The 69,874-nt window shown below is 55.8% G+C and overlaps 1 protein-coding gene across 1 annotated transcript; it reads right to left on the bottom strand.

Moving 5' to 3' along the window:
- Nucleotides 1-22,359: 22,359 nt before the first annotated feature.
- Nucleotides 22,360-55,733, bottom strand: NFAM1 (NFAT activating protein with ITAM motif 1). Its single transcript, XM_065887311.1, has 10 exons — nt 55,628-55,733; nt 54,882-55,078; nt 53,626-53,758; nt 44,478-44,547; nt 41,071-41,189; nt 39,652-39,981; nt 38,368-38,480; nt 33,394-33,492; nt 24,118-24,204; nt 22,360-22,419 (listed from the first exon to the last, which is right to left on the bottom strand). Exons 1-10 carry the CDS (start codon nt 55,731-55,733, stop codon nt 22,360-22,362), a joined length of 1,314 nt encoding a protein of 437 aa, XP_065743383.1.
- Nucleotides 55,734-69,874: the final 14,141 nt, after the last annotated feature.

The raw sequence follows: 69,874 nt of genomic DNA, 5'->3' as shown, positions 1-69,874 counted from the left end.
AGGCTCTGGGCTAAGCCTGGGTGGGGCTGCGATTTAGAGCAGTGAGGTTATTACGAAGATGAAATGTGAGCCCTGCCTCCTGGAGGCCAGTGTCAGTGGTGGCAAGAGGCCTGTGTCTGCCCTCAAAGCTGTGCTTTTCAAAAAGTCATCGTGCGGGGGGACTTCCCTAGCAGTCCAGTGGTTAGGACTCCACGCTTCCACTGCAGGGGCCCCAGGTTCCATCCCTGTCCGGGAAACTAAGCTGTGCGGTGCAGTGGAAAAGAAAAAAAAAAAAAGAAAGACGTCATTGTGGGGCCTCCCCGTTACTCAAGGTACCCCATGGCCCAGCTGACACATGAGACCAGGAAGCAGCTGTCTGGAACCCCTAGCCTGACCTACCCCCCCAGCTCCCCACGTCAGGGAGGCAGCGGGGCCCGCGGGGCTGCTCCACAGGCACAGGGCTGTTGGAGGTGGCCCCTTTGCCACTCTACCCTCTAAGCTTGGCTGTTATAGGGGAAGCTTGGGGGCCGCAGGAGGGGACAGTGGCACTTACTGGGCACCTTTTGTGGGCTCCTTGACTCCTAATGCCTCTGACAGCTAGGTATTAATATCCCCATTTCACAGATAAGGAAACTGAAGCTTGGAGAGGTCAAAGAAACTTGGACTGCTCAATCCAACACGACTTTAATCTCCCCTCCCTCCACTTGCAGAGGTTGTTGAAACTCCTGCAAAGTGTCCATCTTGGGCACACCTGGAAGAAAGTTCTTAGCGTAGGCTGAAATTAGCCCCGTGAAACTCCCGCTTTAGGCCCCAGCACCAGCTCTCAGCTGTACATGGCCTAGGCCCTCTGTCCCTAAAGCAGCCTCAGAGAATGAACCCAGCAGGACCTCCCCATTTAACCTGTGTGTCTCCCCTGGGTAACTGCTCCTCTCCGAGCCTCAGTCTCCCGACCTGTCAAATGGGGATAACGACAGCCCCTCTTTGAGGGGTGGTTGGGAGGCTCCAAGGAGTCAATAAACCTGGAATATTCCAGGAGCTTCCAGAGTCTTCAGAGAAGTTCCAGCCAAGGGGAGAGGCTTAGAGGGTTTCCAGAGGCCTGACTCACCTCCCCCAAAGGAGGAAGTGGCCTTGATCACGGCAGCCCTGCGGTGGGGGCATGGGACTCAATCTCAGAGCCTGGCATGAGCAGGTTCATCACACCTGTGCGATGGACCTGTGCGATCCTGGCTCCCCGAGACCTGGCCCACCCACAGGTGGCTCAGTCTTGCGAAAGGACAGCAGGGAGTGGGGACAGGTAGGTCTGGATTCAAGTCCCTTGTCTGCCACTTACCAGCTATGTGGTAATGTGGCTGCCAGTCACCTCTCTGCTCTGAGCCTTGGCTTCTCCAGCTTCGCGGGCCTGTCTCGGGGCTGTGGTGCTCAGCCGAGTGTGAGGCCAAAGTTGGGTGGCCCCTCAAGTGGAGAACCAGGCATGCTCCAGGGCTGAACTCCGTTGGGGACAGCCAGGCTGCCCCTTTCATTGTCTTCCCTGCCTTGCTGCTCCCTGAGGGAGCGACTGGAGAAACACATCCAGAAGAAAGGCCCCATGTCTTTGCATATTCTGTTCCCCCTGCTCACCATGCTCTTCCTGGCATTCTCCTCTCTACCCTGGATCCCTCCCTCCAGGTTTAAGTCTCACCCTCTCTGTGAGGCAGGACACGCAGCAGAAAAGGCACATAGTCAGGAGTCCACTGATGTGAAAACTGAGCTGCAGAAAAGAGAAGTGATGCATCCATTGGAGGGGAAGAGCCAGGATTCCAGCCCAGGCTCAGCCTCTCCAGGCAGCACTCAAGACCCTCCTCAGTCCATCTCCGCCAGCCACGCCGCCCACACTCATTCCCACCTCGGGGCCTTTCCCCACATGGTGACCCCAACCTGGAAAACTTGCCCTTCTCTCCACCCACCTGACCCCTATTGACTTTAATATGAGGTTACCTGCCCACCAGGCCGGTCCTCAGCCCCTGGAGCCCACTGCCCACCTGTCTGCTTGACCCTCCTCCCTACCCAATTTCTATTCACCTCCCAGGTGGCTCTGAGTATGCCCCCTCCTTCAGGAAGCTCCCTCGGACCGACTGGACCAATTCCTCCTCTGAGCTCATTCCCGGACACCACCCCATTCCACCTGCTTCGTGATTTCTGGCTTGGCGTCTGTCTCCCTCCTCAGACTAGGGCTCTGTGGGTGGCACAGGAGGTCCTGTTCACATGTGTCGCCTCAGCACCCAGCACAGAACCTGATACAGACCAGGTGTTTAGTACTTGCTGTCCCTTCATGGAATCCATCCATCTAGCTTTTCATTCGACAAACGTTTATTGAGCATCAGGGATACAGCAGTGAGAAGACAGGCAGGGCTCTGCCCTAGTGCGGGTTACGTTCTAGTAACAGACACATACATGTATAACATAAGGTCACATGGGAATAGTTGCTGAGGAGCAACAGAGCAGGGAAAGAACCACCCAGTGGGGAGAGGATGGGGCAGGGAGGTAAGGGAAAGTCTCTCTGAGCAGGTGACATTTGATCGATGTAAATACCAGAAGGAAGTAGATACTGGGGAGAAGGAAGAGCAAGTGCAAAGGTCCTGAGGTGGGAATACACGTGGTATGATGGAGGTCAGTGGGCAAGATGGGGGGTGGCAGGAGCTGAGGGCAGAGAGGGAACAAGCGGGGGCCCCAGGCAGGACTCTGCTTTGATCCTGAATGAACTGGGAGCCATTGCTGGGTTTTGGGCAGAGAAGTGCAGGATCTGGCCTAAGTTCTAACAGGGTCACTCTGGCTGCTGCATAGAGAATGGATTCCAGGGGGCCGAGGGGGAAGCAGGAGAACCATGAGGAGGCTGCTGCACTCATACAGGTGGGCAGTTCAGGTGGAGAAGGGGTCAAACTGCTGGTATATTTTGGAAGTAGAACCAACAGTATTTGCTGATGGTAAATGGGGGGTAAGGGTGGGGTGGAGAGAAAGAGAGCTTGAGATTATGAAAGAGAGAGAGAGACAGGAGTCAAAGATGATCCCAAGGTTTTTTGGCCGGAGGAACTGAGTGGAAAATGAAGGTGCCGTTACCTGAGATGGGGAAGGTTGTGGAGATGAATTTCAAGAGCTCGGTTTGTGATTGCTGAGGTGAAGCTGCCCCCTGGCCATCCAAATGGAGCTGTGGCAGGCAAAAGGCATCGGTTGGACAGGCCTGGAGTTTGGGAGAGAAGACCAGGCTGGGTGTGGGCACCTGCCGTATGAGTCCCCACGTCTTGCACATAGTAGGTCGTCAGTGAGTGCCTTGTGAGGGACACAAAGCTGGCCATAGCACAGCTCCTGACCTGTAGGTAAGGTGGACCAGGGCCCCGCGGGCCAACCACGGAGAGCCGCATCCTGAGGGGGGCACAATGGGCCCCGCCAGCATTCCTCGGATAACATGGCTGGAGGGTGGTCTGGGAAGGCCTCTTGGCCAAGCTGGCATAAGAATCTTGGCAGACAGAGATGGGGCGGGCATTCTGAGAAGGCAGGGCCTCTGGCTTTAGGGATGAGGTGGGGAACAAGAGGGGGAAGGCCCAATGGAGCCAGTGGGCCTGGGGTTAAGTGGATGGTGCAGGAGCCCAACCCCTGGCTCTAATCCAGGCTCTGGTACCTGAGGCAAGATACTTAACCGCTGAAGTCTCGTCTTTTCTTCTAAAATAGGAATGATAACCATATCCCCTGCATGGGCTGGTGTGAGGATCAAATGAGTTAATCCATGTAAAGTACCCAGAATAAAGTGATGGCAGGTTCTCGAAAATGTGACCTACCCATTATTACTGAGTCCAGAGAAGGCGGTGTGCTCCAGCTGGGAGAACGAGAGAGAAATGAGGGGAGAGAACAGTGCATGAGGCCCAAGTGTGACATACCTGGGGCCCAGTTAAGGGGGGGAACTTTATTCCCTTTAGGCAATGGGGAGCCACGGAATGTTCTGTGCAGAGAGAGGAGCGGTGCTCTATTCAGTCCTCGATTATCCTCCACCTGTGCTCAGCTTGACGCACCCACTCCCATCCCAGGCCCAACAGTCCCACCCAGCAACCCACCTGCTGGGCTCAGGGGCACGTCTCACGTAAGAGCTAACGCTTGGTGAGCTCTTAACTACATTAGTTCTCTCAACTGCCCCGTGTATGAGGTTTGTCCTATTATTATTATGGTTTGACGAATGAGGAAACCAAGGCACAGAGAACGTCACACAGATCAATGTCGTCACGCAGATGGTGGCTGGCAGAGCCGGGACACGAACAAACCGAGGCAGTGGACTCAGCTCCAGAATCTCCCCCAGCCTTTCCCGGCTCTGAGACAGACCCCAGAGCCCTTTGAAGTGGCCGGGCATGTGTGGAGCACCCAGCACTAAGTTTCTCCCAGCAGGCAAGGCGGGGTCATTATGCCCACGCCCAGGGGCAGAGGCTGCAAGGTGAAGGGCCCCACAGCTTGTCCACGGAGGAGCTAGGACTCCAATCCCAGTCCCTTAGACTCCACATGCCCACACTAGGGACCTGGCAGGCACAACACCTGGAACCCAGAGCTTCCTCTAACCTGAGCCTGCATCAGGGGTGAGCTCCCTCAGCCTGGAGCTATTTCTGAGGTCCTCGCTCCCCTTTGGGAGGATGGGGAAGACAGTGGATCCGTCCTCCCAGGCTGCCCTGGGGCTCGTGTCACAGGCCCCTTCACTGTCTGTTCCCCTCCTTTATCCTTTCAAAGTGGTTTTTCATCCCAAGAACCGACCTGGCTCACCAGGTCCCGGCCCTGCCCTGCAGAGAGGAGAATGAAAATCAGGCTTAACTGCATCCTCTTAACAGTTTCACAGCCAGAAAAACCAGCAGAGGGAAATACAATGTTTGCAGACCGGGTCAGGTCCAAGGTCACTCCATAAAAATGGATTCCTAGAAAAACATAAACCAGCAATTTACCCAATGAATTTTATTGGCTCAAAAAAAAAAAAAAAAGCTATCCCATTTGAATAATGAAGGGAGAGAAACCATTCCCAGTTCCTCCTTTATTAGTGAATAAGGACACACAAAACTCAACAGACATGAAATGTTCACATGCAGCTTCAGGACTGATTTATTAGCCGCTTTCGTTTCATAAAACCCAGCATTTTCTATTAAAATAGGATGATGTCCAAAAGGTCTGTTTGCTTTAAGAAATTGTATTTAATACAGGTCAGGTCCTAGTTTTATTTTTTGTTTTTTAAACAAAGCTCATATTCTCCTGACTCCACGCCTGTTACTACAGCTAGAGGGAAACTGATTTCAGAATCCATCTGATAATGTCGGATTTCTTTGTGGCATCCACTTCATCGCTCAGCAGCCAGCCATGATGTCATAAGCCCATCAGATTTCCGGTAGGGGGGAAACGCTGGGGAATTGGAAAGAATGGATGTTTCTTACCCGTCAGGAAGGGGAGGGAAGGGGCTGGGTGTGTTTGGGAGGCGGGGGACGACGGGAGGCAGGCTCAATGTTTGTGATATTAAATGTCAGGCAGAAACCTGAAAAATCCAGCCACCCAGATGTTTTCTAAATATCCAGATGTCTGGCACCGAGCAGACCACACTCCTCCCGCCCCCTCCCGTCCCAAGAGGAGCTCGACATTTCGGCTTTGACCTCAGGTCTCCAGCGAGTGCGGGCTGCCAGGAGCTGTGCATCCTTGAGGCTGCCCACCCTCGGGTTGGGAATTTTTTCTAAATCTTTACACATGGATGACAGGAGTAACTACGTCCAGATTTTTAAAAGCTGTTGAAGCAGTGATTTGAAAAGTTCAGTCCCTGGAATTAGCTTCCACGGAATACACTATGCAAGCCAAAAAGGAGGGAAAAAAAAAATCCCTCAGCCAACACACACACAAACATATGTGACTCTTAAGCCATAGGAGTTAAAAACCCAAAACAAAACCAGCAAGTCTGAGAACCAAGGACTCGGAACTGACACTGAGAAGCGATGAGCCCTCCCACAGGAGCACGCTTCCCCCAAATCAGAAAAACACCAAACAGCTTTGTTCTTCCTGACAAAGCCCCTCGCTTCCAAGGAACAGACAGTTGCCAACAAAAGCACAGGGTAGAACTAATTTACACTCAGACTCGGGGTTTCGAGGAGTCATAAAGTACAGAAATGGAAATGGCTTTGCCTGGGAATCTGCCTCCCCACCACTGGCAATAGGGACCCCCGGGCGGCCTGGGGGAGCCCCGCAGGCCACAGACGGAGCAGAGTCCTGGCTTCCAGTGGCCTGGCCACACGCCCACTGAGGCCACCTCCAAGGCCTGTGGCTAATTGCTCCTGAAAACGAGCCAAGAACGGCAGGCCCCTGGGGCCCAACCCTGCAGACTTCACAGGGAGCCAGGAGGAGAGGCAGCTGGGGAGGGGACCACCTCCAATTAGAGATGAGTGCTTGGATAAAGAGGAAAGGGGTGGCCAAGGGAAGGTGTCTGGCAGAGGGCAGGAGGAGGTGAGTGGGGGCTCAGGGCTGGAGGTGGGGGGCTCAGTGGCATCATCTCCTAGAACAACCCCTGTGCTTTTCAGATGCAGAAATTGAGGGCCGAGAGTGGCTGAGTGGCCCACCCAAGGTCACCAGGCTAATTAGAGGGACAGCCAGTACTGGGGAACAGAAAACACAGGCGTGGCATTGCATGCCTCTTCCCTGAACGTTATCTAATTTAATCCTCACAACACCCTGTGAGGGAAGGATTATCATTAACTTCAGTTACCAGAGGAGCCAATGGAGGTGCAGAGAGGTTAAGTAATTTGCCCAAGGTCACACAGCTCGTCATTAGCAGAACTTGGCGTGAACTGCTGAGTCGCTGCCCGACTCCAAATCCAGTGCTCTTTCTGCTGGGTCGGGGGGAGGCAGTTAAGGTTTAACTGGGAGCAGTGAATCTGATTTAAATACATCTTTTTTTTTATTTGGTTTTTTTTTTTGCAGTACGCGGGCCTCTCACTGCTGTGGCCTCTCCTGTTGCGGAGCACAGGCTCCGGACGCGCAGGCTCAGTGGCCATGGCTCACGGGCCCAGCCGCTCCGCAGCAATGTGGGATCTTCCCAGACTGGGGCATGAACCCGTGTCCCCTGCATCGGCAGGCAGACTCTCAACCACTGCGCCACCAGGGAAGCCCCTAAATACATCTTTAAAATGCTGGTGATCCCCATAGAACAAAAGGGAGTAAATCATTGCAAATTATTATTTTTTAATTTTTTAACATCTTTATTGGAGTATAATTGCTTTACAATGGTGTGTTAGTTTCTGCTTTATAACAAAGTGATCAGCTATACATGTACACATATCTCCATATCTGCAAGTTAATTTTTTAAAGCAATTCCAGTCAGGAGGGCTGGCTGGGTGGCTGGGTGGGGAGCCCGTTTTTATCCCTTCGCTGCCAGGGCCTGAATAAAGCATGCAGACTCTCTAGCTGTGCGTGGAGGCCGCTCAGTCCCCTGAAGTGGGGAGGATGGGGGGGCACTAAAAGCTTTGTCAGGCGTCTGTGAGAGCATAGTCTGCCACAGGAAAGCTGCCAGGCGCACAGGTCTGTCAGAGCCAGGGGAGGGAGGAATTCACTGAGCGTAGAAACGATGAAAAATGAAAATAAGAGTTGCCCCTCTAAGCCTGATTCCTACTTTCCAGCCAGGAGTTTAAATGAACTGTAGATCACCTGGGCTGCTATTTGTGGCCCAGAGGCCTGACTCCAGATCAGAGAGGCACTGCCCAGGGTCCTGGCTGTCCAAGATGTGGGGGGAGGAGGGGAGTTACTGTGGCCCTGTACCCTGGCCATCCTGGGGACCCTGCTGGCCACCACCTTCTCCCAGAGTGGTATTTGAAGGAAACCAAGCCTCCCAGAGCTGGGACAGAAAAATGAGGAGTAGGCTGATCTGAACTCAGAGAGCAGCACAGTCACCTGTCCCCAGGCCTCCCCCCAGAAGGGTCTCTTCCCTTCCTGAGGGCCAGGCTCGGCACTCCAGTGGGCCATCTGTGCCAAGCCTTTTCCTGCTCTCTTCCTCACCGGGCCTGCTGGTTTCTTTCACTTTGTATATCTGAACAGCAAATGGGGTGTGGAGCCCAGGACTCAGGCCGGGGACGGGGAAAGAAAAATTTCTGCTGTCAGGATGCCTGACCTGGCTGAGCAGCTCCTGTTTTTCTGGGGAAATTCTACTCATCCTTTATTCGCTTGGCCTACCATCTACCCAGAAGAGATTCAGGTCCTGCCCTCATGCCTCTTACAGTTGATGGGAGGAGACAAACATCAACCCAATAATGACATAAGAATGTCCATGGAGGGAGTGGTTCCCGGGCTATGAGAGCCTGGCATAGGGAAAGTGTCAGGTCAGGGAGGTCAGGGAAGGCTTCCTGGAGGAGGAAGAACTGATGATGAGGCATTAACCCTTCTGACTCACTGTCGCCTCTGCAGAGAAGCCTTTCCTCATGCCCACTCAAGGTTGCCTCCTGTCCCCATTCCTTTCCTGACTGTTGTTCACCAGCTATGTCCCTGCACTGGTCTGAAGTCCTGTGAGGGCAGAGACGGGGTTTGTCTTGTTCACCACCGAGTTGCCTGTGCCTGGGACACAGTCGATGTTTGATGACTACTTGTTGATCAAAAACATAAATAACATGTGCAAAGGACCTGTGAGGAATCACAGAGACTAGGAGGGTGTGTGAGAGTAAGAACGGGGCCAAAAGGCACAGAGAGGTGGGGCCACCCTGAGAAGCACCCTGGACCTGTAGGTGTCCCTCCAGCCTCTGGGCCCCCTTCTGCCTTTCCTCTGTGGCAGAGACTGGGGTTGGGTGTCTTTCTTCTCCTACAGAAGAGTGTCACATAGCTACCCTGCCCCACTTGATCTGCGCCAGACACAGCTCCCCTGGGTCGAGGTAGGTGAGCACTAGATTCACCTGTCCCATACTCTCCCCCCACCTTCCCTCCTCCATTCATTCCCTTGCCTGATGCTGTGAGGCCACAGGGAGCCACAAAGGGGCAGGGGGAGGCAAATCCGGGGGTCCCGATCCAGGGCCTCCTGACACCCCACCCCCAGGTTTCATCTGCGTTCCCCCCCACCATCCTGGCGCCATTCCTCCTCCCTGAGGCAGAAGTGGAAGGAGAGAAGGAGCAGGGCTCTGGGCTTGGACCAGACCGGGTTGGAGTCCCCTCAGCTGATGACCAGCGCGTGTCTGGACACCAAGCTGGCTCTGCCCCTCACAGGTGAAATGGAGATGCCCCAGGCTTCAGCGGGGACAGAGCAGGTGCTGGGCGGACCTGCCTGAGAGGCTCGAAATCAATCTCTGGTTTTCCTCTAGGGCTCAGTTCAGTTACTGCCTCCCCAACTCCCTGTGCCGCCTCAGCTGCAGAAGCTGAGGCTGGGGTTTGGGCTTCCCCCAGGGCGCCTCTGGCCCGGGGAAGCGGCTGAGGCCGGTGGCGGTGAGCGGGGTCCCAGTCCCAGCGCGGCGCCTCCGTCGACACGCGGACCCTCCGTCCGCGCCGCGCGCTCCTGCAAACTTTCTGCGTCTGCCACCCGCCCGCGTGTACACCTGCTCGTGGTTCTGCGGCGCGGGTCCACACAGCCTCACCTGCCCCCGGGTCGCTGGAAGGTGCCTCAGTCATAGTCCGAGCCTCCAGGCTCACCCGCCGCGAGTTACGAGGACCGTCAACCCCAGCCTTCGGGAACAGTCTCCACTACCTCGGGGTTTCGGGGGCGCCTCAGCCCGTTCACCTGCGCTCGTCTACACCGCCTCGGCAGCCCCTAGGTCACTGAACACGTCTCAGCTCAGAGGCCGCGTCCACACCGCCTCGGAGATGCCACATCTCTGGGGCCGCGTCCACACTGCTCAAGGCTCACGGGACCCTTCAGAGCGCGGACCGGGACACAGATCCCGCGACAGCCACTCAGCGTGGGAGGTGGTGCTCCGATCTTCTCCGGGTGTCCCCCACGCCCGGAGACGCCCGCGGGGGGCTGCTTACCTTGCCCGCAGCCTCACGCTCCTGTCCAGGCGATACCGTCTCTTTCATACATTGGTGCAAGATTGTCGATGGTGAAAGAAAATGTTGTATATCCTCTGCCGGTCACTTGGCAGTTCCCCACCCTCCCCCCTTTCCTCTTTTTTCGGCCCTTAAGACAATACTGGGCCCCAGCGGCCGGCCGCCGGCCAGGGAACTCCGGGCAGGCGCGGCTGACCGCGGCGGGGCGGGCCTTAGGCGGGAGTGGGCGGGGAGTGGGCGGGGCCTTGAGGGCGGGGCACGCGGGCTCCGGCCGCCCTCCCTGGGGAAGCCTTGGTCCGCGACTCGAGCTCCTATTCCGGCTCCTGATTAGTCGGCAGGCCGGCGATGCTGGCGCCTGATTGGCTAAGGCAAAGAAGGGGTGCAGACAGTGGGGATGTGGGGTTGCGGGATCCATTCTTTGCCTTTTCTTTTCCCCTGTGTCCGCCACTACTCTTTTGGGTCCTCCTGAGATCTGTATCCTTTTCCTCACTGCTTCTGTACACCCCATCATAACACTTAACTACCTCGAGGGTAATGCGTTTCTTTGTCTTTTTCTACCAAATAGGTAGAACCTTGAAGTCAGGACACCGGGTTTGTGCCGCTCACCGCTGTATCCCCAGGACCTGGCACCCAGGAAGCGCTCAGAACATGTTGATTGAATTCATGGAAAATGTACATACAGGTTTTTAGAGCTATCTTTAAGGCTGGTAACATCCCTAGAGGGTGGTATTACTATTCTCCTTCTAGAATGGGGAGACTGAGATGCAGAGAAACGCTGTCACTTGGGACATGCTTACATCACTGGACCTCAGATCCCTACACAGCGATGCCCTGTGGAGTGTCCGGGCCTGAGTTTCCCATCTATCAAAAGGGAGTGGATTAGATCAGATGGGTTAGAAGGTGAATCGTTTCAATGAACAAGCTGCACCGAGCGCTGTGTTTGGCAGTACGAGTGAGACAGCCCTGCCTTCGTGTTACAGTCCTGGTAGCCTGCAGCGCCCTCTCCCTCTCTGACCACCCCCTCCCCCCCAATCACAGCGGAAGTTAAAAGCACTCTGCTCAAACCAGTGTACCTTGCCCACTTCTGAGGGTTTTGCGGGCATGTGGGAGGATTTTCCTGGGGGAGCCACAGGGGTTATCATTAAGCAAACTGACTTGAGCAGGCACGCTGTTCTGGGGGGAGGGCAGTACTTGGGAACCTCCACCTCCCAAGAGAGTCGTTTTGATTGCAGAGTGGTCTCTGATATGGGATAGGGGAGAGAACTTCCTCTGACAGAGGAGGATGTAGGAGCTGCTCCTGGAGTTGGGTGGGGGAGGGTTAATCGACCAAAGAAATGCTGAGATCCTGGGCAGTCAGATCCAGGTGTGCAGAGGAGCCAGCTTGGTGGCACAGTGAGTTCTCCCTCTGTCTCTGTCTTCACATGTCCTTCTTATAAGGATGCCAGTCATTGGATTTAGGGCCCACTCTAATCCAGTATGACCTCATCTTAACGTCATTACATCAGCAAAGACCCTATTTCCAAATCAGGTTACATTCACGGGTACTGGTGGTTACGGTTCCAACATATCATTTTTGCGGTCACAGTGCAACCCACAACCAGACCCAATATGGAAAGACCATTCTGGTCAGAGGGAAGCAGAGCAGGGGCCCTGAAGCTGCACAGGGTAGGTTACCCTCCTAGCTGCCCACTGCTCTTTTGGGGCTTCTCTCCAGCTCTTCTCAGTTCCTGGTACCTGGCAGCTGCCTAAACAGAGCCAGGAGGGAGCTGACCCCCTGGATATCAAGCCTCTCCTTCCAGCAGACCCTGCTCAGCCTGGGACCCTGCGGAGAGCCCAGCCTGCCTTCCCTCCTCCCCCTGCCTGTCTGGCCCCCACCCCCAGCCCCACCTGCATCCCACATGCAAGACGGACAAGGACAATAAAAGCTGTTTCACAAGCAGGTGGTGATTAATTGCCAAGTTAATTAAAGAGGCAGTAATTACTCTCGGATTTCAGAGGAAGGAGTGATGTCTTAGGCAGGGGTGGGTGGTCAGCCTTCAGGTCTCCCTGAAGAGGTGGGGACAGAAGATAGAATTTGAAAAGCCAAGAAGAATAAACAAAAAACATTTTAAAAAACAAGCTTCAGTCTTAGCTATATAGCTATGGTTTTATTTGACAGAATCAGGTGATGGGCTTAGATGTTTAAGCCTGTCTCCGTACTTTCCCATCTTTGAAATATTTCATTAACAACAACCAAAAAAAAAAAAAAGGCCGCGGGGAAGTTAAATATTTCTAAACTCCAGTTTGGGATTTATAAATGTCCTCAAATACACATTGCCTCAGTTTACACAATGGAGAGGACCTTAAAATTATGTGTAAATCAAATCCCGTTTGCCCACCCTGTACATCTTAACGCAAGTGATGCTCTATCTTCATTTCTATTGATTTTCCCTGGCAGAGGCGCAGAATTCTTTGCTTTAAGTGTCAGGCTCTCTCTGTCAAGTAGTTAATGACCTATAAAGCACTTAAAACGTACTGGAGGAGATGCTATTTGGAGGGACCCCGTGGTGTACCCTCTCCTATTGTCAGTAATCACCCCTCATTTATTTGCGCTCATTGGTTTGGAATTTGCTATCAGGTTTCCCTAAAGTGGAGCCCACCAGGAAAGGTCCAATGCCATATGAACCCAGATGAGTGCTGGGGTTGGCACCCAGGGGCAGCAGCAGCAGCTGAGGAGGGAAAGAGACCTTTCCTTAAGAGCCTTTCACCACGGGTGCCCTGGTCACCTCTCAGCACACCTTCCCTGATTACCTCATTCCTCCTGCCGCTGTGGCCACCACAGTTTCTCCCCATCCTCTGTCTGCAGCCTCAACCTATCTCCTGAGTCCTGACCCATTCTCTCTGCTGCCTTCGGGACACCTCCCCCTGGTTGCCACCTGGATTTCCCCCCACGTTGCCTCTCTACTCCTATACATCTGGTTCTGTTTACTGAAACCAGCCTCTGTCCACTGGATGGGGGCATGGACATCCCTTCACCCTTATGCCTTGAGGCCAGTAGGTCACCAGATCTTGTTGTCCCCTCTCCAAAGTGGCTCTAGAGTCTGCTTCCCTGCCCCAACCTCTACCTCCTCGGTCTCAGTCCCAGCCCCAAAGCTTTTGATTTTGGAGGCAGCAGCCTCCAAATGGAACAGGCCACCCTCCCCAGAGCCACTCAATCGAGTTGCCGCCTAAAGAATGATGTAGGGGATTTCGCTCTCCTGTTGCCCAAGCTCTGTGGGCTCCTCAGCCTCAGCCTGGTATCCAAGGCCCTTCATGACCTGGGCCTGGTGTCATCTCTCCAGGCTCCTCCCAGTGCTTCACCTTTCCTGCCATCTCACTCCTTCCATCTTCAGGCCTTTGCTCATAATATTCTCTACCTGGAGTGCCCTCATCCTTCAAGGGCACCTCTTCCAGGAAGCCTTCCTTGGTTTGCTCAGGCACAGTTACCACCCTTCTTGAAGATCCCATAGCCCTTCCCACGATGTGTTTTCCGTGGGTTACTGTGTCTGCCTGTCTTGTCACTCATTCAGGGACATTTACCAAGTGTCCACCAGGAGAGGAGTTGTTGGGAGCATGAGCCCTGCTATCAGACAGGCCCAAATTCAAATCCGGCTTTGCCCCTTGCTAGCTAAGTGACCTCAGGCATTCACTGCCCCTCTCTGAGCCTCAGTTTCCTCCTCTGCCATGCCCTAGAGCTGGTGCATGTCCTTGGGCAACTGGAGGATGACGCCAACCTGGCAAGGTCAGTGCTGGGAGTGAGAGGAGAGGCCAAGGCTGGGGTGAGCAAAGAAGCTGTGGCTGCAGCAACCTCCAGGGTCAGAGCCATGAGGAGGCATCACAAGGAGCACAGAGTGGGAGTGAGCCACTGACCGGGGGTGGTGGTGGTGGGGTGACTAGGACGCTGAATCGGCTCTTCCAGGAGGAAAAGTATATCCGACTCCTAGATTGCTATAACCAGTTGCCACAAGCTTGGTGGCTCAAAACAGTATATACACTTTTCCTCTTACAGTTCTGGAGGCCAGAAATCCAAAATCAGTTTCAGTGGGCTGAAACCAAGGTGTCTGCAGGGCCATGCCACTTCAGAGGCTTTGAGGAGAGCCTGTTTTGTTGCCCTTTCCAGCTTCTAGAGCTGCATTCCTTGGCTCAGGGCCCCTACGTCCAGCTTCAAAGCCTGCAAGGTAGCATCTTCAAATCTCTTTCTCTCCTTCCATCATCACATTGCCTTCCGCCTTCTGTCTGTAATCTCCCTCTGCATCCCTCTTATAAAGACACTTGTGATTGTAATAATCCAGGATAATCTCCCCATTTTTTTTTTTTTTTTTTTTTTTTTTTTTTTTATGCGTTACGCGGGCCTCTCACTGTTGTGGCCTCTCCCGTTGCGGAGGACAGGCTCCGGACGCGCAGGCTCAGCGGCCATGGCTCACGGGCCCAGCCGCTCCGCGGCATGTGGGATCTTCCCAGACCGGGGCACGAACCCGTGTCCCCTGCATCGGCAGGCGGACTCTCAACCACTGCGCCACCAGGGAAGCCCTAATCTCCCCATTTTAAAATCCTTAATCACAAGTACAAAGTCTTTGCCATATAAGGTAATATTCACAGGTTCCAGGAATTAGGAGGTGGACATCTTGTGGGTGGGGGGGCATTATTCAACCTATCACAGAAGGCAACCAAGCGAAGCGGTTCAGATCACTGACTCTGAAGCCATTTCTGGGGGTTTGAACTCAGTGGCACCATTTGCCAGCTTCCTGGCTTTGGGCAAGTTGCTACATCTCTGATACTGTTTCCTCGTCTATAAAATGGGAACAGGGCCTAGCTCCAGACAAGAATTCAGTAGGCATTTAAGTATCTGTTGGGCTGAGGGAGCTGCATGGGCCAGGGCCTGGAGGTTAAGAAAGACCCCAGAAGGGCCCTTCTGTAGAAAGAAGGGACGAAGGGCAGGAAAGGGAACAAGGCAGGGCAGGCTGGGGTGGAGGAATGAGGGTGGAGCCGGGCCATGTCCCAGGGAGGAGGGAGAGAGAGAGAGAGAGAGTGTGTGTGTGTGTGAGTGTGAGTGTGTGTGTGTGTGTGAGTGTGAGTGTGTGTGTGTGTGTGAGTGTGTGTGTGAGTGTGTGTGCGTGTGTGAGTGTGTGTGTGGGTGTGCAGGGCAGTTTTAGGATGGAGCAGCCTAAGGCTCTCTTTAGTCTCCAGCTCTGGGCTTGAACCCAGAAAGAAGACAACAGCGTCCTGAAACACTGAGATGTGGGGTAGGAGTGCAGGCCAAGGGGCCAGACTAGCCTGGGGTCAACTCCCTCCTCGGCCCCTCCCAGCTTCCTGCCCTTATCCAGGGAAGCTGGGATCACCCGCGGGCACAGGCTGAGGGAGGCTGAGGCATGGGAGCTCAGGGCTTGCTTTGTATCGCTACAGTTACCATTTTTCTTTCTGGACCTGGGCACTCGGTTCCAGAATCTCCCTCCCCGGGGACTCACTGCACAGACTTGTTCTAACAGATCCGAGCGGGCCACCAGCAATCTTGCCCCCCCCCCAAAAGGCACCCCCCCCATAGGAAGCAGTAGGCTGTGGGGCTGCAGGAGGAAGGTGGGGGGCATTTGAAGCTGGGTCTTGACTGGTTCCCAGGAAGCCAGAGTAGGGGACCTTCTAAAGGCCTGAGTACCCTGAGCCTTCCTTACCAAGCCAGCCGCTCTCAGGGAGATTGTGACCTAGCCTGGACACTAGGGACCCACAGGGCTTCATCAGTGTTCCCACCCAGCACTCCCCACTGGGCTCAGTCCTGCTGGCTGCTTGGAAGTTCCCAGGCCCCGCATGGTCAGGGCTGTCTGGCCTGGCCTACAAGCCCCTGAGGCAGGACACTGCTGAGTCGGCTGAGACATCCCCCTGGCAGTGACAGAAGCTTCTGGGATCAATTAGCAGGACCACCCTAACAGGGCTCACGGCCCCTGATGTGCGCTCCACAGGCACACATCAGCATCATCGACTGATCGGAGCCCCTAACAGCCTCCACGGCCCGGAGGTGAAGCGAGGGGCCGCCGCTGGCCTGTCTGATGTGCCAGGGCTTGGCCTCCAACAATCCAGCACAGAGCTTGCCCCTTCCCATCAGGCGATAGGGCGCTGCCTTTTCACCACTTGCGCTTTCATGGCCCTGCCTATCCTGGTGGTGCGATGCAGCTACATGTCTTTCTCAATTTTCACGTACATAAAATGGGTCACCTACTAATTAAAGATCGCTTTCTGGAAATCTGGGAGAAAAATCATTCTCCCTTTTTCAGCAAGAATCAGCACTAAATCACCCGCAAAGGAACAGCTGGATTTATTCTTGAAACAAATGGCTCTTGGGTCCCTGCTATGAGTCAGGCAGAAAGAGAGACGAGTAAGGTATCTGCCACGCTCAGAGAGCTCAGACCCTCCTGGGGATGTGTGTGAACCGATTCAATGCAAGGAGGTCAGAGCAGTCAGAGAGATGAAGAAACTGCTTGGTGGGGGGAGGGAGTTTTAGGGAAGGCTTCGTGGAGGAGGTGGCATTTGAGCAGGAATTCCTGCTCAGGTTCAGAGGTGGGAAGTTTGGCACCAGGGGGAACAGCAGCCATGATTGGAGCATGGACAGGACTTGGGGTGACTTTGGGCCAGTGGGAGCTGGTCAGAAAGGAGGCTGATGGACTCCATGAGGACAGAACTGTCTGTCTCTTATCCCAGCCCCAGCACAGGGCCTGGCACATAGTCGGAGCTGAACAAATGTCGAAAGAATGAAGGGATTGTAAGAGCCCTGTATACAGGTCTGAGGGGTCAAGCCTCCAACCTGTGGACAGTGGAAGCCACTATGAGGTTTTGTACAGGTTGTAAGGTAGGGGTCCTGCTTCATCCTTTTGCATGTGGATGTCCATTTCTCCCAGCGCTATTAGTTGAAGAGACTGTTTTTCCCCATTGAATTATCTTGGCCTGTTTATTGAAACGAATTGACCATAAACGTAAAACTACTGCAGGGTTTTGAGAGGGGAGTAACATGGTCAGATCTGTGCTATAGGAAGATCAATTTGGTGGCAGAAACTGGGAAGGGCTGGAAAGAGGAGGGGTTGGAGACTAGATGGGTGGGCTCGAGGGAGGAAGGAAGGGGGAACTAGGGAGAAAAGCAGTCCCCAGATCAGCCGGGATGCATGGTGGGGAGCCAGGTACAGGGCTGTGCCGGAATGTGACCTGCGGCGGGGCCTGTGGCACTCACTGGAGAAGTGGGATGGGGCGGGTAAGGGGGTGACAGAGAAAAAGCCTGTGCTCCTCAGCCCCTCAATGTCCCAGAGTGGTAAAATTAAACCCTCTCTAGATATACCAATGCGAGTAGGTTTTCAGGCAACGAGAGGATTGTAAATGCAAAACAATGCCAATTACAGCAGCATTACCCCAGATTATAAAGCTTCTAAGAAGCAGCTCACACCTCCAGGCGTGCTGTGCCTGGAAATTTCCAGGAGAGGCTTGGGATCTAAACATCCAGGCTGCCTGAGGCCAGGCCCCACAGTGGGTGTGGGCAGCTGGGCAGGCCTGGCCCCATCACTCCTACTGACCTACCTTCATTTCCCCAAGGAAATAGACCACTGACGGGCAAGAAGACACCCCCCGCGTCCCCACAATTCTGAGCAATATTCTTAAGGAAATTTGTCCCTTCATGGGCCCCCCAGCCAGGGGGGCACAGAGTCCCTCCATGGCTCTTTCTGCCTGCCCCCCGCTGCCCTTTGCCTGCACACAGTTGGAACCAGCCCAGCGCTGCCCCTTCTGTGCTACATGACCTTTAGCTGGTCAGCTTTCCTGAATCGCAGTCTCTGCTTTGGTAAAATGCAGAGACAAGCCCCCCCCCCCCCACGCACACACACTTCGCAGTGTGTTTTCAGGATTAAATGAGATCTTGTAGATAAAGAGTCTGAACAACAGAAACCAGTGCAACCTCCATGCACGACGATTTGGCAGAGTCCGTTAAAATAGGAAACGTCCGCGCCCCAGGCCCCAGCGATTTCTTCTCGCCATTTCCTGCAGAGAAGGTTTTGCAGATGCGTCCAAGGGTGTTCCCTGCAGCACCTTCTGTGAGGTTAGAAAATCATAAACAACTGAAAGGGGCATTAACAGGGGCCTGATTAAATTAGGATCCATCAGTCCTGTGGAATCCTTTGCTGTAATTAAAGAGTCTGGCAGTTCCCGTGTGCTGTCACCGGCAGATCCCCACCACGTGGGACTGCATGAACAAAGCAAGAGCAAATAACACCTACAGATGATTCCATTTAAGCTTTTCAGAACCCCACACAAACACTAGATATTTTATGTTTGTCTATGTGCATATATGTATGTAGATGCAACAAGAACAGCCCGGAAGAAAATATGCCCCGATGACCCAGGGTTGCCTCTGGGGAGGGGATTGGGATGGAGGCTGGGAGGTGGCAGGAACATCAAAGAGAATTTCGCTTTGCTGTAGTGTCTACGTGTTTTACTGCAGTACATGCCTGTGTCCCCTGCAGAGATACACACATACAAAACACACGCCAACACCAAGTGCAGAGAATAGTAACGGTTAGCCTGACCCACGCGCCATCAAGGCTCAGAGGCCACAATTCTGACTGCAGGTCAAGGAAGGCACCTAGGAAGGAAGGTGTCTCAGTGCCTCCTGCCACTGTCCGCAGCTCTTAAGAGTCTGGATTCAGGTCTGGCGAAGCCCGTCAGGTGGGCAAATGACATACCCTGGCGTGCGGGAGGGATGCGCTCTGTTAGCCTGGCTGGGCCAAGGCCCCGGCCCCTCTCCTGGCTGAGCGTTCTGCCAAGAAAACTCTTGAACTACATAAAAATCCATCCTGGAAATCCGAGAGCCATCCTTAGAACGGAGCATAACCTTTCAATTAGAATGGGGAAAAAAAGGCAGATTTGCCTGTAACTTGATTTCAGGTGAGTGAGGCCCGGTGGCCAAAATGCAACGACTGCGTCTGGCCGTGGCCCCCACGCCAAGGTCCTGCCATGTGCTGTGAAGGGGACCCCAGCCCCACGAAGGTTTCCAGTGTAACCAGCACGTGTTCCCATGGAAACTCTGCTTTGCAGAATCCTTTGGAAATTGTTTCCGAGGAGGGGGAACCGCTTCCCACACCCGCTTTGCATTCCTGGGTTTGGTTTCCAGGGATGATTTTCTCCAAGTGCTGAGAGGGGCAGGAGCAGGAGGGAGGGCTGGAGGCTGAAACCTGCTCGAAGGGGCAGAATGGCCATTTCTAAGTCGCTACCCTGGAGAGGCCAGTGGAGGCTGAGGGTGTCAGCAGTGGGTGAGATGTTTCAGATGCCCAGAGGCCTGGAAGAGGGTGGCAGGCGTGTGACCTAGAGATGGTAGGGAATCCCAGGTCAGAGCTAGGGCGGGTCAGGCAGAAAGAAGCATAGGCCGAGACCGTGACATACATGTCCGCCCCCCTGTGGTGAGGCTGGGGCGGGGTCCGGACAGGAGGAAGCAGTGCCCGAGGCCTGGCCATCAGGGGCTGCCAGGGGCTTCTGCTACAAGCTCCAGGGCCAGGGGTCCACCCTCAGGATGGCTGCCATCCACCCTGCTGGTCTAAGGCTCCCCTTCACCTGGGTCTCACCTGTTGCTCCTCAGCCTGCAGGGGGCCAAAGAAGGGGGTCCCCACCTCCAGGGAGGCCTGCCCCTCATTTAGCAGATTCCCTCCGCACTGCCCAGTGGCAGCCTGTTTTGCCTGAAGGATGAGTGGAGAAGGAAATACACACCCGCTGAGCCTCTGCAGGGCAGGGAGTTCCCCATCTGTCCTCTCTGAGTAACACTCAGCGACTTGATTGTTACTGAAGCCAAGGCTTAGGTGGACATGGCTTCTGGGAGGTGGAGCTGGGATTCGAGAGAGGCCAGCGGCCACCCAGCCCCAGATGACCCCCAAGGGCGGTTCCTCTCTCTTCTCTCCTCTGCCCACTCAGAGTCCATGCAAACCTGCCCTCCAGGAGCTCAGTTCGAGTCCCCTCTGCCCCCTCCTCCTCCCTCGTGGCCACCTGCACCCCCTGCAGTCGTCTGCCACCCCTCACCCCTGCACCAGCCCATCTCCGCAGGCTCCCAGTCCCGGGGGCTGGGGAAGGAGGGGTGCTTAGTCTTCTTGGCTCTGTACTGGGCGTCCCAGAACGTTCTCCTCTGGGGGTCACCCCTTCCACCTTGACCCTCCTCCCTGCCTCTCTCCTTGCTCGCTGAAGACCTCAGCGCCTGCCCAGCCTTGCCCTGAACTGAGCTCGGTCACCACACTTGACAACGTCTGTGTCCACAAGAGGGGCGATGAGTTGGTCCCTGAGGGCCTCACAGGCTGCAGGGAAGAGTTGGGATTTTGTTCCAAGTGAGGTGGGAACAGTGGGGGGTTTTGAACACGGGGAGGGCCATGGTCCTGTGTAGGTCTCATCAGGATCCTTTGCTTCGTGGAGAGGGGACTGCAGGGGGCTGGGCCAGGGCGGGGGGCGCACTCTCTCCAGGCTCCCCGCACTACCCCAGGGGCCAACTGGAAAAGGCTGATTCCCAGCCTGAGGGTCCGGGGCCAGGGGCTGAGGACGCTCTGGGGCCCAGCGAGGCGGCCTCGTCCTGTCTTGCTGCCTTTGGTCTTCCCTGGAGAGGCTCCGCTGCATGCTGAGTGGCCCGCCTCCCTCACCCGGCCCCCAGCCCCGGCCTCTGCCTCAGGCTGACGGAGTCAGGGGCCTGGAAGGCAGCTTCGCCTCCCTAAACAGGCTAGGAGTTCGTTAAACTGCCTTCTGGCAAGCGGGGGCCTCTCCCCGCAGCCCCGTGTTCCCGCTCAGAGCCCTCCTTGCCGTGTGCTCCAAGGCCAGGCTCAGAACCAAGCTGAGATGCTGTGAACCGTGCCACAGGCCCAAGGGGGCCACACACAGCCCTAGCGGAGGGGCTGGGGCTTCTTCCTGACGTCAGCCCAGGCCCACCCTGCCGGCCCCAGCCCTTACCCTGCGGGGAAGCCGACCTGCAGGGCTGAAGGTGCTACCCACAAACCAGCCGGGGGTCTGGCCGGGGCCTGCGCCTCGGGCCACCACCCTCCTGGGCACATTGGGGTTTGTGTGAGAGGGCACCTGAGGGACCTCTGGGGACAGCACTGGGTGTGTGTGGAGGGAAGACTGGCCTGCCCATTGCACGAATGACCAAATAGTGGAAAGCAAGGGAGGGATGGGGGACAGCAGGGGAGGGAGGGCTCAGAGCCTGACAGCCTGGGTGAGCCCACCCTTAGCCCTGGTCTGCCTGTGAGGTAGGTTACAGTGTGGGGCTGCCATGAGGTGAAAGGAGGGGTAACGTGAACACTCGAGCAGCAGAAATGGCTCAGGGTCAGACACTGAGGGGCCATGGGGCCTGAGCTTCTGCAGCACAAAGGGACCCCTCCGCCCACCCCAGGGGAAGGCCCAAGAACAGAGCTACGCAGCTGGACCACGACGGAGAGGGCTGGCCTCCAGGCAGCTGGGACCAGGCCCGGGGCAAGGAGGGAAGGGGCCGGGCTGGCCTCGATCCCCAGGAGCCGGGGCTGGGGCATAAGGCAGACAAAGACAGAGGAGGTGGGAGGGGCCGAGATAGGCCAGGTGGAGGGGCTCCGGAACTGGGCTGTAGGTAGACCAGGAGCAGCGAGGCCCTGAGGCTGGGGAAGGTTTGAGGTGGTGGTGAGCAGGGCGTGGTGAGGAAGCAGTTGGCACACAGAGCGTAGGCGGCCAGGCTGATGGGAAACAACCTTGGGGTCCTTGCTGGGGGAGGCAGAGAGCTCCTTGCATGTGCCCGGACCCTTGCAGTCCCAGGCCCCCACTGAGCCGCCTCCCCGGCCTCCAGCTCTGTCCCTGAGCCCAGCCCAGCCTCTGCATGGTTCATTCTTGCCCACGCCCCATACCCCCCACGCCATCCCCCTGATCTACTTTGTGTGGTCGCCTTGTGCCTTTGGCCTAGTTGGGCGGGGGGCGGGGAGACGGGGGCCATTTGCCTAGTTGCTCCTTTATTCATCTATGCTGGGACCCCTGCGCACACAGTACTGACAAGGGTCCCTGGCGGGAACCTCCTGGTGGTTCAGGCTGGTGCAAGAAAGCCCGTGTGTCTAGAGAGGGTAAGAAGGGCTCTGGGTGGTGTTCAGGAGAGCCCTTGGGGAGGGAGGGAGGGCCCGCCTGGCAGAGGGAACAGCTTGGGCAAAGGTCCGGAGATGTGGCACACTCGGCGGGTGTGGCCGGGCTGCAGAATGGGGGGGGGGTGGGGCCAGCCAAGGCAAGAGGGCACCCTCTTAAATGTGGCGGTGAGGTGATGGGGCACCCCTGGGGCCTCGCTCCTGGTACAGATCAAGTCCTTTGGAGGGAGAGGCTGCCCCAGGGCCTCTGATCCAGGGCAAGACCCCTGGGCAGGCAGAGCTTGTCCTAGAGATTTTCATAGACCAGGTTAAATTCACCGTCACCCTCAAATCTATGTTGTTTCTCCTGGAAAAAAAATAAAAATAAAAAAAGAAATAAAAAACAGTAGGGAGGGAAAAGAACAAACTTGCACAACTTTAGTTTTAGGCAGAGGCAGACAAACAGATGGCTTCCCAAGTAGCTTTGACAGGGAGACCTGTCCTTGTGCCCAAGCCCACCGCACCAGCCTCTTCTCCCATCATTCCAGCCCATGCCTGCTCTCTGCCCTCCAACTCCACAGACCTCTTCTTTCCTGCCTTGGGCCTCCCCAGGTGCTCTTCCCTCTGCCTGGCGTGCTCTCTCCATCCTACCTGTTCCCTGGCTACCTCCTCCTCACTCTGCACCCCCGAGAGCCCCCTTCCCAGCTCTGGCCTAGTCCCTCCCCAGAGCCCACCCTTCACAGGGGGCTACAAATGTCTCTGTGTGTTTGTAAGATCAGTGACCCTGTCCCTGCAGACCCAAGGATCCTGGAGGGCCGGAACATTTCTAGTCGTCCTGCCAGGACTTCAGGGCCTGGCACATGGTGGGCACTGCCTAGGACGGCCCAGACATACTTGGGGAAGCCCTGCCTCCAATCAGAGCCTAGTTCAGGGATGAGTATACAAAGGGCTTTGAGAATAGGAGATTCAACAAACAGAGTCAGCCTGGGCCATCGGGGCCAAGCACTTGCTCCCCTCACTTCCTGATGGCTTTTCCAAGGTGCCTACCCACAGCCCTTGAGCTCCTGAATCCAACCTTGCACTTGACGGTGTCCAAAGCTCTGGTGTAGATGCTACTTAACTTGGAACTCATTTGAATTCAGGGGCAGTTGATTTTGCAGTAAAGTGTCACTCATCCACCTTACAGATGGGCAGACTGAGGTTTAAGAGAGAATCATGATAGGGACTTCCCCGGTGGCTCAGCGGTTAAGAACCCGCTGGCCAGTGCAGGGGACACGGGTGTGAGCCCTGGTCCGGGAAGATCCCACATGCTGCGGAGTAACTAAGCCCATGAGCCACAACTACTGAAGCCCGCGCTCCTGGAGCCCGTGCTCCGCAGCAGGAGAAGCCACCGCAGTGAGAAGCCCGCGCACCGCAATGAAGAGCAGCCCCCGCTCGCTGCAACTAGAGAAAGCCCGCGTGCAGCAACGAAGACCCAACGCATCCGTAAATAAATAAATACATGTATTTAAAAAGAGAGAGAGAGAGAGAGAGAGAGAGAGAATCATGATCAAGTGATGTGCCTTAGGCCCCATCGTGATAATAACGAAGCCCCGTCCAGACCCTCCCAGGCTGGCATCAGTGTAGACTCCAGCTCCCGGCTTTAGCCACCTTCAGCCTGGGGGGAGCTAGAAGCCAAACACCCCTGCTTTACCGGCCAGTGTAGACACTATGCCGTGCCCAGCGGTAGTTACGATTGCTCATCTTGCACGGCGCCTACGGGGTCCCAGTACGACATTTGATCCTCATGGCAAATCTAGGAGCTGAGTGCTGTTAGGCTCCTCAGTTTGCAGCCGAGGAGAAGCAGGCACAGAGCTTAGCCCCTTGGCCAGGGCTGCACAGCTGGTAAGGGGTGGAGCAGGGGTTCAAATCTACCAGACCTCCTAACCACTAGGCCAGCTGCCTCGGAGAGAGGGCTCTGATTCAGCCGCAGGTGGCTCACTCCTCTGGTCCTATTTACCCATTTCCCAGATGAGGAACGGGACAAATGGAGTAAGACGAGGCTCGCTGCCCAGCCCCTGCGTACCTGGGAGAGCAGGTCCTGGTTGGAGGGAGGGCTGCTGGCCTCACTCTGGATGCAGTCGTAGACCTCGGTCTCTCGGCGCTGCAGGTCCTGCAAGAGACGTGGGAGGGTCAGAGAAAGGTGAACAGAGGGGCAGGGCCCCGGCCGCAGCGGCCTGCTATACCTCCCTGCCGCCCGAGGGAGCCCAGGGGCCGGGCAGACCTGTGAGGGGACACCCACCACCCCCAGCCTCGCCACTCGCAGTCACACGGCTGCACCTGTGCACCTGTCGTTCCCTCTCGGAGCCATCTTACCCCTTCCCCGCTGGTACAGTGCCACTCCTCTCTGTGCCCCTTGCCAGCCCCTCACATCACCTCAAGGCTCTAGCAGAGCCTGTGCTCAGCCCGGTGGGCTCTCCAGGCCCCCAGGTAGCTGGCAAGAGGAAGGGCCCAGGCCCCCCCCCTCACCATCCCTGCCTGTCCTTAGGTCCTTTGGTGCAGCCAGCAGCCCCCAGATGTGACTCCCGTGGCCAAGGCTTCAATAGGATGCTCTCCTGTCATCCCCCCCTCACTCCCCTGGGCCAAAGCCCTGTCCCTGTGAGGGTCCCACCCACGCATCCACCCCTGTTGGTCTCCCTTCACCTCTCACCCCAGCCTGTGCTCACAGATGACCTAGGTACCCACTGGAGTCACACTCCTTTCCCACAGCTGTGCTTGGTTTGTTGCTGGGTCACTGTAGCTGTAGTTGGCACACTTGGAGAACAGCACCAAATGAGCTATGATGAGGGGGCTCCTCGCTCAGCTAGATGTGTGTCTTAGGGCCAAACTCACTCTTGGCCCAGCTATGAACAGCCTGACCAGAGGCCTCAGGATGGTAGAAAGAGACGGAGCTTTGAAATCAGACAAGCCTAGGTTCAACTCTCAGCTCTGACACCTGCCAGCTATGGGCAACCCCGGGACCTCCCTGTGCCTCAGTTTCCTCATCTGTAAATGGGAATAATTGTGTCTCTCTTTCAGGCTCAACGGATGATTAAATGAGATATTGTACATAAAGGGCCCAACAGAGGGTCTGGCGAATCACAGGTGCTTAATAACTGTTGAATGGTCATCAAGGGAGGCTTGATGCCTCCCTCCCCTCTCTGCGGTCACAGCCTGGACCCTTCCTCAGACCCTGATGGGCACCGGGGTCCCAGGCAAGGGGCAGATGCTGCTCCTTGGGGGATGTCGGAACAGAGCTACTAACAGCCTAAGCAAGAGGCAGGAACCTTTCCTTCCCACGTGTACATGTCATATGGATGCCGGCTGCTTGCCAAGGAGGTGGTTTCCCTGGCAACAGGCAAGCAGGGGTTGCCGAGGCAGGCTGGAGAGACAGGTGGTGCTCTGAGGCAAGAGAAGGGAGGGGAGGTGGGGTGGGGGGAAGGAGGCTCCGAGAGGCAGCGGGGCATGAAAACCTGTGTAATAAACCATTTGGCACTTGGGAGACCCTCACTTCAAGGGCATCACACACAGGGATGGCAAGGCTGCCCTAGGGACCTCTGCATCAGAAAGAGGGAGGGTCAGGACATCTGTGGTGGCACAGTGGTTAACAATCCACCTGCCAGTACAGGGGACACGGGTTCGAGCCCTGGTCCGGGAAGATCCCACATGCTGCAGAGCAGCTAAGCCCGTACACCACAATTACTGAGCCTGCGCTCTAGAGCCCGTGAGCCACAACTACTGAGCCCGCGAGCCACAACTACTGAGCCCATGTGCCACAACTACTGAGGCCCGTGCGCCTAGAGCCTGTGCTCTGCAACAAGAGAAGCCACTGCAACGAGAAGCCTGCGCACCACAACCAAGAGTAGCCCCTGCTCGCCGCAACTAGAGAAAAAGCCCGCATGCAGCAACGAAGACCCAACGCAGCCAAACATAAATAAAAATTTAAATTAAAAAAAAAGAAAAAGAAAGAGGGAGTGTCTTGGAAGGGGTGCTCCCAACCTGCCTCTGGGTAAGGAAGCGGGCAAGGCTGTCCCAGGGAGGAGCCCAAATTCTGGTGAAAGGCATTTTCCAAGGCCTGCTCTGGCCTGTTGGGCTTTTATGCCTGCCCAGAGCACCAACCACTGCAGGCAAGCCTGGCACACGGGATGGGAATCTGCTCCTCAGCAGCCCTGGGCCTCCACCGCCTGTCCGCCCAGACCTGGATCCACAGATCTGACAGCCCCCCAAGCTGGATGCTTCTGGTCACAGAGTGAAGGGAGAAAAAGGGCCTCCTGGCTGACATGTCAGCAGGAGAACAGATCTCGGGTCCCACAGATGGTTCCCTTCTCCCTCGTGTCCAGTCCACGCGGGCTGCCCACCACGCATTAGCCCAGAGAGGCCCAGAGATGTCTCAGGTCACACAGCCCCTCCCGCCCTTCACTCCGTGTGCTCCCACTGGCCTGGGCCCCACACTGCGGGGCGGGGGGGTGGGTCATGCTGTGGGTGGGAGCAGCTGCAGGGCTGAGGGCAGGGGAGGCTGCAGAAGTTGCTGCCCATTAGCAGCTGCTGAGTGAAGCCTCTGACAAGCCCTGACCTGCTGGGTTGCGTTCGCATGCAGGGAGTGACCTGCATCACCAGGCTGTGAAGTGCAGGGCAGCCTTGTCAACAGGATACCTCCTTGGCCTTGCTTGCTGGTGATGGGGACTGCCTCCCACAGGGTACGCCTGCGGGGAGAAGGCCAGGCCTCTGAACGGGCTGGGCTGGGCTGGGCTGTACTGGGATACGGGTCTGGGATCCAGGCCCTCTGAGCCCTCTGCCTCCTGCTGCCCAGTATGGGCAGTGATGCTGGGCTGAGTGGTCACCAGCCCTGGCAGAGGCGTGAAGTCCGTGCCAAGGTCTTTGTCCAGGTGGGCTGAGGCCAGAGCTGAAGTCAGCCGCCCTGGGCCAGGACCTAATCTGAGGGTCCTGGACATTGGTCCCCCTGTAATACCCACCCCTGTCACCAAGGAAACACAAGAGCTGTGGTCTCACGGACACCTGCATGTTGAGGTTTGCATGATGCCCTCTGCGGGGCAGACGGCTGAGACCTGGGGGCCTTGTTCAGCAAGGAGTGGTACTCAGGAGAGACGGAGCACCTCTGCTCTAGGTCAAGGTCCTGGCGTGTGTGAAGTAAACGGCCCGCGGCAGTGACAGGAGTCTGGTGAAGCAGGGCTGGGTTTGGCCTCCAATGAAGGCCTCTCGTGCCAGGCTGAGGAGCTGGCAATGGGGAGCCCCTGGAGGTTTCTGAGTGGGAAGCGACAGCATCAGTGGTGTGTCGGAAAGGCCCCTCCTGCTGCCGTGAGGCGTGGGAGGGCTGGAGGCTGACAGCAAGAATGAGGCGCTGGGCCAGGCAGAGGCTGGAACACAGCTGGGTCGGGGGGCGGTGTCCAGATGCTTCTGGGGAGCGTGAAACTACAATGCTGATGCCCCACGTTCGCCATGGAGCACCTACTCTGTACCCAGCACCGAGCCCCAGGGAACCCCAGCCAGCTGGGAGCTAAGAACAGACCTCCACTCAGCTGATCGCTGAGCACCTACTACGTGCCAGGCACTGGGCTGGTGCGGGGGAGGGCGCCAGGCAGACCACGATCAGAAAGAAATCGGTGGCCGTAAGGGCCACGGAGAGACCCAGAGAAGGAAGATGGGGATGTTGGCTCATGGAGAGGGTGGGGAAGTCAGAAAGGCCTCCCTGCAAAGGTGCCTCTGAGCAGAGAGCTGGGGAGTGAGACAACAGCCCCTGGACGGCTCCAGAAAGGACACTGTAGAGGGGAGGGTGCAGCCAACACCAAGGCCCCCCTGCGGGGTGGGCATGGGGGGCAAGCCTGGTGCATCTGGAGAACATCAAGGAGGCCAGTGTGCCTGGAGCGAGTGAGTGAGGGGAGAGACAGTGGGAGGGCCTGTGGGCAGAGCTCTCAGAGACCACTGTCAGGGCTCCGGTGTTGACCCTGAGTGAGACAGAATCTATCTCACTAGACGGCCGAGGTGGTCATGAGAACGTGATCCGCAGACCTCCAACTCCAGGGATCAGCATCGACCCGGGGCCCCAGCTGCTGGGCTCTGAAACCCATCATTACATGTGCACAGAGGGCCCCCCCCCACCGCGCCACCGTGGGCTACCGCCAGCCAATGGCTGAGCTCAGCAGGGATGCCGTCACAGCCTCCCGCCCTGGGAGACCTGGGACTCCTCTGACTGGGCTCCCCATGGCCTGCTGAAGCTTCCCTAGATGGTGCGGTGGTCGATGCATCCTCTCTGCCTCTCTTCACCCTTTCCTTTACCCAGGATGAGATCTGCAAGAGTCTGATGACTCTCCCAGTCTTCTCCATTTTCTCTCACAGGTGGTTTCCCTAATAAAACTATCACACATTTACCCCCGTCTTGGTGTCTGCTTCTCGGGGGACCTAGACTCACCAAGGGCTCTGAGCAGAGCGGGATGTGATCTGTGTTTGGGTGGGATCACTCCGCTGCTCCTGGGTGGAGCACAGACTGTGGGGCAAGGATAATAACGGGCCAGTTGATTAGAAACCAATTGCAGGACTCCAGGCACGAAATGGTGGTGGCTCCCACCAGCGTCAGCCCTGGAGGGGTGAGAAGGGCCAGGTTCTGGATATGTTCGCAATAAGATGTGCTGATGGATCCGATGTGAGCAGTGATGGGGGGAGAGAAGGAAAGGGCAATTTCAAAATGTTTAGCCTGAGCTAAACATCAGGGAGGATGGAGCAACCATTCACTGCATGAGGAGGACTGCGGGAAGAGGTACTTCGATGGGTAAAGAATTGGAGATTGGTCTGAGAGAGAAGCCGATACGCGGTCCAAATGCAGTTACTTCTGGTGTTCAGAGGAGGTGCCTGGGCTGGACGTATAAATTTGGGAGTTGTCAGAGTGTAGAGGGTCTCAAAATCTTGAGGCTGCTTCACCCCCAAGGAGGGGAGTGAAGATCAAAGAGAAAGGGCCCCAGGCCTGGACTCTAATGTTTAGAGGTCAGGATTTCTCTGGTTCCTAAGAAGGAACCAGGGATGCAGGCTGAGGAGGCATGGTAGTGAGTCAGAGGGGCATTAGGAGAGAGTGGAATGTTCTGGAAGCAAGTAAAGAAAGTGTGTCTAGGAGGAGGGAGAGCTCGCTGGTGTCACACGCTGCTGCTCATCAGGAAGGAGGAAGACTGGGAACTGGCCACGGGGTTGAACGATGTGGAGGTCAACGGTGACCTTGAGAAGGAAGGCTTTGGGGGGCAGAAGGAAGAGGTGTGCAGAAAGCCTGACTGAGTGGGTTGGAAAGGAGAGACAGAAACTGAAGACAGGGAATTTTGACAGATCTGTTATAAGCAGTCGTCGAGAAAGGACAGGGTCACTGGAGGTGGCTGTGAGCTCAAGATAAAGAATTTAAAATAGAAGAAATCATAGCATGTTTGCAAACTGTAAATGTAATACTGTATCAGTAGCCCTATGTTAAAGGTTATGAAACCAAGACTCAGAAAGTTTAAGTAGCAGAACCTCTGAGCAAAAGAACTAGGCCTTGAACCCCAGTCTGTCTGGCTTACTCCAAATCCATGCTCCTTAATAGGTCAACTTGGGCTTCCCTGGTGGCGCAGTGGTTGAGAGTCCGCCTGCCGATGCAGGGGACACGGGTTCGTGCCCCGGTCTGGGAGGATCCCACATGCCACGGAGCGACTAGGCCTGTGAGCCGTGGCCGCTGAGCCTGCGCGTCCGGAGCTTGTGCTCCGCAACGGGAGAGGCCACAACAGTGAGAGGCCCGCGTACCGCAAAAAAAAAAAAAAAAAGGTCAACTTTTCACACACAAAAAAACTGAAGTAGTACAGCTTTTTTTTCCTGTCACAATATATCATGAACATTTTTCCAGGTGAATAAAAAGCAAAAATTGACATAATCAGAAGGAGAAATATACAATCTACAAGCAAATGGGCAGATTTTAACTCAATTCACTCAACATCTGATAGACAAAATAATCAATAAGGATATGGCATACTTTAGCAACACAATCAATAAACTTGACCTCACTGACACAGATAGAACACTCACTCAGCCATGCACAATGCAGACGAAATATAAGCCAACAATAAAGCAAGTCTCAAAAGACTTCGAAGGATTAAAATCCTACCGAATGTATTCTCTGATCACAGTGGAATTTGTGAGAAACAAAAAACAGAATGATAACTAAAAAACAAACGTTTGAAAATTAAGCAAAAGACTTTTAAATAACTCATGGGGCAAGTGGGAAATTTAAACTGAAAGACAACAAAACTATGACATATCAAAACTTGTGGGAGGGACTTCCCTGGTGGCACAGTGGTTAAGAATCAGCCTGCCAATGCAGGGTACATGGGTTCGAGCCCTGGTCCGGGAAGATCCCACATGCCGCAGAGCAACTGAGTCCGTGGGCCACAACTACTGAGCCTACGTGCCACAAATACTGAAGCTCACGTGGCTAGAGCCTGTGCTCTGCAGCAAGAGAAGCCACCGCAATGAGAAGCCCGTGCACCTCAACGAAGAGCGGCCCCCGCTCTCCGCAACTAGAGAATGCCTGCACACAGCAATGAAGACCCAACGTAGACCAAAAAAAAAAAAAAAAAAAAAAAAACTTGTGGGATACAACTAAAGCCATACTTAAAGGGAAGTTCATAACCTTAAGTGCATAAATTAGGAAAAAAGAAAGATTGAAAATCAGTGATCTAAGTATCCATCCAAAGAAAGTAGAGGAGAAGTATACAAAAATCCTTCCCTGGGCTTCCCTGTTGGCACAGTGGTTGAGAGTCTGCCTGCCGGTGCAGGGGGCGCGGGTTCGTGCCCCGGTCCGGGAGGATCCCACATGCTGCGGAGCGGCTGGGCCCGTGAGCCATGGCCGCTGAGCCTGCACGTCCGGAGCCTGTGCTCCGCAACGGGAGAGGCCACAACAGTGAGAGGCCCGCGTATCGCAAAAAAAAAAAAAAATCCTTCCCTGGATGTTGTCTACTGTCACCACTCTTGTTCACCATCACTGTCTGAGGCAGTGCGATAAAACAAACAGAAAAAGAAATAAAAGGTATGAAGATTAAAAAGGAAGAAATGAAACTTCCACTATTCATAGATGACATGACTAGGTTCATAGAAAATCCAAAGGAACTTACAGAGAAACTATTAGAATTAATTAGTGAATTCATCAAGGTTACTCTCTATATAAAGTCAATATACAAAAATCAATCGTATTTCTACACGCCAGCAATAGACAATTAGAAAATAAAATTAGGGACTCCCCTGGTGGTCCAGTGGGTAAGACTCCGCACTCCTAACGCAGGGGGCCCAGGTTCGATCCCTAGTCGGGGAACTAGATCTCACATGCATGCCGCAACTAATAAGCCCTCATGCCGCAACTAAGGAGTCCGCATGCCGCAAATAAGAAGCCTGCATGCTGCAACTAAGACCGAGCACAGCCAAAAATAAATGAATAAAATTTAAAAAAAAAGAAAATTAAAATGGGGACAACACCCGTACCCTGAAGCCCTATTATGAGTATTGATGACATAACAGGTATAAAATCCTACAACAGTACCTGGCACGTAGTAGGTACTCAACAAATGACTTCGTGACATCATCATCACTCTTGTTAGTGTATTCTTATCTGCCCAGGTCCAACCCCAGCAGCTAGGGACTGGTCTCGAGGGCTAGCAGAGTCTGTGGCCTCCCTTCACATCTCCTTTCCAGCCCTAAAACCTTTTGAAGCCACCCTGCAACCTGGCAGGGCCTTTGAGCCTCTTCCTCACACTCCAGAGAAGTCTAAACACGGGCAAGAAAGATGTTCCATGCAAAAGTCTCTTCCATTAAAAGTAATCTTGGAGAAGGATATTTATTCATGTGAAAAGATGTTCATGAGATATTGTAACATGAACAAAACTAGCTGTACTACTCCAATTTTTTTAAAAAAAGTATGTGTGAGTGTGTGTAGGGGTCTCTTTGTATGTGTTTACAGAAAAGACTGGAAGGTACAGAGGTCAATGAGACTAGTGTTTATACTGGAAGAAGATAGGCTTAGGATGATGGTTATTTTCCTCTTTTTGATATATATAGAAAGATCTCGTGTGTGTGTGTGTGTGTGTACGGAGAGAGAGAAATATTTTCATTTAACAGTTGACACCAGAATTCCTCCTAGGGAAAATACCACGATGAGTTGCTGGGAGAGAAGAGAGAATATGGGGAAGTCTGGGGCCACGTGGGAAGCAGTGGCTGCTGGAAATTCCCTGGGGTGGAGGGGCTGAAGGCCCCATGAGAGCTGGCCGTGTTACGTTCTGTTTGGGGTTATGGGCGCTGCCCTGTAGGAATGCTGCCTTTGCCTCGTCCCCCTCTGCCTCATCCTCAGTAAACCGGACCATATTCTGAACACCCTCTGCGCGGGGTTTTATGGACATCGAGGAAGGACCTGAGTTTCACGTATGAGTCAGGGTGGTGGGGACAGGAACAGCTACAGCACATACAGGCAGAGTCTCGGAACATGCCCTTGGAGGACCTGCAGGACCCAGACATGGCTGTGCACCTCCCAGGTGCTGAGTCAAGACCGCTACCTGGTGGCTGGAGGCCCCGTGGAGTTGAGACCCCAGCTGACACTGGGTGGCATTTATTCTTCACTTTCTCCACAATGAGCATATGTTATTTGTTCAACTAAAATAGATGTAACTGAAAAAAGAATGTCTGTCACCATCCCAGCCACCGGGCAGAGTGACCACGTGTTGACCAGATGGGCAAGCCAGGCTGGGGGAGCGAACAGCATCTCAGCCGTGTCTCTGCTTGACTGTAAGGACATAAAACAGTGTGTGTGTGTGTGTGTGTGTGTGTGTGTGTGTGTGTGTGTGTGCGCGCGCGCGGTGGGGAAGGGGGGTGTGAAGAATTGAAAATCGTTGGTGTGTTAAGGGCGTGGGACACTGCCTGACTCTTTCCTCTTTTTGTGATTCTTGCTGCTGTGGCTCCGATGCTGTTTGTGCAACGAAAACAGGAAGGAGTTGGTGAGCGGGTCCACGTCACTTGGTCAGATGAAGGGACTTTCTTCCTCACCAACGGTGCCCTCACTGGCCCTCATTCCATAAGTGGCGGGGCACGCCAAGGAGGGGACCCCAGTGGCACCTCACACCTACACTCCTTCCAGGGCCCAGGGCCACACACTTGTAACCTCGGTTCACCTTCACAGAAATCCCTCCAGGCAGGAATTCTTGTCCCCAGTTTACAGGTGAGGAAGTAGAGGCTCACAGAGAGGTCACACAGCTGGTACACTGGCCGAGCCAGGGAACCAGACCCCGAGCCAGGCCTCAGAGGGCGGAGGACTCACTGTGTAGATGGATTCTGGTGGAGGCTGCTCCCGGCTGCTGGCAGCGCTGGGGCCCGGGCACTTCTGGGCAGTGTGCTTCCGTGGAGCCTGCATCTGTCTCTGTGGGGAAAGGAGTCAGGGCTGGGGACCAGAGGCTCTCCTTCTTCCCACCCCCGACCAGACCCCACCAGAGGAAAGGATGGCAGGTTGTCATGAGGCCACTCAGAAGTGCATCACTCAGCACCTTCCATCCACCGTCTCCAGGGAAACGGGGCAAATACCTGCAAGACCTACATCAAACCACTCATCTGCCCGGGGACACCGGACACGATAAACACCCCAGCGAGGCAACTGCCCACCACCCAGTGCCTGGCTCTAGGTGCCACCCAGTGCCAGAGCACAGTGCCAGCAGTGTGACAGGGTCCCCGGCTGCAGCCGATCACTGTGGGTGTTGCTGAGTGAGCCAGCGCAGGCCAGACCAGGTGTCCAGTCCCTCTCTGCCCCTCACTGGCTCTGCGGCCTCACTCAAACACTTACTCTCTCTGGACCTCAGTTTCTCCAGCCATCACCCTCCTTTGCGAGATTGCTGCACAGGTCCAGGGAGGCGATGAGGGAGTCAAGCACTCTTGACACTCGTGGGCCACTTATGTGGCCCTTGGCCGACCACACACACTCTGGTTAGCCAGGTGGTGTGAAGAAGGGGACACCATCCCTGCCCTCCCGGAGCTTAAGACCCAGTGGGGAGACGGACAACGAACCAGCAGTTTTACCACGTGTGGTTCATGCGCTGACCGATGGGGACGGAGCCTCTGGCGCACGGGAGGGAAAAACCGCCTCGCCTGGCAGGGAGGCTGAGAGGAAGGCTGTTTAAGGCTGAGAAGTTCGTTGGGAAGAGAGGGAGGAGAGGCAGAGGGAGCAGGTCTGGAAGAATTTAAAGACGGTCAGCATGGCCCAAGAGGCGAACCTGCCCTGGTTGGGTCAGGACGGCCATGCTGGGCTTCGAGAAGAGGGTGGACGGCGGAAAACATCTGAGGGCTTTAACCAGGAGGCGCCAGGATCAGAAAGTGGATTCAGAAAGCTCACACTGGGTGCTGCGTGAAGCGCTAATGGTCGTGGAGGCCGGAGCAGTGGGCCTTCGGCAGGGTGAGGGCTCAGCTCCTTCCAAGTCAGAGGGAGGCTGTCCGGACGCCCCCCTCATCTCAGGCACACCACACTGCCGACAGTGAAGCAACACAGCCTCATCTCGGGGCAGGACCTAATTAAAAACCCTAGCCGCCTGCCAATCCCCAGACCATTTACTTGGGATTAGCTCTCGAGAGTTACTTAACACTCAGGCAGAAGCCAGCGCCACCCCCAGTCGCAGCATAATAATGGCTCGGGAGTACATGGAGCCTCACTGGGTGCCAGGTGGGGCTCTAAACGCATCACTTGCCTTATCTCCTGTGCCTCTCAACAAACCTGCAAGACCAGTCTTCATATCATCCCTGTTCCACCCACGAGGCTGTGAAGGCTCAGAGAGGGCTGACAACTTGCCCGAGGTCACAGAGCCAGAAGTGGCAGGCGCAGGATTGGAACCCAGGTCTGTGTGATTCACCAAGATGCTGATCTGACAGTACCTGGAGTTTTCACTCCCCTGTTTTGTTTGAAAGTGCAGGTCTCACAGAGAGATCGGTGCAGGCATCCGGGCAGCTCTTTACAGTTTACAAAGAACTCTGGGACTTATTGTCATTTAATTCTCATAGTAGCCTAAGGAGGTGGGCATGGACTTCCCACTTGCCAGAGGAGGAAACAGGTTTGTCCAGCTAGTCATTGACTGCCCTTGGATCAAACCCAGGTGCTCTGTTCTCAAATCTAGTGCCCCTCCCCTGCACCACCTACTTCACTGCCAAGGCTGGCAGTGTGGGCTTATGGGCAGGGGATCTCCTGGACCCCATGGGGAGCAACACCCAGGCCTGGCCTCGTGGCATTCCTATTGAGGCTGGTGGGGCCGCCAGGGAGGTAAGTGCCACTGTGGGTTCGTGAGGAGTTCATGCCTACCAGGGGCTGGGGCAGACTTCTCAGGGCTTGCTTGCGCCCTGAACATAGGACAGGAGTCTGAGGATGTGTCCCAGGCCATGGAAACAGTGCAGTGTTATTACTGGGGTGGGGATCCTCCTTGGAGCCAGCCTTGCCCCATCTGGGTGCCCTGTCCCAGACCATCAGCATTTACCCTTCCAATTGTGATTTTCAAATGAATAAACCAATCGGCAGCTCAGGAAACCCGTAGAGCCTCTGTTTCCCCCACTGTAAAATGGGAGCAATACCATCCCCTTGCCCACCTCACAGCCTGGCCACCTCTGACTCATCTTTCAGGTCTCAGCTCTCATTTACTCCATCACTCCTTCCATAAGCACTATGTGGCAGGGTCTCCCAGACACTGGGGACACCAAGTCCCTTCTTTCTGGGGCTTATGCTCTGGTGGAGGAGACGGTAATGACACAGAAGCCAGGGTGTGGGGAGCAAAGCAAGAAGAACCAAGAGAGAAGCAGGGAGACCCACATTCTGGGCGAGGGGTGATGGAAGCCGGGGCTGGGGGTTGGGGCAGGAGAGAAGGGGCTGGATCCTGGACAGACTGCCGGCAGGACTTGCCGAGGGATCAGCCGTCGGGGGAGGGAGGGGGCGGGCACAGCACCAAGCCTTCTGGCCTGAGCATCTGGGGGCCTGGTGCCATGTGCTGAGCTGGGGCCGACCTGGGGGGACTAAGGAGTGCTGTTCCTGACCAGGTGGGTGCAGACGCCCGTGGGTGCCCACACGGAGTGGACGTGATCTGGAGCTCGCTCGGGGTGGGGGGCTGGGGGGCTCTGGGCAGCCACATGGGTGGGACTGTAATCCCGGGAGCAGAGCCGTCACGGAGGAGCGTAGACAGATGAGGAGATCTCTGAGGAAGGGGCCTGGGAGGTGCCAACGTTCAGAGGCCATGAACATGTGGGTGACCCAGCACAGGGCCACCGGGGGATCCTAGGACCAAGGAAGGAGTGTGCCGTGGAGGAGGGAGACTGTGTCTGATGCCCTGCGAGGATGAGGACGGATCAGCATCGGAGGCTGCCCGCTCCGGGGAGCCAACCTTGACCCCAGGCTGAGTGTGAGCCCTCGAACCTGCTCTCAGGACAGGAATCGTCTGTCTCTTCTGAGTCAGTGGCTTCGGCTTCGATTCATTTATCAGAAGTGCTGCTGGCGTCCTCCATGCCTCTTCCTCCTCGGCCCTGTCCTCCCGGCCCCCGTGGCTGGCTGCCGGGCCTGTCTTTGGCCGGGGCTCCCACTGCATGCTTTGTTTCTGCACTCAGCTCATGGTTCAAACGCCGGCCATCCAGTTCTGGGGCAGCATCTACAGGGGCCACGTCCGAATTTGGATCCAGCTCCGGGAAGCTCTGGGAACTTCTCTGGCAACACAAACCCAGCAGCAGCTTCTGGCCTCCTGAGTTCTCTCTCCTTCAGGACCAGGTTCTCACAGCAGCCCCTCCTCCCTCAAGTGCAGGGAGGGACAGCAGGAAGTGTCCATGCACTGTGCTCCCACCAGGGGTCGGGCACCAGCTGGTGACTCGCAAATGCGGCCTCTTCCACCCTTTTCGGGTAAGGGTGGGGATCCATCCTTATACCCATTTCTGGAGGAGAAAACAGACTCGGAGAGGGTCGAAACTTGACAAGAGGACAGGGGCTGCATCTGTTTTGCTTCCCACTGTGTCTGACAATTAGCCCAGTGCCTGGCACACACTAGACACTCAACAGCTATTCCTGGAAGGAGACGAGGGAAGGCGAGAGGGAGAGGGACGAAGGAAGCAGGGTCTCCGAGGCCGTGTGGCAGGAGGAGGGGCTGGGATCTGAGGTCAAGCTGAGGCTTCAAGGTTCACGCTCTCCCATCCTCCCTTCGAGACTTTACTGAGCACCTACTCTGCACCACTGTCTCCCTGGCCTCTCAGGACACTGAGATCCAGTCATTAAAATCCTCTTTTTGGGGCTTCCCTGGTGGCACAGTGGTTGAGAGTCCGCCTGCCGATGCAGGGGACACGGGTTCGTGCCCCAGTCTGGGAAGATCCCACATTGCTGCGGAGTGGCTGGGCCCGTGAGCCATGGCCGCTGAGCCTGCGCGTCCGGAGCCTGTGCTCCGCAACGGGAGAGGCCACAACAGTGAGAGGCCTGCGTATCGCAAAAAAAAAAAAAAAAAAAAAATCCTCTTGTTGCAGAGCAGGGGCTGAAGTGAGGGCTCAGGGTCAAGGTCTCGCCCTGACCCTGCTCTGCCCTCACCAGCTGTGCTTCACACTTCATGGGAGGCGTTTGTGTGGTCATATAGTAAGCCAAGTGGCGGGGGGTCCACAGATGGAGTATGAGTCCCTCAGCGCCCCTGCCTGAAGCCCAGTTACTGTGTCCACACCCAGGTTGAAGCCTGGGAGCTGCTCGGTGAGGGCAAACAAGAGCTGTCCTGCCTGTACCCATCCTTGGAAGAGCAGCAGGGTGGGGAGGAAATATATTAAGGGCCAGTCACCGCCTCTCTGAGCCTCACTTTTCAGAGCTGTAAAATGGGAAGAAAAGTCTCTCACCAAGTGACGCTGGGACGCGAACCAGAGCACGCCTGGGAGGGTGCCTGGCACCCAGCGGCCCTGAGGAAATGCTTCTTCCTTCCTTCTGGGCTGCCGGGGATCCAGAAAATCTGAGATAAGGTTTCTTAATCTGGAGGGCTAGAAATGGTAAGCACGCGGGCTCATGGATTCCATCAGACACTCAGAGGGACCCGTGGCCCGGAAAAGGCTCAAGAGCCCTGATTTCTTGCAACAAGATCAAAAAGGACCTGGTGGTGGTGAGTTGGCAGCACAGGCCCAGCCACAGCGCAGGGCGAGGGAGGGGGCCCTGGTGCAAGTGGCCATGAGGAACACCTATTCCAGGCACCCCCTCATGGGGTGGCATCCCTAAGCCACGGTGAGTGGGGTGGGGGCAGCATCGCCGTGTGCCCGGAGCCCCTACCTTCTTCCAGAGCAGCAGGGCCGTGGCCAGGATGCCCAGGACAGCCAGGAGGCCGATGAAGCAAAGAAGCAGGAGGTCCTGAGGGCCCTGCGGGGGCTCTCGGTAGCCTGTGTCTGGGTGCAGGGCAGGGAAGCAGAGACGTTAGTTGCCTGGGAGAGACACCCCCCACCCCCCAACCCTACTTACAACTCTCCCCCACCAGGACCCCCAGACCCCGCCTCTGCTGAGGTCCTCCTTCCCACACTCGCCTTGGCTACGTTTCTATGTTTGCTGCCCAGATTCTCGTTAGGAGTAAGGACTACATCCTTTGCTTCTTAGGTGCCCCTGCCTCGGTGCCTTGGGTCCACCGAGAGGTGCTTATGGGACCTGGGTGAGCCATTTCGCCTCCTGGGGCCTCCTCCTTTCCACACGTGAAGTAGTGATCATACGGGCAGGAGTGGTGAGGGTGAAGCGGGTGGACTTGTACAAGGCCTGGCAGGTGCTGCCGGCACCAGGGGTAGGTGAGAGCACAGCCCAGCCCCTTCGCTTGAGCCATCCAGCCTTTCATCCACCACTTTCTCCTTCCATGCCTCTGTCCACCCCTCTGTCCAGCTGGTTGGCCCAAAATTGCAGAGTGCCAACCACATGCCAGGCTCATGAGCGTCTGTTACTTAACTAGCGCATCCTGCTACCGGGCGCCAGCCCTCACATTCAGGATCTCACTCATCCCAGGAAAAGCCTCTGACAGGCAGGATATTGCCATGAAGAGTAGGTCCAAGGCGATATCCTGGCAAGCAGCAGGACTGAGGGCCAAACTCAGGTCCGTGGGATTCTGTAACCCTGGCCCCTACCAGCGGGAGTCGCAGAGGTGCCTCAGAGAATCGCGACTTCAGTGATGGGCTGTTCTTAACCTTTTGGAGTCATTACTCTTTTGAGAACGTGATGAAAACTAGGAATCTATCCCCAGAAAGATATACACGAGCCGTGTCTTTGTTCACAGGTCTCTGCAAACACACGCGCACATGCCCCATTCCATGCTCACCGAGCTAATAGTGCCAGAGGGACACTGAGAAAAGGGCCTGCCAGAGGTAGTCAGACCCACACCCCAGGCCTCTGCCCCTGCTACACAAAGATGGGCGTCTCGGCACACCTGTGTGGCCAGGGGCTCCCCGAGGCTGCTCTGTTCTGTTTTGCCAAAGCTGAACAATGAGGCAAACGTTCCCCACTTCGGCTCCTGTGCCCCAAAGTCTGCCGGCTGAAACCTCCGGGCCCTTCGCCCTGGGAAGAGACGCGGAGGAAACTCACCTCTGACCAGGATGAAGGTGCCGTTGCCTGTCACCCTGGAGCCCGGCCAGTGGACGGAGCAGTAGTAGGTGCCAGTGGCAGACGCGTCAGGCAGCTTGGGGGTGATCTGACACTCTTCGGTGTGGGTCTGGTTCTCTCTGCCTGGACCAGGTTTGCAGCTGGTCTTCTTCTCAGAGCTCGTCTGGCCCAGGAGGTCCACATGAAAGTAGCTGACTGTGAAGTCCTTGAAGGTGGGGGTGTATGGGTAGGTAATCCTGCAGCCGAAGGACACGGCCTTGTTGGCCAGAGATACCACAATGGGGAGGCCGGTGTGGGTCACTGACTGCCCTCCTGCAGGGGAAGGAAAAGGAGAGAGTGGTAGCTTCGATCCCCTGCTTCCCCCTGAGGACCGTGCCTCACACTCACACGTCCCACGCCCTCAGTGTGTGCAGGTGGTGTCCAAGTGCTTCACACGTGATGACTCTATACTTCCCAACACACCCAAGGCACAAGTGTGTAAGGGCTCCATTTTACAGAGAGGGAGAGTCTGGGGTCAGGGAGGTCAAGCCTCTAGCTTTCAGTTTCTCTGCAGGTATGGAGCGGAGCTGCCACCCCCCCCCCGACCCTGAGCTGGATGACCCCAGACCCCACGCTTCCAACCACTCTCCCTCCCAAAGGTCAAGAAGCCACGTTGGATAAAATCACAGGTCTGAGACAACCCGAAGCTGGTGAAGGATGAGAAGTAAAGAGGAAAGAGGCAGGAAACAAAATAATGAAACCCTTCCCGGCAGGAAGAAGCACTTCCTGGCATAGACGGACGCACAGAGGGAGGCAGGTCTGCCCAGGGCTCTCCCCAGCCTGAGGGGGAGGCATGCCAGGGAACAATCAGGAGAGACACACCTTTCCCTGAATCTGAGCTTGGAGAATTTGTCAACTTTTTAGAGACTATAACAAGCAATGCCCCAGAAGCAGTTTTCCAACAACGCAGAGGTGCTCCATAGGCAGCCATTTGGCCGTGAGCATGACGAAGGCAGTTCTCCGGGAGCTGTCTTCTCCCCCACCCCCGTGTACCACTCCCCTCTCATCAGAGGCACCTAGGAAAACAATTTGAAAGCCCCCAAAGCAGCAGCCCGCCCGGCTGGGCGGCCCGCCCTCCCGCAGGCTCTGAGGCGCTGGTCAGATCCTGTGCAGGGTCAGCAGCTGCCACCTCTCCCCCCGCCCGGACTTCAGCAGCACAAGCCACGCCCAGCTTCAATAAGCCCTGTCCCCCAGCGCCTTCCCCCTCCTGCAGATGAACGACAGACAGTTCTAGACTGACGTCGGCATCGAGCAGCCTAGAACATGCTGGCCAGGTTGCTAATCGGGAGAAGATGCGTTGGAGCCATTCGCGGGGAGCAGCAGGGTTTAGGGGGCTGGGGAAGTGAGGCGTGGGCCTCCCACCTGCGGTCGGTGTGGCTCTGGCGAGAGGCCAGGCCGGTTTCTTTGGTTTCTTCTTGGGTCCTTTCAGCTCAGCCTTGGGCCGGATCCTCAAGGGAGGTGAGGCCAGGCCCCCCGGGAGACTCGGGGACAGGGGCGGAGAGGGTCCTCCACACCCGCTAATCCCTCCAAGCTCGGGCCAAACAGGTATTTTGAGCTTCCTGGGGAGCAACTACAGAGACACCCCCTCCCCCGAAGAACTCAAGCCAGTTCCAGGGAATCGACTGGCGTGTCTGGACGTCACAGTGGGTTGACTTTGTCCTGTGTGATGCTCACGCGTGGAGACGCCACTGAGCCAGCCCCGGGGCGCCCCTCCGGTGAGCGGCGGGGAGAGGACTTCACACCGCACCGTGGATCTCCGGGCTGCTAGTGGCTGCTGTTTAGCTAGAATGATATATTCATTTTGTCATAAAACAAGGAGGCTTGATTCAGGCCTGAGGTTGGAGGTGTGGCAGGGGCAGGGTAGGGGTGCAGAGCCGGCGGGAGGGGGTTTGTGCATGACCCCCCCAGGGTCCCAGGTGGGCCGAGAGGACAGGAGGCGAGATGAGCAGTGCTCTCCGGCCCATGCTGTGTCCTTCCTGCGCACAGGCCACCGCCCCCCCCCTGCAGCCACCTCCGCCGTCCTCTCTGCCTGGGACCGCCACCTCCTCACCTGGCCAACACCTAGTGAGTCCCCCAAACTCGGCTCAGGAACCACTTGCCAACTCTTACGTACCTCCTCTCATCTGGTTCTCATGGTGACCCTGTGAGGCAGCCAGCCAAGCGCCAGCAACAGGCTGGTGCTTCCTCATGAGGGTCGGCAGGCTGGAGCCAAAACCACCGGGAAAGTGGCTGCCGAGGCCTCTCCCTCCCCCAGGGCCGCTTGTTCCTCCTCTCCCGTATCTAAGAGGCCCCTCCAGGCCCGGGGAGGCTGGACGTGCTGTCAGCACGGCGAGGCCACCTTCCTGTTTGTCCTGGCAGGAAGACGTTCATCCAACTGTCTTAAAAAATCATCCCCATTTGAGGTATCTTTCTAGAAAATGAAGGAATCTGCTAGGGCAATTAAGCCAATCTTTTACATTTCTGGGGAAATCTATAAAAATAGATGATCATTGCTCTGTATTCTTCTGGGATTTGTTATTTTAAGGTCAGAGGGACAGGACCGTGGAAGTGTATGGTCTTGGCTCAGGTCTGCCACAGAGAGAACCTCAGGTGAAACTGCTCTCTCCAAAAAGTGAAGGGATGAGGCCATCTCTGTGGACCAGTAAGGTCAGTCAGTCAGGAGACAGCAGGCCAAAAACAAGGAGGAGGCCGGGAGGCCTGCTCTTGCAACAAAGGCGATTGGGTTCTGACCTGATGATGTAGCTAACTTCTTCCAGGGCCCCTTCTTTTTACTGGGTGTCAGCACCCCAGAGCCTGGACCATGGCAGCCTAGCTCCCACCTCCTCTCCTGGACCTGTGCCTCCAAGAAGCCCCTCTGGGGTCCAGGCTGCTCCAATCGGCTGCCACCTAGAAGCATCCACCAGTTAAGGCTCCGTGCTACAGACAGGTTCAGAGTAATTTCTGAGTCCACAGATGCTTTTCAGCTACCAGTTGTTTGCAGCTCCAACAAACATTTAAGAGTATCAGTTAGATCACAGGCCCTGGTTGAGGTCCAGAGGGGCTCCCTGCCCTGGCAATGTCCCCAGTCTAACAGGGACGGGAGGGAGCCTGTAGTGGGAAGCCTGGTGGGGAGGGAACCACTAACTGTGACTAGGGAGGAGGCGAAGGGGTGGTGATGCCCTGCGGGTCTGGAAGCAGGAACACACACGTACAGTGAGGCCAGGACTGGCCCAAGGACAGAGGGGAAAGAAAACTTATAGAAAACGTATTCTGGCTCCGTGTGACACAGACCCTATGTCAACTAAACACCGTGACAGGACTTCCCTGGTGGCGCAGGGGTTAAGAGTCCTCCTGCCAGGACTTCCCTGGTGGCAGAGTGGTTAAGAATCTGCCTGCCAATGCAGGGGACACAGGTTTGAGCCCTGGTCCAGGAAGATCCCACATGCTGCGGAGCAGCTAAGCCTGTGGGCCACAACTACTGAGCCCGCGTGCCACAACTATTGAAGCCCACGTGCCTAGAGTCCGTGCTCCGCAACAAGAGAAGCCACCGCAATGAGAAGCCTGTGCACCACAATGAAGAGTAGCCCCCACTCGCCGCAACTAGAGAAAGCCCAAGCGCAGCAACGAAGACCCAACGCAGCCATAAATAAATAAATAAATATATTTATTAAAAAAAAAAAGAAGAATCCTCCTGTCAATGTAGAAGACACGGGTTCGAGCCCTGGTCCGGGAAGATCCCACATGCCGCCCGTGAGCCACAACTACTGAGCCCACGTGCTGCAACTACTGAGACCCGTGCACCTAGAGCCTGTGCTCCGCAACGAGAGAAGTCACCACAATGAGAAGCCTGGACAACGCAACGAAGAGGAGCCCCCTGCTCGCCGCAACTAGAGAAAGCCCGTGCGCATCAACGAAGACCCAACGCAGCAATAAGTAAGTAAATAAATAAGTAAAATAAAAATAAACACCGTGACAATCCTATGAGGCAACGATTGCAACCCCATTTTGCAGAAGAAAAGAAAACAGAAGGTCTTAGAGGTCCAAAGCCACAGAGTTCCTAAATGGTAGAGTTGGGATTTGAACCCAAGTTTGTCTGACTGTGCTTAAGGAAGAAAAGCCAGCACTCAGGCCAGGCAGCGAAGTCAGACCCAGCCAAGTGTGACCGGTGCCAGACTGTGAGCGTTCGCGGTGGCACCAAGCACAGGAGACATCAGATGCTAAGAGAGGGCTTTGTCAGACCCCTGGTAGGAGGCATACTTTTTCACAGTTGGAGGCTGACAGGTGGCCGCACGGCTGCAAGATCACATGGAAACCACGGACCAGACAGTGTGGGTGAAGAGAGGGCTTGGACAGAGCTGCTGGGGCACCCAACCTGCCCTGCGGGGAACTGCTTCTCACCCTAGATGCAGAGGGGCTTCCTTGGGATGCTCACAGAGCTTAAGGTGTGCCCCCTGAGTGCCACAGGGATGGCACACTGGCTGGCGCCTGTCTCAAGTCCTGTATCAGCTGCATCACGCTTTGGCCCTAGTTCAGCAAAGGGAGTGTGTCTCCCGGGGGACAAGGTGGGCCAGGGCTGAGTGGGCCAGCCTGGGGATTCTCTTAGATTCATGGGCTGTCAAGAGGGGCAAACGGCCCAAGGAGGAGGACTGGGGCGGACCTTGGATTCCTGAGGCTGTAGCAGGAGGGAGAACCACAGGAGCCCGGTTGGGGGCCCCTGAGTGGCCACGAAAGTGCCCAAGAGAGTCCACCCCACACCCTGCACCCAGAGACAGGCCCCGTGTCCGCAATACCTGATGGGCAGGGCTTCTCGCTCCTTCCCGCTCCACCCGGTTGACACGTGGGGACGCTCGAAGAGGGGATCTGAGCAGAGAAGGGGGGGAAGAGGGCCCTCACCCCTTACTCTCACCCCATGGCACCAGGAATGAGTTCGGCATCAGTCAGTTCTGAATCTTGGCTGTGACTCGGGTTTGGAGACTTGAAGAACTCATCTGCGACGGTAAATGACCGCAGGGCTCTGCCGTGCTCAGGATGGCTGCAGCAGCTCCAGGCACGGAGGAACCTCCGCACACCAAGAGATCTGGGCTGCAACAGCACCACAAAGCTGCTTTTGGATAATTCTGTGCATCCCAGTGCAGCCTATAGGCCCAGACAGGCACCGGGAGGAAAGCACTTCAAGGAGCCTGGCGTGTTTTCTGCAGGAGGGACGGATTGGTGGCACAAGGGAGAAGGGGCTGGAGGTGGCTGTTCTTCCCAATGCAGGTCTGAAAGGACAAGAGGGGGCGGGAGGCGCAGGGAGAATTTGAAGGTCGAGTCCAGGGGGAGTTTTTCTGGATGGGAGAACTGTGAGCCTGTGTCAGTGCGGATGGTTCGGGACCCGGGAGGGGGTGCACCACTGTTGGGTGAGGTCCATGGCGAGTCGGAGGAGAGAAGGATTGGGAAAGAGTTGCAGCAGGGCATCTGGGAGGGCTCCACTCCCCAGGGCCACCACCCCAGCCCCACACAACTGCAAGCACCCAGAAGCTTGCACTGGGCAGCACGGCTACACCCCAAGCCCTGCCCACTCCTACTTTGCAGGAGATGGTGTTTTCAGGGATGATACATCCTCCATCCCTCACTTATTGGCAGCTCCAGGGACTGCTAGGAAGCCTGCGGCCTGAACAGAAATGGTGGGGGGAGAGGGGGCGGGGGAGGGGTGCCTGGGAGAAGACCAGTTTCCGGAGGTAGCAGGCCTGGGTTTGGGTCCTGGCTCTGCCATTAAAAACTGTGCAACCTTAGGCAAGTGACTTTACTTCTCTGAACCTCGGTATCTTCCCTGCAACAAGGGGAGAAAAACAATGCCAAACTTGCAGGGTTGTCATGAGAAAAAATGGGTCCAAGAACACAGCATGCCTGCCACAGGGTCAGGCTGCCTTTCCCCAGTGACAAGGAGGCAGGAAAGCCAGACCAGCCCTAAGTCCTCACTGTGAACGTGGAAAGGCAAATGCCAGCCTGACTCTTCTGCCCATGTAAGTGAGAAGCCCACAGCACAGGGCACTGCAGCACAGGTGGCCTCCGGGCATGACAGGACCCCCAAGGACTCCCTGCCTCCTGCCCCAAGCCTGTCTAACACCTCAGGCCCTGTGCTGGGCCGGATACCAGGGGTAGGCGACACCGTGGGGTGTGGACCCTGGCCTGGCCCTCGAGGCTCGCCTGCCTGGGAGAGCAGTGTGTGTGCAGGGGTTCTGAGCCGGGAGGCCCTCCCCGCCACCCCGCAGCAGCTTCCAGCTGCTCTTCCCCCATCCTGCCTGCTTGTCTGCTGCCCCTGTTGGGAAAGACTTTATCTACCACCCGCTGGCACCTGATTCCTCCCTTTTCCGGTTCTTCTTTTGAATCTGTGGGCGCTTGAACTGTGGGTTTGAGAGCTGGCTGGCAGTCGGTGCCTCACTCCCCACTCCAGCCCAGGGACTCCATGCTGAGTCTCTGGGGCAGGGATCTGTAATCAAGGAACTTGACGGGGTGTGGGAGGGGTGCCCACGCCATCAGACCTTTCCATCCCCAGCACAGCAGCCCCCTCTTCCACCTTGGCAGCTCCAGCATCCATCCTTCTCTTCTCCCCAGCCAGGCTTTCCGGGCACTGCCCTCGAGGGGGATCCACCAGCCATCCTGATCCTGCCCTGCCTGGCCCTGCCTGGACCCCTCACCAGAGGAGGCCCAGGAAGGAGTCTGAAATCAATTTACAGGGTCAAGACATGCAATTAAAAAAAACAGAACATGGAGCATCTCGTTTGTAGTAAGGACGCTGTTTGTGACCTTCCGGTTTGTTACATTCCTACAACTGGATTCAGACAGGGTCACGCTATAACGTGCATCCCTTGACTTTGGGCCACTGTTAAAAAAATTTCTTTTAAGTCCTTGTCCTGGCGGATCAAGTTAATTCCCTCAGGCCCTGTGGAGCCCCACTCAGCTGCCCTCGGTCCTCACTCACTCGCTCCCCGACAGACGCCAAGTCTACCAGGCCCTTGAGCCTTTGCCCACACTATTCCAGCTGCTTAGAATGCCTGTCTGTTCCCCTCCTCTCCCCAGGCTGTGGAGTCACCCTCTCAGTCTGCAGGACTCGCTCACCTCCTCCCTGAGCCACTCCTGGGTGCATGGCCCTGCCCAGAGAGCACAGACCGTCAGTCTTCGCTGTCAAGCCTCCGATGACAAGGACTAACCTCCACTGGGCATGTTCCCTTTTGCAGATGAGAAAACTGAGGCTCAGAGAAGGGAGGAGGTTTGCCCAATCGGCACAGTAGTTAGTAGTGGAGGAAATGGGATTTTAAGCTGTGTCTCTTCGAGCAGATAACCCCACACTCTTATCCACTACTCTGGGCCACAATGTTAAAATCTCAAAGCAAGCAAAAGAAAAACCTTTTCAAATGAAAGAACTGCCCTCTTTTAAAGGGAGATAAAAATTCAGAGGCCTATCCCCTAAATTTAGGTCATCTAATAGGGAAACACATCTGACAGCCCAAAGGGGGTCTGAGGGTGGTGAGTAACCCTGCAGCATTAGGGGGACCGAGACTGTTGCCCAGCTCAAGGGAGCCTGTGGCTCCCAGAGCAGAAACCAGTGGCCCCATGAGCCCTGTACACACTGGTGCTGTGGCGGGGCCAGCCAGAGTCCCTCCCTCACCGCAGCACAGACATCCTCTCACCCCTAGAATCTGGCACTCTCCCCCGCACACCCCTCCTTCCCCAGCCTCTCCAGCTGTCCTGGGCCACTCACTGTTCCTCTCGCCATCCAACCCCAGAGCCAGGCCCTGGTCCCAGCTTCCCCCTCTGCCTGGAACTCAATCCCTTCCAGGGCACCGAGCCAAGGGTATGAGAGCCCAGAGGTGATGATCAAAGGTATCCGTTCCAACTTAGGTCAATTTTAAATGAAAACGCTTTGTCCAGCTACAGAAGAAAGCAGTTCCCACGGTCTTTATTTTAGGCATGGAGTTTTGCCCTCCAGTTTAATTCTGGCATCTCTCAGAGCCATGCCTTTTTTTCAATGCCCTTCTGATGGGCTGCTAGGAAGACACAGATGCGGGGCTGCTGGTTTTATCACAGAGCTCTGGCCGTTTGCCTGAGCCTGGATCCCGGGATGCCACAGAAAAACAGGTGAGTCCTTCAGGACACATGCATCAAACATGACGGTGCGTGGCCAAGCAGCTGATTAGGGAGAAGCTCAGAGCAGGCGTTGGAAGGCAATCTTTGAACAGAGCGTGTGTATCCTGGAGCTTTTAGCGCTGATGCCCTCGGAACACTGCCATCAGACTGGCTGTCACATCTTTCAACACCTCCAAATGACAAAGATGCTCACGGATGTGGCTTGCCTGGGGGTGGGGGGGGGGGGAGGGCATTTCCATGCCTGCCTGCATGCTGTTCTCAGGCCTCCACTGTGGACCCTGGGTGCACAGTGACCACACGGGGACACAAACCAAGTGCAGAATGTCAAATGTTTAGTCCCAGAAATGTACAAGCTTCACCGTGTTAATTGGTATTTTTATAGCAGTCACCTCCCTTCTGGCCTGTTTTGAAAGGCAGGTTGCTCAAACTTTGGAGCTCGTTTGAGGGTGTGGCCTGGGGACTCTGTTTCTCCCTTTACAACCGGCTTTACCCTTAAAGTAGGGGGCCAGGATGTGGTGGAGGCATCATAGAGCCAATGGCTGGAGTGAGGTTTCGCTCCTTGTCTCTGAAAGGGGAGAAATGGAGCAAGGGGGATAGACCCCACCAGGACGCATCCTTCAGCAAGGAATGTGTGTCCCCCACAAAGTCCCACTGCCGCTGGGAAGGCACCTGCCGGACAAAGCTGCAAGTGGTGAGATAAAAGGGAGTCTCAGGGATGGCAGAAACCCGGTGGAGGAGACCCAGCCCACACAGAAGGGGCAGGGGCTGCCTGGAGAGGCGACCCTTGGAGCTGGTGCTTTGGTTTTTAATTATAACTCTAAGGACCCGAAGGGCATCAGGCTTGTGGGCAGTTCCCTCCCCCCAACCCCCCGCCCCCCTGACATCACAGCTGTGAGCGTTTTGGTCTTTCTTTCCCATCTCTTTACCGAGCTGAGCTTTGGAGAAAGAGTCATCAGAGGCAGCCAGGTTTAGAGGGGAGGGTCCACGCGAGGGGGTTTAAGCACAGGAAAGCTCCTGGGTGAAGCTTCTACAAGGCTTGAAACAGGCCAAGGAGCTGGGGGACTCCAGAGCCGTGGTGGAGTTGAAAGAAAGGGTTTGAGTGGGGGGCAGAGGGAGGTGGGGGGTTGAATGTTGTCCTGGAAACCTGGGGAGCCTCTGTGGGCCTCAAAATCGGGAAGTGACACGATCACACTTGATGTTAGGGAAATGACAAGAGAAATACTAGAGAGCTCCAAACAGCCTTCCTCAGCCGCCCAAAACCCTCGCGTCAGTGACTCGTTCTGTGGGATTCGGCGCCCCCACCTCCAGCCTCCTTTTAAAATATAAATGCTTCTGGCTGACAACACACTAACTCCTTCCTGTGGATGCCTCCGCCAGATCACACTTTTATCCTGACTTCTCTTAAATCTCCCCCTCCCCAAAGATCCTATACCCTCCGGGCACAGAATCACTCAACTGCCCTCCATCTTCCTCTCCCACCCCTTCCGCATCCTCCAGTCTGCCAGCCTGGTCCTTCCCTCTTGTCCCATCCCCTCCCCTCCCAACATCTGATGCTTTCCGCCCAGGAGGTCAGCAAAGACCCTGGCGGCTAAGCTGTGGCTCCTGTTCTTTCTGGCCTTGACCCTGGCCCCATAGACCCCTTCCTCTCCAGCCTTCCCCTTCTCTCTTTCTTACACAGCCACCTCCTAAGGTTGGGTACTTGTTCCTCGGCTGTCTGTACCCTCACCTGCCCCAGGTAAGCTCAGTCGTGCTCCACACCTGTGAGCTCCTGCACATTCAGAACCACAGGTGAACACCCTGGGGAGCAAGGCTGCTTCATCAGGGACTGGGAGAGTCGACCAGAAAGGGCACCACAGAGAAAGTAAGAAAGTACCAGAGCTTGACCTTGGCCAACAGGTTGGAGTCACCTGGTAGGCAAGTGAGAGGACACCTTCCAGGCCAAGGGAGCAGCAGGAACGAAAGCTCAGGGGCAGACAGTCACCAGCACGGCTCAAAGTGGGGTGTGAGGAAGGGGGGCAGGAATCTGGGAGGAAAGGGTAGCCCAGGGCCAGGGTGGAGGGGGCCGGGGGAGGGGGAGGGTTCTACCGAAATTCCCCACAGCAAGAACCAGCTGATGGCAATGAGGCTGTCTGCAGCTGTGCTCCATGGACCCAGGGGTGATCATCCTTATACATACACACTCTCTCTTGGGCCCCTAGCTCCATAGGACAGGTCTGAGAAGGGGAGGTTCTGATTTAAAGGGTATGCATGTTTTAAATTTTGGTACGTGTTGCCAGGTATGAACTTGCCTTCGGAAACGTGCCCTTGGACCCTATGACCAACGCTGTAGCAAGTATCTCGCCTGTCTGAGGATGGGCTGCCTGAGGGGAGGAGGCCAAACCTGCACTTGAGCTTGGGTTGCACCCACTTGGTGCCTCCTTCCTGCCCCCACCCCTACCCCACAACCTGCCCATGAGCAGCAAGCAGGGACCAGGCCTAGAGCCTCAAGAGGGCGCCAGCTCTGGCCCTACCCTGCCTCCACCACAGCCCACGCAGTCTTGGGGTGGCTGTGTGTGTTGACGGGGGAGCAGACACCAGGCCCACCCCCTCCTCCAGGCAGCCTGTCCCCACGATGGAGACCCACGAACCTTCCCTGAGGGCTCCCAGGTGCCGGCCCTGGGGCCATCGGTGGTCCTGGATGTGCCCTCCCCTTGCCCCTGGCAAGAGGCCTGTATAGGAGGGTGCTGAGCGCCATGACAGGGACACAGGAGCTCAGAGCGGTCAGGTGACTTGGCCAAAGTCTTCCAGGACTCAAACCCAGGTAGGTCAGGAAGCCAGGTAGCTGCTCCACCTGCCAATGTCTCATCTACTCCCTCTCCCTCCACCTCTCCAGGCTCATTTCAATCGCCCCCTTCCCTTCCTCTGGCTTTGGTCCCCACCCCAGTGCCTGACACCCGCACTCCCACTACCGTGAGGCCCCACCTAGATCCTTGACAAGCAAGCAATCAGGTGGAGGGTCAAATCCTGTTTCCCGGCTTACGTTTACCCAGCACCCCGACATCCACTCCCTCATTCACGGATCAGGAGGGTTTTGTCACTCCTCTCCTGGTGGCATCACACCTCCACCCTGCTCAGAACTCCAGGGGTTGTCTGGCTGCGAGTTGAATTCATCCTGTTACTGTTAGTATTTCCTGGGCATCCTCTGGGTGCCAGGTGCCGTGCTGGGAGTCAAGGATTCGAAGCCAGGTAAGTCCGCACGTGTTCTGCCCTCTCGAAGCTAACAGTCCATACAGGGAGGCGGACAGCGCAGAGAGAAGCAGCCTTAATGGGAATATACCCCCTGGAGGCACCGAATACACGTGTGCCTGGAGAGCACACACGAGTACTCACAGCCACAGACGGGAACACCTGGGACGTCAGTCATAACTAAATAGATCGCAGTATTTCATTCAATGGGACGCTCCACAGCAGGGGTTGACAAACATGTTCTGTAAAGGGCCAAGTACTAAGTACTTTACACTTTGCGAGCCAGATGGTCTCTATCACAGCTACTCAACTCTGCGGCTGTGGGGCAAAAGCAGCCATAGATGAGCCGTGAATGGCTACGCATGGCTCTGTTCCAATAAAACTTTACTTGTGGACACGGAAAAGGGGATACCGTCATCACTCGGTATCCACGGGGGATTGGTTCCAGGACCCATCATGGATACTAAAATCCACAGATGCTCAAGAGAGGGGGTATCTTGTGCGGGTTGAGGGGTACAGGGGCTTTGGGACACTACAATGTTCTCTCTCTTGAGCTGGGTGGTAGATACACAGGACTATTTATTTAATATGTATTATACTTTCATGATATAATGGCATAGGATTCATAAAATGGCATAGACCGTCAACTGGATATATCTTAAAAAACATAATGTCTAGGGATTTCACTGGTGGTCCAGTGGCTAAGGCTCCACGCTCCCAACGCAGCAGGCCCAGGTTCGATCCCTGGTCAGGGAACTAGATCCTGCATGCATGCCGCAACTAGGAAGTCCTCATGCCACAACTAAAGATCCCACATGCTGCAATGAAGATCCACGTGTCGCAACTAAGACCTGGAGCAGCCTAATTAATTAATTAACATAAATAAATAAAATTATTTAAAAAAACAAAACAAAAAAACATAACGTTGAGTGAAAGATGCAGGTCGCAAAGAACACCCACAGTATCATTCTGATTATACAAAGTTCAAAAACAAGCCAGACCAATCTATATTACTTGGGGACGCAAACTAAAGGATAGAAGTATAAAGAAATGCCAGGAAGCGATTGCCCCAAATTCAGGATCGTGGTGCCGCTGAGGGGAGAGGGGTTGTCTTGGGAGTGTCCAGAGGCTTTGGGGCACTAGAATGTTCTCTTTCTTGACCTGGGTGGTAGACACACAGGACTTTGTTTTATAATATCTATTGTACTTTCCTGTGTATGTATGCTATTTCACAATTTTAAAAAAGAAAGCAATGACAACAGGACCAACTGGAATGGCATCCCTACCTGACGAGCATTTAATCCACCTGGAATCATATCTAAGTGGGAGTTGTATCCCACAGCTCTGCTAAGAGACCCTCCTCCCCAGTCAGACTGAACCTCTCACCGTTCCCTCGCCCTGGCTCTGCCTTCCGACCTCCCAGCCTTTATTCATGCTGTGCCTGCCACCCACCCACCTGCTCTGTCTCCTCCCTGTCTCCCCTTCCAACACTCCCCCTGCCCCACCTCCAGCAGAGAGGTGCTTCTCCTCCGCCAAGACTTGAAAGCTCTTTATTGGGATTAGACGAAGATGAAAAGCAGAGGCCAGTCCTGACAGAGGCCCAGAGCTGCGGGAAGGGAGGCAGCAGGCTCCCGAGCATCTTGTGGACAACAAAGGGAGCCGTGACCCTGAGCCCAGAGCAAACAGGGGAGGGGAGGCAAGCCTGCATCGGTACTCTGGCCTTGGGTCTCGTTCTTCGGTGAGTCTCACGGACTCCACCAGGCTTGGGGTGGGGGCTGTGGCTTGTTCACCACCAGGTCCCCCCAGTGCCTAGAACTGGTCCCCTTCAATGAATATTTGAGAGATAAATACAGCCCAGAGCTCTGGAAAGGCCAGGGAGAGAAAGAGGACTGACTTTTTTGAGGACACTGAGGCTCAGAAAGGTTAAGTAACTTGCCTGAGGTCACACAGCAGTCAATATAAGAAGGCAGGACTTGAACATGGTCTGTCTGGCCTCCGAGCCCTTGGAGGTGACTTGAGGCTTGGTGGAAGCAGGGCTAGAGCAGGTGTGCAGCTGCTCCCAGGAAAGCTGAGCCTCAGACTCAGATGATTCACCTCTGAGGAAAGCAGGTGCCCACGAGACCAGAGGTGGCTGCTAAACCCTTTGAGAAAAGTAGAATTTGCCGAGGGCTCAAGAGACCAGAGGAGAGCAGGAGGAGGAGGGTTGGGAGCAACAGAGGTCCTGAGATGCCATCCGAGGGTGTGCTGGAGACCCCTGGAAAAGGCGAAGTGACGCCAAGGAACCCGTGGGCTCCCCAGGATGTAGAGCCAGCCAACCGAACCTTGCATTTCGATTGGCTCCTCTAGGCTGGCAGGTGGCTGACATTCTCTGAGCCCTAACCACATGCCCTAACCTCAGTCTGGGGATGGGCCACCAGCAAGCACTACTGTCGCACCCACTTGACAGATGAGGCCATCGAGGCACAGCAACATTAAGAACCTGCCCAGGGGCCCAGGATGAGTTGCAGAGCTCAGACCCAAACTCAGGCTGAACGCCCCTGGCCTGCACTCAACACTGCATCAGGCGGTTCAGGGAAACGGTACATCGAGCCAAAGCTTCATGGACGATACGCTCCGCAAGGCCCCCGGCGGACACAGTTGAGGCCACAGGCTGGGTCTTGGTGCTGGCAGTGGTGGAGCTGTTTGCACCAGGCTGATGGGTGAGGTCAGGGGAGGTCTGGGGGACACGGGAGAGGTAGGATTCCCTCCACCAAACCCTCAAAGCTCAGAGACAAGAGGGTGGGGAAGGGGTGTGGCACAGCAGAGAGACAGAGCCAGGCGCCCACAGGGGAAGGACCAGGAATAATGGGGTACTGTCTGCTGCTCCAAGAGGTTCTAGAAGGGACCTCCCTGGTGCTCCAGTGGTTAAGACTCCACGCTCCCAATGCAGGGAGCACGGGTTTTGTCCCTGGTCGAGGAACTAAGGTCCCAGATCCCGCATGCTGCAAGGCGCTGCCCCAAACTAAGAGAGTTTCTAGGAGACCACAAGGTGTTTCCACCTCTTGCGAAAGAGCAGAGTTTCTCTTTTGCGTGTTTGCTGCAATACTGGGGGGAGGAAATCTGTTGTTTCTTTCCAGTCAGGAGAGTTACAAAAATGCTTTTCACAGCAGCACCCCAAAAAGTCTCTTCTACTCAGGTACTAGGATGTGCCAGGTCTGTTTTGGGGAGGAGGGACCACACAAAGAGAAATGATGGGAATTGGGGGGAAATTAAGTTAAAAATGAAAAAGTAGGAGTTCCAACACATTGTCACCAACAAGCCACATTTCCTCAGGCCATCTTTACATCTGTCCATGGGTGGGTGGGTTAGTGGGGGTGTGTGAGGTGCCCGGATGAAAGGAGATGACCTCACAGGGGGCCGGGCCTCAAGGCCTGCAGTAGGTGTCACACAGCCAAGTCTTGCCTCCCCAGGGGGGTAGATCTTTCTGTGAAGAATGTTCTTTACAAAGAAAGGTAAGAGGACCCCCCAGAGCCCACTGCCAAGAGTCCTGGCTCGGGGCTGAACCTGGCCTCTACTTACCCTCCAGGCCGTGGGCAAGCTACCTGGCCTCCCTGGGCCTCAATTTCCCAGTTCCTAAATGGTGCCAGTGGGGACAGCACCCCAAGGGAGCCTCGAGGGGGCCTGAGTACGCGTGTGAAGCCCAGCTTATGTGCTCAAAGAGGCTAATTCATGATAATAAGAATAGCTGCTATTGTTTATGGTATAACCGAAAGGCAGAGGATGAAGTAGAGGGTGGAGAGCAGCTCCTGGAAAGCTCATAAAAGTCAAGGGGAAGGGGAAGGAAAGCACCCAGCCTGCACCGCGGGGGGCGGGGGGAGGACTCCTGGGGCTGCAAGAAGGTCAGCACTGCCCAGGTGAGACTGAGCCTCAGGGATCCCGGGGTGGGCAGCCCTGGCCAGGGACACTCCTGGGAGTTCCCTGGCCTGGATGAACTCGCCCCAAAGCCACTCATCCCAGGGCCTGGCTTGGATCCAGGCCACCCAGCTTCTGAGGGAACCTGGGACCAGGAAAGGGGCACAGTGTCAGCCCCCGGAAAGTAATGATGTGGCCTCTGGTTGTATTTCAGGAAGTGGGAAGTGCCCCCCTTTCTGGCAACAGTGGCAATTCTGTGCCCCAGGCATTGTGCTCCCATGGCCAGCAGCTGCCTCCCTCCTCCCCCAGCTAAGAAGGGCCGCACCTGGGCAGGTTCCATGCGGTGGCTCCACTGTAAGCTTTCTTTGGAGTGAGCTGTCCGTCCCCAGGGATCGCCCGCCCACTGGATGCCCCCAGGCCGCAGCAACGCCCACCCACCACTTTGAAGGGCCAGGAGGTCAGGCTGTGCTGGGAGGGAGGCTGTTCCAGCAGCGAGGGTGGGGAACGCTGCCCCCGCCTCTTCAAAAGCCACCTTGGCAAGGCCTTAGCTAAACATCTCCTGGTCCCTGAAGGCTTCCCCTGTGAAGTCTGCAATGTTCAAACGCAGCCAGCAAATCCCCCGAGACAGGTCCCGGGAACTAGCCGCGGGGCAACACGAGCCAGAGAGGAGCGCTTGGGAAGGAGGATGGCATACCTGTGCCTGCGAGCTGCAGGGTCCAGGGGAGCAGGAACAAGCCCAGGAGCCGGGGGGCTGGGATGGGGCCCGGTGGGGCCCGCCACCAAGGAGGCCGGCTCTCCATCGGGGCCTCTGGGTCAGTGTCCCTCCTTCCTCTTTAGCTCACACGAGGAGACAGCCTGCTGGCAACCACAGTTCCCCTTGGCTTAGCCAATAAGCTCCTCCCTGGCCGCCCTTCCGCTTCCTCAAGGCCTCAATTGGTCCCCTTGTCCTCTCAATAACTCCAGGATTGGGCTTCCCTGGTGGCACAGTGGTTGAGAGTCCGCCTGCCGATGCAGGGGACACGGGTTTCGTGCCCCGGTCGGGGAAGATCCCACATGCCGTGGAGCAGCTGGGCCCGTGAGCCATGGCCGCTGAGCCTGCGCGTCCGGAGCCTGTGCTCCGCAACGGGAGAGGCCACAACAGTGAAAGGCCCGCGTACCACAAAAAAAAATAAAAATAAAAAAAATAACCCCAGAATTTCCACTCAAGTAGTGGGAACAGCCCCCAGGCCAGGTGGCCGGCCTCCAGGTGAGGATCTTGTCCAGGGGAAGAGTTGGGAGGGGCTGGGCCTCCCAATCCCCCCCGGGTGGTGGGCTTCTCCCTCCTCAGCCCCTTTCCAGCTAGTGGCCTGTCCAGAAGACACTGGTGACAGAGGTGGGCACAGGATTTCCATGGGATTTCCAGGGCTGGTTTAGCTGCTCACGCCTGAAACTCTTAACAAAAACAAAAAACCAACCCCATTCACGAAAGTTCCCCTTGGAAATAGTCCAGGAACCCGTTGGATTAAGGTGCTCCTCCAAGAGTAGGGTTTTGGGTGTGGGAGGAGGGGGTGGAAGTGGTCGGGAGGATGGGATGGGGCAGGCCGTCAGGGGGAGGGCAGGAGCCACAAGTTCCCAGCCTTCCACGGGGCCAAAGAGCCCGTCATTAGTCCAGTGAAGGCCACCCTGGGTGCCCCGCAGAGGCCCAGCCAACGCCTCCCCTCTGACTGACCTCACGTGAGATGTCTTCCCTCCCTGCAGCTTCCCTAAACTTGGGCCACCGCTTCTCCACCAGGAGACACGTGAATTTCTTCCCCATCCAGCCAGAACAGCAGCCCCTGTCCCCCCCTCCACAGGCCCCAGCACAGGTAATTCTTTGCCGCCTGGGCCCCTTTCCCCCGCAGACTGGGAGCCGCTCGGCCTGGCCTTCTCTGGAGCCCAGCACCGGGCAGGGCTGAATGTGGGGGGACAGAGGTCTGCCGCGGGTCCGGAGTGGCAGAGGGAAGGGGTCTGGGGAGGTGGTGAGAGGAGCCAGCTGGCACGGGAGGAAGGTGGGCTGAATGGAAGGTGATGTGTTTCAGCGCAAGCTGAGCGCTTCCCCTCCTTTCCCCATTAGTGCCCATCAACCCTCAAGATAAAGGTTTTTATCCCAATTTGACAAACTACGCCCCCGAGAGGCAAAGCAACTTGCCGAGATCAGGGTGGGTACCTGTGGCGGGCATTCGGTGCCCAGCTGTGTGAAGCCGGAACCTCTCTCCCCACCCCTGACGCGGCCCCCAGGGATGGCAGGACGGGGTCCAGTTTCCGCCCTTCGTCTGAGTGCTTTCCCCTCAGCCACTTAGCACACAAACAATGAAAACTAGAAGCCGTTTCCCACCAACTCCAGGAGTGCCAGGAGGATGGCAAGCAGCAAGGCCCGCCCACCAGGTGAGGAAGACGTATGAACACAAGACATTTCCTACTGGCTGGGGGGCGGCGGAGACCCCAGTGGTATTGACTGTTGATCCATCACAGTGATACATGATAGCATATGTCACAGTGAGACACAGATAATCTGCTTCACGCTGTTTCCGAGCTCCTGGGGGGAGCAGGTTGTCTAAGCACCTCGATGCCATGGTGATAGACGTCATGTTAATGCCTCCACGCACGGAGGGAGCACTGTAAAGGCATCAGTCTGTGCCTCTGGGGTCTCTTTATGACTCGGCCTCGGAAGGCAGCCGAGCGCCAGGCAGCCTCGGAACACGGACCCGGGCTCTGCCTCCACACCTGCCTGTCCACTCCGGGGCTGCTCTACCTTCCCCCGGCCATCAACACAAGGCCCTGGGCCCCCTAACGGCGCAGCCCACCTCTGGATCGGCACGCTCGGAGCCCCAGGAGCTTTGCCACCTTTGAGCCCAAGTCCAGCCCACGGCCTCTTGCCTGCCTGTGGCCTTCTGTTTGTCTTCTTTACCTCTGACCCCCCCGAGCCTAGCACAGTGCCGGCACCTAGTATGTGCTCGATAAATACTGGTGCATGAATGAGCATAAGACGCGGGGTAAAGTGCCTCCCTCCCAGGCTTGCTCTGAAGGTGGGTGCCTCACATCGAGCCTGGCACATAGTAGGCTCCCTTCAGGCCCCCATGGGATGGCTGGACTCCAGGGTGGGGCAGGAGGAGGGCCATGCCCTCCCCGGGCAGATGTGACTTGAAAAGAAGTGGCTGGGGGTCTTGGGTCATTGTTGAGTTTCGTAGATGTTCTGAAGCCACCCAGTCTCCTGGGGAGAGGCAGGCATGGACCTTGGGTGGGGAGCCAGAGGGCCCAGGCTGTACTGTCTGGGCCTCAGGAACAAGGGTGATGGAAGAGAAACCACAGCACATCCAGAAACCTCATTTTCTTCAAGACTCTCCACCTCCTCTCACTGAAGTGGCCACCAAGCAATGAACTTGCTGGACTTCGGTCCATAGGCTTCTCCTCTCCCCTGCCCTTGGTAGGAGCTTCGAATAAGTGGGTGAAAGGAAGAGCAGAGGACGTGAGGCTCTGTTGGCATCTCCAGTGGGCAGCCAGGAGCTTCGCGGCCTTTGGGCCAGGCCTCCACAGCTGAGTCTGCAGGCGAGGGCCCTGGGGCCGGCGTACTCAGCCCCTGCTCTCGTCCAGTCATCTGTCTGCCCGTCCATCCATCCATCCATCCCTTCACATTTTGCTGAGTTCCTGTTCTTCACCAGGCACTGGCCTCAACAGAAAGATGCAGAGGTGAAAGACCCCAGCTTCGAGGAGTCCATGTCTCCGGGCAGGGGGAGAACTATAATATATATATAGAGAGAGAGAGGCCTAATATATAGGCCTCCAGATAATATAATATAATCAACACAATTACACAATCACATCACAGTTCTGAGCAGTTACTCAATGCCATACACCATCCAAAATGATTTTAATCTACACATCAATTTAATCCTCACTGCAATTCTACGAGGCAGGTACTATAATCACTACCATTTTACAGATAAGGACACTGAGGCACAAGGAGGTTAAAATAAAATTTGCTCAAGGTCACACAGCTAAGAAATGTGTCCAGGGGAAATGACCCAGCCTCTGCTCCTAACCACTGCTCCAGCCCGCCTCAATGGCAGAAGTGTGTACAGAGCAAAGAGGGAGGCAGGGGAAGAAGTGAACTACTCGGGGTGGAGGGAGGAGGGGCTACCCAGGAGGACTTCCTGGAGGAGGTGGCAGCTGTGAAGGAAGAGGAAATGGGGGAGCACACACATCCCCTAAAGTCCTAAGGTGTCTTGTCCACAGAAGACTAAAGCTTTCCAAACTGGACCACAATTGCTGGCCTCCATACACATATTGAGTGCCTACTGTATTCCAGGCAGTGGGAATACAAAACATAAATCTTACTTTTGCCTTTAAGGTGCTCCCTGTCTAGGGAAGAAAACAGAACCCCCAGGTAGGATTTCCAACTACCCCAAGTGAGTGAGGGTGAGTGATCGAGTGAGGTGAGGCCCCTGGAGCCACGCTTGGCTCCGATGCTCAGGATCTTCTGTGTCTTCTCTGCGTTTCCATTCTCCTCCCTTTCCCACCTGCAGGAAGTCACTTCCTTCCTCCGTATAGACGCCAGCACCAGAGGAGCCCACCAGTTGGAGGGGACCCCGAGAACGCCCTCTGAACTGGCCTGGTGGTCGAGATGGAAAATGTCCCCCTCTGTCGGGCCTCTACGTCCCCACTGCCCGGGGTACCAGGGGCAGCTGGGTCGGCTCCTTGTTTCCTTCCATCCTCTCCCTCAAGCACCCCCACACTGGAGAGAGCGGTGCGGAGGGCAGCCTCCCTCCTCTCCTAGCAATACTCAGGTTCGCCTTGGAGGCCCCCTTTCTGCACCATGTAGCAGCCTGCAGGTGGGTGGTGCTGACGGACCCCCCACCGCTGACCTCCGTCTGAGAGTGGACCTGACCACCAAGCCCAGGGGCCCTGAGAACTGGCTATAACTCAGTCGAACGAGACCCATCTAATTGTGAACTTTCTCAGGAGGGAACGAGCTCTCTGTTGCTGTAGCTGTGCAAACCATCCACCCGCACGCTGCTGGAAGATGCCTACCTGGCCTGGAATGCTGACCTGGCCCGTCTCCAAAGTCCCTTCTCAGTTCAAGCTGCTCCGATTTTGGCCTGTTTATGAAATATTTGTTTCATGCCAGACACCATTCTAAAGGCTTTACATGTATTGAATACTTCAGTCCTCACAGAAACCTCATGTGGGTAGGTGTTATTATTGCCCCCATTTTACAGATGAGGAAACTGAAGTTCAGAGACTGTAAGCCACTTAACCTAAGGCCACACAGCTCGTAAGCAGGGGAACAAGGACTTGAGCTCCTCGGCTGCACTTGTAATCACTATGCTCTCCTGCAATTCATTTGATTCTCCCGGGGGGGCAGGTATTACAACCCTCACTTAGTGATGGAGAAAAATAAAGTGGCCTGCTTGGGGGTCACAGAGGGGACCACACTGCAGGGTTTTCCTATTGGACATATACTCAGAGTTAGATAAGACTTTCCTTGCTAACTCTGTTGGGGGGAGGCAGCAAGGAGCTAGTGCCCCCTCCCCAGCCCCTGCCACACTGAAAATAATCCTGAAGATCTGAAAAACAAAGGTGGCATCATTTTTCAACCTTTATTCCATGGTCACCACGTGCCAAGGCCTTGTTAGGATTAGGCTCTTGGTACAACTGTGTCCCCAGCAGAGACAAGCACCGACCAGGAGGCTAATCACTGGAGGTCCTTGGGCGGCGGGGACCAGAGCTTGAAGGTCCCGTACTCAAGCTGCCACCCCCTCCAGCCACGAGGACGGCCCCTGGGTTGTCCTGTGCTGATGGCGCCACCTGGTGGCACATGTGTCTCTCACCGGTGATGTCTTCCTCTCCAGGTCGCTTCTTCCCTCTCTGGGGTCTTGGGCTGCCCAGAGGCCACTACTCAGCAAGGTCAGAGCAGGACTTGAGAGGCCACATGATAAAGTCGCAGGGGGCAGGGGGTGGACAGGGCAGGCAGGACCAGGCATGTGCTGGGGGCCTGTGGGAACAGAGGGCAGGGCATGCGGCTGTAGGGCCCCAGCCCGCCTGCCTCCTTGATGCCTTTTCTGGGCACCCACAGGAGCCTCCTTCAGAGCCCGCCCCACTCTGTCCTAACAGCTGCCTTGGCTGGGAACACCTTAGAAATTCCTCTTGGAAAGCTTCATAGGAGCCAGTTATTGGGCGCCAGGAAAACCAGTCCATGGCTCCCAGCAGGGCTCCCCATAGAGAGTTCAGCCAATTAAGGAAGCAATTAGCCTCCCCTGAGGCTAATCCATGCACTGTCACCTAACACAGTTTTATGGTTCTTTGGGACAGAGGGCCTCAGTTCCCTGTGGGCAGAGCGGGGTGTGTGGCAGCCACTCCTTACAAAGATTCCTGGTCCCACACCAGCGATCCAGCTCCACAAGGCTTCGGGAGGCCAGAGGACCTGTGTTTTAACAGATGCTGGTTGTCACACTTGAGAAACTGCCCGAAGTGCTTCCCAAGGCAGATTTCCAAGGGGCTGTGGGTAGGGTGATGGGCAGCTCTCCAGGGGGCCTGCTCTGAAGGGGCCACTGGCCAGGAGGAGCCCTTCGAAGAGGCTGGGTCGTCCCTCCTTCCTTCCTTCTCCCCGCTTCTCCTCCACTTGTCCTCCCTCCCTTCTCCCTCCCCCTTGGAAGGCCGGTGTGGTGGAACTGGAACAAGCCCCCTCCATTTGCATCCCAACCTTACCTCCTAAGCCAGTGGGGGCACTTTCCTCACCTACAGTATGGGGGTAAAATACCCACCTTGCACGGATTGGATGAGGAACAGTTGTGGTAACTGAGGTGCGAGTGCTTGGCAAAGAATGAGATGTTGATTGAAAGTAGCTGTTTTGCCTTAGCCTTTGAGCCTCTCTCGAGTAGGTCTCTTTACAAGAGGTGGGCCGGCGGCTCGGAGGGGAGCAGGGTTTGCAGAGCACAACAAGCATCCAGCATCAGGAGATGAGGCAGGTGTAGCCCCCAAAGGTGTGCGGTTATGGATGAGGAACTCTGCCTGGGGGGTGGGTCTGGGGGCAGCAGGGAGACACGCAGGAAGGTTGGAGAGTGGGAACGGACAGGAGGCCTTCCAGGCAGCCTGGAGTCCTGGAGCTGGACCCCTGGTAGGTTCCAGAGCAGGGTGCAGGGGGCTGGGCAGCATCCGGTGACTCTCCCACCAGCTTACCCCTCAGGAAAGCTCTGCTCTCCCCTCTCCTCCCTGCCCAGAGGTACCTTTCCTCTCACTTCTCTTCCCATCGCACTGTGTCTAGGCCCGCTCCCTCATACCCTCTGCCTGGGGAGACCTGGGTCAAGGTCAGAAGGCCTTAGGTCCACAGACAGCAAAGAACCCAAGCCAGCACCTCTAGTTCCTACAGGAGTCCAGAAGTCCCTCCAATGACCCACAAGGAACTTTGGTTCGCTCATTCATTCATTCAGCAAACATCTCCAGGGCGTTGCTCTGAGCCAGGCCCTGTCCTGGGCACTTTCCATCTAGGACAGAGCTTGACACCCACACATCTAAGCCACAACCCAGTGGGAACCCAGTGTGAAGGGGACACAAGCCCAGATCAGGCTGAGCCTGCCATGGAAACCAAGGCCACAGCATTCACAGAGTCTTGGTAAGATGCTCCAGGAGTAGAAGAGAGAGGGCTGGCAGGAGGGGCTGGGACGTCAGGTCCAGGCTAAGAAGCTGAGACAGGACAGGGGTCCAGGGGAGCCAGACTGGGACGCACTCCCTCCTCCCCCATCCTCTGACAAAGCTACCTTCTCTCTCCAGTGTCAACAATCAGATGAATGAAACCATTTGTTTTTCTATTAAAAAATTACTGGTATTGCAACTAGTATAGATTCCTACTGTTTTCCCTTCACATGTACAGATTTTCAGCCACACTCTGAGTTAAGCAGATTCCTGGCTGTTCCTGGAAGCCCGGCATCATTTATGACACGGTTTCTGAGTGGAAAGACTTTCTCCAGAAGACACAGCTCATTTGGAAGTAAAGAGATGTCCTGCGTTCACTGGAGTGAAAATCTCGTTCTTTACAAAACCGCCCGCAACACTGAGGAGAGGCTGTGGGCTTTTTAGGACCAGAAATCTTCATGGGGTGTGCTGATCGAGAAGGACCACAGTCTGCCCTTCGTCCAGGTAGAAAAAGAAAGGGGAAAAGTCGGCTGAGTCCAGACCTTCGGATGCTGCGCCGTGAAATTTCCACCAGGTCACAGCAGATGGGCAGCAGCCTGAGAGCCCAAAGATTTCACTCACCCAGAAACCTCCTCCCCAGGAAATTCCCCCACCCCCACGGAGCCCAAAGGAAAGTATTTTCAGGCTTCTTCCATTGGACTTGGGTGAAAGTATTCCTAAGCAGCGGCCCAGCCTGGCTGGGAGCCCGGGCCTGAGTCACCGCATCCCTGCGCCCTGCTGGCCACTTCTTTTCCTTTCTTCCCTCCCTGAATCTATCTGCTGATCATTGTGTCACCACCTTCTGGAAGATGAGCCATGCGCACGCAGGCCATGGCCATCCCTGAGCTGCCTATGGGACTGGGGCTGGGCTCCTTGCCAGATGCAGCTGACCTCAGAGTAGGCAGGAGGCCCATTGTCACCTGGCCCAGGGCCTGGACCCAGGCAAGGGTCCCCTCTGACACCATCCTTCCCCCTCCCCCCCAGAGGGGGAGGGGAGGAGACTAGCAAATGGTGCTGGGGTCCGGGCAGCTGAGGGGACAGCTGTGCTTGGGGTCAGGTGGGAAGGGTGGAAGCAGGGGTGAGAGCAGGAGGCCTTGGCTGTTTGCGGAACACACTGGGGGAGGAGGAGATGAGGGGGGATGGGTTCAGTGGGCTTCCTGGGGTCTGCAGGTGGCCTGGGGCTCCTGCCACCTCTCCCTGGAGTCCCTGTGGCTTTGCTCCCTCCCCTCCCCACCCCTCCCTCTGCTCGTGTTCCCTTGACGGAGGCTCTCAGGCTCACAGAGCCGCCCCTGCCCTGGATGAAATGTCTTTCCTCCTTTTTTTTTTTTTTTTTTTAAATTTATTTAATTTTGGCTGCGTCGGGTCTTCGTTGCTGCGTGCAGGCTTTCTCTAGTTGCGGCGAGCGGGGGCTACTCTTCGTTGCGGTGCGCGGGCTTCTCATTGCAGTGCCTTCTCTTGCTGCGGAGCACGGGCTCTAGGCACGTGGGCTTCAGTAGTTGCAGCACGCAGGCTCAATAGCTGTGGCTCATGGGCTCTAGAGCACAGGCTCAGTAGTTGTGGCACACGGGTTTAGTTGCTCCACGGCATGTGGGATCTTCCCAGACCAGGGCTTGAACCCATGTCCCCTGCACTGGTAGGCAGATTCTTAACCACTGCGCCACCAGGGAAGCCCTTTCCCTCGGAGTTTTCACCTCCAGGTCTTTCTTCTTCCATTTCCCGAGCAGGTCTCTTTCCTTCTCACAGGTGAGGACAGGGGGGTGTGGTCCCCTGCCTCCCCCTCTTCAGGCCAGGACATCCCTGGTCCTGATCATTCCCCCCACCCGGCTTCCAGACCCTTCCCCATAGAGGGCTCCTCCAGCTTGCATCTCCCTAGTGCCCAGCTGGGGTCTGACCAGGGCTGAGGTCAATGGGACCATGGCCCCGCCCACATTCTGGACAGATGCCTCCTGAGAATCCCCTACCTCCTTCTGGGTCCCCTGTTTCCCCTGAGCTGCTGGTCAACCCTCTGCTGTGCCCCCTCTATGCCCCAGAGGCCACCCCCCACGTGGGTCCTCTTTTGAAGTAACTCATGATGTTGACTAACGTCTGCCTCTCACGTGGCAAAGCCTGCCCTTCCCTGAAGGGGCCCATTAGCGCGGCCCGAAGGGAGAGGCACTGACGCAGAAGACCCCCTCTTTATCCCGACAGGCTGATCCCAACCCCTCACATCATTGGCTGAGATTGTTCACAGGTCATTTTGATTTAGAAAAAGGCTTTCTCGGGCTCTTGGGATCCGCTCTCTATGCGGAAGTTCAGAGCAAAGGCAAAGATAATACTCACCCACTTAGCGGGGCCCATGGGAGGAACTGAAACCATCTTTGTGAGACGTGCGCCAGGAAAAGACGGAGCGAAGGGGCCAAGAACCGGCATCTGTACGGACGCAGGAGGCCTGCAGGCACTTCACACACGTGATGCCACTGCCCCCCAGGAGGGACACCATCCCCCTGTAGACAGAGAAAGAACCGAGCTGGGGAACCCAGCCAGCCAGGACCCAGAGCGAGGCAGTGGTAGGAACAAGCCCCTCTCTTCTCTGTAAACCGCCTGCTTTCAGCACAGAGGAAACTGGGGTCTGAGGCTTACAGTCTCCAGGGGATTTTCACTGGAAAAAATCCCTACAAGTGCAAAGCCAATTTTAGGTATGACTGTGAATATTAACTTCCCCTTCTTGTGAGAACAGAACTCACAAGTTACAAGTTCTAAAAGGCTGACCAAACCATAACATTAAGCAACCCAGGAACATAGACTATTCTGTATGAACTGCCCGCCCACCTCTATAATGCATTCCCTGTGATTTTCTACACTGATCACCTCTTTGTTGGACAAGGATTCTGGAACGTCATATTCTATCGAGAGAATATAAACTTCAACCAAGTTTTCTTCATAGATGAGCAGGAAGAATTCAGGGCATGTCCAGTTTCCTCACGCGGGGACTACCCTGCTCCTTGGATGGACGACCCTCCATACCCAGTGTGGCTGTGCTGTCCTCTCTGCAGGGACCTATTGTGAGTTATGTTCATTGATGTCAATATTTCATGTCAAATCACCAGGAGATTTAAACCTTATTCCATCGTGTTCATCGGGTGTCCTCTTCTTCATTCATCGGTGGGAGAATTCCTGGAAGCCATCTGGACCCTCAACAGCCCAAGAACTGGCCTCCACGTGGAGGTAACTGGGAGCCACATAACCCAGGGCCAGTCCAGCGCCAGCCGCCTGGAAGAGAGAAGAGAAGGGAATCGAGGGGAAAGAGGTTTAACTAACTGAGGTTGAAATGTCTCACATCTGCAAACCTTACAGAAACCTATGGTCATGTGAACGCAATGCAGTTACATATTGCAATTCAGTGGCCGAAATAAAGCCTGTATTTTGACTGAATGGCACTGACTGAGCAGGTACATCCAGGCAGGCGGAACCAAGCCACTCCTTGGCTGTTCCAGAGAAAGTGCCCCAAAGAGGATGCGGCAGCCAAACTCCTGCTAGTTTTCCATCTCTCTCAAAAGGCGCAGCCTTGGAAATAACTCTTGCAGGTAGGGGTGGCCTCTCTGCCTTATAGGAAACTGAGTCTGGACTTGGAGGCAGGAGATCTGGGTTCAAGGCCCAGCCCGGCCTCTTCCTACCTGCGGGAACTTGGGCAAGTCATGAGGGTCCTCTGAGCCTCCCCTTCCTCCTCCGTGAGGCCGATGAAAAGAACAGCCACAAGGAACGGGAGTGCCTGTGAGTGAGAGCCCGTGAACGTGCACGGGGCTGTTCACTTCTGTCCGGGGATCCTGCCGTCTGGGGCTCTGCAGGGGGGCCCAGGAGCCCGGTTCTGGGAGCTCCTCTGTCTCCCCAGGCATGGAGAAGGGGGTGATGTCTCTGATCAGGATTCTGAACTAGTTCCAACTAGGCTGTGGTTTCCCAGCAGGCGGGGCGCCAGCCTCCCGCCCTGGCCTCGGCCTGCCCTCCACACGGGGGCGCTCTGACCAGCCCACCCGGCCACCTCGGCAGCCAGGCTCCGCCTCGTTTCCTTTCCCTTTCAGACCTGACGGATGACTGACGGCTCCTCCTCCAGCTGTAGAGAACTCCAGCCCGCACTTTGCCTCCAACTCGATCGTGCAGGACCCAGCTCCCCTTCATCCTGGCACCAAACGTCTGTTTGATAAGCTTTTCATCCGTTTCCCGAAAATGTGATTTGAGGCTATTCTGAATCTTGCAGAACTGTACGTGTTGCACCCTGGCAAGATATTGATGAAGCCCCAAAGCTGATACTGGAGATGCCCTGCTCTCTGACAGCCCCTTCATCCCCTCACGGCCCCCGCCATGGCCCCCACAGCCCCTGGCTCTCTCCTCTTTGCCAGGGCCACCGTGAGGGACAGAGGGTCAGCTGAATGCGCTTAGCAGAGGGTCAGAGAGGCGGTGAACGTGTCCTCACCGGGTGGGGATCCTCTGTCCCGCCCCACCCCCAGGTCAGCTGGGAGGGGAGGGGTGGGGCGGGAGGGGCGCTGGGGTAGCATACAACAAGGTGGCATCTCCGTCCTGACGTCCTGGATTCCATGGCCCCTCTGCTCAGCCTTCGTGACAGTAAAAAAAAAAAAAAAAAAAAAAAAAGATTGTTTCCGTGCTGGTTAAGTGTTCTTCATCTCACATCTTTAGTAATAAGCTTTCTCATTTGACAGCAAATCCCAGTTTTACAAAGCACTTTTTCAACCATTTTTTTCCCTTGTGCACAGACCCCTGTAAGGTAGCAGCTCCCCAACTTTTCAGAGAAGGGAGCCAGGCATCGGAGAAGCTGTGGCAAGTCCATGAGTTACTGTCAAGGATGCTCATAGGTTGATCCAGCAACCGAAAACCCGGGGGTACCCTGATTGGGAGCTGCGGGCGTCAGGGCAGGGAGCCAGGGGCCTGGTAGGCAAGGTTGTGGTTGGTGGCAGTGGACCCTGGACCAGGGCTCAGGATGGAAGCTCTGAAATCCCAAGGGTGAGGAAGGAGGAAGAACAGAGCAGGGCAGAAACGAGGGCCCAGTGAGGATGCTGGGGGACAGAGTGAAATCAGAGCTCAGAAAGTGTAATAATCAAAGATCTATAAAGACAAAGCTCATCACACCCGCCCTCCCACCCCTCAGTCCCTCTCCCCCAAAGGGGTCTACACCCTCAGGCTCACCTGCAACCTTCCTCACTCTTCTGACCTGCAAACAAATAAAGCACAGAGCCACACACAGCCAGGGAACTGGGTTTGTTGGTTTTCCCTGCGGTAGGGCCATCCTCGCCCTTTTCACCTGCATGCATCTTGCTTCAGGCCGGTGGGCAGGCCGGTGTGGGCTGCTCCAGCCTGCGCCTGGCTGGTCAGCTAAATCGGGAGGGAGGGCCAGGCAAGGCTGCAGAGAAGCAAAGATCTGTTGATCTGCTCTGTCCGGGGTGGCGCTGGGGGGACTGGCCCTGGGGGAAGAGGCAGAGGGCAGGGAACTGAAAGAAGCCAACTGCGGTGGGGACAGCCCTGCCCAATTAAATGACCTGCAGAGGGCAGGAGTCCCCACAGGACAATCAAGGCTGTTCCTAGGGTGGGGTGGGGCGGCAGGGGGAACAGGGGAGGCCCAGCAAAAACTGGCAGAACCGCCCCCATCATAAAAGGATATGTTCTCGTCAGGCTCTTTTCTAATCCAGACTCCCCTCCCCCCCATTTCTCCCTGTCGCCTTGTTTCACCACAGACACCACTGGGGAAATTGCTGGGAGAAGGAAGGAGGGAGAAGCAATGGGGTTTATTAGGAATGGTGACTTTGTGATTTTCTGCTGCTAAGCGGCAACACTAGCTGTCCTCCCCCCGCCTGCCGGACAGAGGAGAGGGGAGAGTGAGGCACAGCCCCAGCCCGAGGTCTGGGCGTGACAGCATGGGACAGCGAAGGCTACAGGGCCACCAGCGAGCACCAGGGCTCCAGCTTCTCTCTGCCCTCTCTGAGACAGTCTTCCTGAATGTAGTCGGTTGAACTGTGTTCCCCAAAAGGTATGTTCAAAGACTAACCCCCTGTGAATGTGACTTTATTTGGAAATAGGGTCTTTGCAGATATCATTAGTTCCTTTCATCTCGAGATGAAATCATCTTGGATTTAGGGTCGGCCCTAAATCCAGTGGCTGGTGTCCTTGTAAGAAGAGGAGGGGACACACAGAGACACAGGAAGCAAGTCCACATGAAGATGGAGACAGAGACTGGGGTGATGTAGTTACAAGCCAAGGGATGCTGGGGGCCACCAGAAGCTGGGAGAGGAAAGGAAGGATTCTCCCCCAGAACCTTCAGCCGGAGCATGACCCTGCCGACATCTCGACTTTGGAGCACGAACCTCCAGAACAAGTGTCTGTTGTCTGAAGCCACTCAGTTCGTGGTACTTTGTCACAGCAGCCTCGGGAAACGAATCCACCGCATAAAGAAACCAAGCAGGGATCATTAGGGAGGATGAAGACTCTCCTGAAGAGGCAGGCAAGGGATTTTAAAGGCCTCTGAATCCACTCGGGAGCAGCCCTTTTACAACAAGGAGTAGCAAGAGAGAAGCAGGTAACCTTTTATTGTAAAGCCACATAACCTTATGAAAAGTCTGGAAAATAGAAAAGCACATTTACCTGTTATCCCATGATACCCTTTGGAGTCTACAGACCTGGGTTCAAATCCCTGCTCCATCTTCCTTTTGACTTGAACGTAATTCACTTCTCTGAGCCTCAGTTTATACATCTGTAAAGTGGGGATAATAATCCTGCCCCCCCCCCCAAATTTATTAGAATTAAACAAGAAAATACACACTAGGTCCTAGCACGTGCCTGGCTACTCACCAAATCTTAGTAAGGTGTTTGTTGAATACTGGTTCCTCCCCCTCTCTGATAAAAAGCTCCAAAATGATGAGATTGGGTTCATTTTAAAATCCCTAAATGTGGATGTATCACAACTTTCTTCTTCCTTTATTTGGAAACAATGAAGGTTTTTTTTTTTTTTAACTTTTAGAAAGATTTATTTTTAAATTTACATACAATAAAATTCACTCTCTTGGGTATATAATTCTCTGGGTTTTGCCAAGTGCATAGAGTCGTGTAACCACTACCATAGTCAATATAAAGAACATTCCAGGAACTTCCCTGGTGGCCCAGTGGCTGAGACTCCGCATTCCCAATGCAGGGGGCCGGGGTTCGATCCCTGGTTAGGGAGCTAGATCCCGCATGCATGCCGCAACTAAGGAGCCCGCCTGCCCGACTAAAAAAA

The sequence above is a fragment of the Phocoena phocoena genome, chromosome 11 (assembly GCF_963924675.1).
Source record: "Phocoena phocoena chromosome 11, mPhoPho1.1, whole genome shotgun sequence".
NCBI classification, from domain to species: Eukaryota; Metazoa; Chordata; class Mammalia; order Artiodactyla; family Phocoenidae; genus Phocoena; species Phocoena phocoena.
Note: the sequence above shows the minus strand (reverse complement) of the source record. Positions and strands in the feature narration are given on the sequence as shown.

Excerpts from the sequence above, each read along its gene's own strand:
- NFAM1 (XM_065887311.1), bottom strand. The coding sequence starts at position 55,733 with ATGGAGAGCCGGCCTCCTTGGTGGCGGGCCCCACCGGGCCCCATCCCA. Across the intron at positions 38,481-39,651 it reads CACCTTCATCCTGGTCAGAG|ACACAGGCTACCGAGAGCCC; the intron begins GTGAGTTTCCTC and ends CCCTGCACCCAG. Across the intron at positions 33,493-38,367 it reads CCCTGCTGCTCTGGAAGAAG|AGACAGATGCAGGCTCCACG; the intron begins GTAGGGGCTCCG and ends CTTTCCCCACAG.